Source organism: Bidens hawaiensis, unplaced genomic scaffold, assembly GCF_021521415.1.
Source record: "Bidens hawaiensis isolate Kalapana, Puna unplaced genomic scaffold, B.hawaiensis_p1.1 tig00025014_1, whole genome shotgun sequence".
Classification (NCBI taxonomy): domain Eukaryota; kingdom Viridiplantae; phylum Streptophyta; class Magnoliopsida; order Asterales; family Asteraceae; genus Bidens; species Bidens hawaiensis.
Genome location: NW_027493977.1, coordinates 161,077 through 222,024, shown reverse-complemented (window position 1 = coordinate 222,024; position 60,948 = coordinate 161,077). Strand labels below are relative to the sequence as shown.

Sequence of the window (60,948 nt, the reverse complement as noted above, 5' to 3'; positions counted from 1 at the left end):
ATTTTGTCTAATGCTAACGAATCTAGGCCAATACTTTAGCTCATCCTCTTTGTAAATGCGTGAATGTAGTTAAAATGCCATGTCACTGCCACATAGGCAATGACGGCCTTTAACTAGCCAACCTTTTAACAAGCACGCCCTGGGTTAACTGGTTTGAGTTTAACTACATATTAAAAAAGAAAAAAAGATGTGATTGGTTGTTAGTGGCGGTGGGGGTGTTGTGGTTTGGCGGGGCGTTAATGGCTTAGGTGGCTTTGGCACCTCCCATAACGAGCAGTAGATGTGATGTTCGATTATCTATCTGTTGCAATTTGGAACGCGTGACTGTGTGAGCATGTAGATAAAAGATGCTAAAATTGTTAGGTTTATAGGTATCAATCAGCCATTTAATGGAAACAAGCTTTATTAGAATTCGTAAAAGATCTTATTATTACATGAAAAGCAGGCCTAACTCATAGAAGTCTAGACCTACCAGATTACACTCAGGTAAAACCATTTCACTCTTCACACGCAATAATCATATTGAACCGTAACAGAAACACATCAACAGTCACATGCTGCTGTTTATTCACTTAGTAATATTAGCCAACATCAGAGGCTGCAAGATTGGTGTTGATATTGCTCGTTCAGTAGGGTTCGAGAAGGCCGGTTTGGTCATGGCAGCAGAGGAAGGCAATGTATTTCTCCATCAGACGATGGCACTCGGGACAACGCATGCCTTCAGGGATTCTACCTGCAGCATGGGGAAACTCAAATCGGCAGCAGTTGTTGGCTGCAACATGAAGCTTGTCATGGTAATCTTTGAACGACAAGTCAAAACCCCTTGTAGGGATGTGTTCCTTCCATAGGTCATAGTCGGTTGGGGTTTGCAACATGGTGGTTCCATGCCCGTTGGTGAGAATCTGTGATCCTTTGCAAAGCAAAGCCCATGATCCATCTTTGTCATAACTGAGGAGCTTCTTGATCTGCAGCATTATGTTGTCTTGATCATCAGCCCGTTTGAGTTGGATCTTGGAAAACAACATGCTCTCTATTCGGGTCCAGAAGAACCAGATCAGAGTGGTGTCTTGCCAGCAGTAACTAAGCTTTTCCACATTAATGGTAGCAATCGCCCTTCGGACATTTTCTCTTTTCTTGCTTTTGCCAACATAAGCCATCTCTAGTGGGATACGTGCAGCGCTTGCCATGGCCTGTGCATTGCTCGTGAATTTGCGAATCCACTCAATGTCATCGCCACCATACAAGAAGATGTATTTGTCATCTCTTACCTAAAACATAAATCATTCATATCTTTTATAAAACATACCTTAATAAGAGTGCATAAAGAATAAAGTGAATGGTAAACGGTGAACCGACCCAGTTGAGTATGGTTGGGTCCATGCCACTGACTAGCAACTCTAGCCTCCATGTTTCCTCCTTCCACAAAGCTTCCTCTCTGGCAGTGGTGAAAGGGAAGGCAGTGCTTCCCCAAATCCACATCATGTGCATTGCATTAGGACTCAACTCTCTTCCCTGTGGGTCCAACACAACAAGTATCGGCTTGCTTCTAAAGTGCCACCTGTCACCAATCGACTTCTTCACCGCCCTGTCAATATTTGAAGGGTGGTACACTGAAAACCATGGCATGCTATTCTTCATTTCCTCAAATTGTAGGTCCATTGCATCACTGTACACAATAGAAGGGTCCACAATGGGGACCCAAACCACCTCATACAAAGAATCCAATCTGGACCCTTGAACACGTGACTCGCTGTAAATCTGCTCAAGAATCGACAGCTCGTCACGTGACATGTCTAGCCCTGATATCAGCAGCAAAACATTCCTTTTCCTCAGAACTTCTAAGCCCACCTGTTGAGGTCAGTTCAACAGGAATTCATTTAAATTTTTTTTAAAGAAGTATTAGCTATTAAATACAATATATGTAAAAGACAAAATATGAATTATTGCTCAGACTCTTTTCTTAGTAGCCCCATCGAAAAGTGGCAGTGGTTCATCCCTGTAATTGAGCAAGATCTTGAGGATTTTCATGTTGTCAATATGGATCGTTTCGAATAACTGATTGAATGAGTTTCTGAAATCCATTTCCTTCCTGTCTCCTGCATCAACCAGTCAAGAACAAAGTTATCAACATTGCTTTTTATACCAAGCGGGCCGGATGACTGGTCAAAACGGGTTCAGGTCAAACTGGGTCATGATTACAAGGTGTAATACAAAGCATTGAACAAATACCTATAACACGGTGGCATTCCTCCAGCTGTTTCTTGAGAAACTCAAGTAAGTGGTTGATCTTCATGATTAAGGTGGATAGTTCCCATGACTGCATCTCGGAGGATGATATCCCATACCTGAAGTCATTAAATCACGTTAAATGGTTAATCACCATCTTTTTTTAGTTAATACATCATTAAAGTTTGACTTACTCATGACCCATGCTGGTGAGGCTAGTGATCTGTGCAGCACAAGCAATGATCCCTCTAACATTCCAGTAAACAGCAGTAGGAACTGTTTGCAATGCTCTAGCCATGGCTGGTACATCAGTACTGACATAAGCAGATGGAATCTCCTTAAATTGCATAATGCACCGAGTCAACTCGAGGACCGCGTGAATGAGTTTGTTGAGTGCATCAAATCTAGGTTTCAAGGGAGCCGAATGCTCCATAATCGTTGGCACTTGTCTAAGAATAGCCATTGATTTTGCAAGTTGATTTGATGAATAAATCTGAGCTAGAAGCCAGAATTCGCCATAGTTTAGAGCAAAAGCTGCTAGGATCAATGCCAACTTCGCATCCCAGTGGAAGTTTCCCACCTCGTGAAATAGTGAAAGTGCAGTTGTGTGTCCATCCCCACCACTTAAGCACTTGAATGCCATCTATTAAATATTATTTAAAAACAAATGCTTTTATTCACATGTTGGTCTATAAAGAAGACGAGTGTATAGTTTTTGAGATCAAACCTCACAAGCCAGCTTGTCAATTGTGTGTGACAATGCATTAAGGATCACAACTGCATTGGTTTGGCGTGCATTGGCTTCGAGTGTATTGGTTTGGAGGGATTTGCCCTCCAGTTTTCCCACATCCGAGTGTGTTATCTACATAGAGTTCCAGTGCCACAGATCAATACAAGTGTTTAATTATATAATTAATGATAATAATAATAATAATAGTACCAATGAAGTTGAATCAGAATCAATGGCGGCATTAATGGTGGCATGACGAAGGATGTCCTCCACAATGTGAATAAGGGGTTTGACATCAACATCAGTGCCATCAGGAAGATGAGTATCAAGCACTTGCTTCATGATAACATTATCATCCGATGCACTAAATATCGAGTTTCTGTCACCTTTATGCTGCGGCTGCATCATTGGATTATGCAAGGGGCTCGTCATCTCGTGTTGCCTCGGGATATGCATCGGGTTAACCATTGGATTTAGCATCTGGTTGCTCTTGGGACCCATTGACATACCCAGTAGCTGCTGTGCCACTGAGTTAGTCATAGGACCCATAAGTGGCTGCTGCTGCTGCTGTTGGTGTTGCTGGAGTGGCTGTTGCTGCAGTTGGTTAATTGGTGAGTTGACCACCCCTGTAAACGGGTTGCTGGTTGCTAAGGGATTGGTGGCGGTTAAGAGCCGCTTGTCAGGGTTAGATGATGGTAGGTTTTTGCCGGTGTAGTTGGAGAGTGATTGATCCATTTTGGTTTGGGAATAGGTGGTTTTGGTGTGGTCTTCCTGAATCACCTGGTAGCCTTTAAATACATAAAAATAGAATAAAGTGGTAAACCAGATTGAATCATCTTCCTTGCTTCAATTGGAGACAAGAAAGCCTAATGTTAATTTGAAGCTTCATCTCTTTTGTGGTCTATACTCTATATCTCATCAACCCCCCCCCCCCCCCCCCTCTCTCAAATGTCTTTACACTGTTTATCATTTAGAGTCTTAAGAATCTAGAAACAGAATCAATGAAAATATGAAATGGGCTGTCATGCAGCCGCTTTGGCAGTTGTACGCCATGCATATGCATGTGTACTCTTTTTAAATATGTGTATTATTCACGGATAACAAGGTATCCTCCAAAAAAATCTTTATTTTCCATTTGCAAATTTATATATATTTTTGCATGGTATAACTTTATTTTGATTCCTACAGGGATGCAGGATACTGTAGCAAGCAACATGAAACATGCTGGTGTATAATATTCTTTGCTATTTCTTTTTGTCTTGGAATGCATATATTTGAGGGAAAAGATAAAGATGGGTTCTTTTGGTGGATTAATGTTTGGTATTACTTAATTAAGGGTTTTACTTTGAATGGCCTGACCCAAAAGGGTCTTTGAAAGTGAAAACACATCTTATTTGCTTTCTTGTTTGTTAATCAATCTTGGTGAAGTTTGCTGCTAGTAAACAGTCCTTGGTCTCACTAGCTATAATGCTATACCCAGTCTCCTTTTCAAACCAAATAACTATAATTCAGTTATATTGTATGAAATTCTAAAGTCTAAACCTTAAACCCAAAACATGACATGGCGGGTGGGGTGGTGTTGGGTTTTTTTTATGATTTCTTATTTCATTTTTTTAAAATTTCAAATATTTTATTTGTTATTTTATAAGTTTCTAAACGCTTATAAAATAAATGCATTACAGATATCTATTTATTAAACTTGTTAAGTCATATTTTATTATTTGTAAAAGTTGAAAATTTATAAACTTTTTGTACATATTTATATATTTCAAATTTACAAGTTTCCCTAATACTATAATGTTGAAATATATTAATTATTTTTCTTATATTTGTTTTTACGATATTAAAACTAAATAGTTTATTTGAATAAATAAAGCGGCTACAGAAAATAAATGTAAAAGTTGGTAATAATTTTCAAAATGTAAGAATGTTTGTGAGAAATTACTGGATATCCTCTTAAAACATAATTTCATGATCACTGGCCCAGTCTCAGTCTTGGCATGGCTTTCCAAAACCTCCCTTTTAAGTAATTTATTTGCAGTGTATTTATTTGAATTTAACATTTTATAATTCTTTTCATTTGCAATTTAATATAGAACATAGAATCTGAATATGAGTAAAATATCTTTCTGATATTTGAACCAGTGGGGAAAGCTAGGATCTTACTGAAGAACATTAACTCTAATCAACTTGAAGAACCTACAATGACTCAAACGTGAAAAAAAAAAAAATTCCAGCTTCCTGCAATTCTGAAGCCAGTAGTCCTCGTTCAAAATCAAAAGAAGCCACGCTTTGGACGTTCCTCCGCAACGTTAACCTTGATTGCCCTCCCATCCAAACTCTGCATCATACACACAATTCATTAATTCAATAAAGACCATCATTTGCATACGGTTGTTCACAATTTCGACTCGTTTACTTATTATGAACTGCACAATTTGGGTTGTCCTTTATCTCAAATGGGCCAAATCAGAATAATTAGCTAAAAGTGGAACGCGTGAAATGAGTCAAACTGGTGAAACAAGTTAAGAGTCGTTCGAAATCTATTTTAATGCAAACATCCCAGACCATTTTACTCATGATTAGAATTATTATTGTAATATTGATTTTGTTATCATAACTAAGGTATACATGATCTATTAAGAAAATGAACAAAAACTTTTAGTGAGTATTTCTGACTTGAGCCATACTAAAAATGGCATGTTTCGACCCCGATCAGAACCACCCATATGGCTGTAGTACTAGTTTGCATACCTGTCCATCTAAAGCAGCAATGGCATCGTTCATTTCTGTCTCATTTTCCATTGTTACAAAACCAAACCCGCGTGAACGACCAGTTTCACGATCATAGATAACTCGTGCATCAACCACTTTCCCATGTTCACTAAACGCCTGCTCAAGTCTACCACTATCCAGTTGCCATGCCAAATTACCCACATATACTTTAAAAGAAGTCGCTACTACTCGTCTTTTTGGTTGTGAACCTCTTGGTGCAGCTTTATTTACAGTTAGAAGCCTACCACTCAAATCCTGTTTTCAAAACATTATCCATATCATTACAAGCCCATTTAACATTATCTTTACTCCAACAGGTAAACATAGCTATAAAATTAAAAAGGATTTCAATCTGAACTTAAATCTTGGTCAGAACCATAAGAAATAATCTAAATTTGATATTCGACTCACATATTCGCTAATACATATCTCCAATATGAACTTAAAAGGAGTGTTTGCTAAACTTTTGAAGCATCCTCCATCGGAAAAGGTTGACAAATCACATTTTTATTTTTGTTCATTCAGATGCACAAAACAATATTAACTTTTGTGTTAAAAACGTTCACAAACACTTCAATATAGATATAAAAGTGTGAATTTCTGAATTAACCGACTTATACGAGTAAAATATCAAATTTACTCAAAATCACATCTTTTTCCTTGTTCCAAAATAAAGTTCTAAACAAACATTTCAGGAGCATAAATGAACATAACTGAACAAAGGTAAACAAACATATATGAACAAACGTAAACAAACACAAACAAACATAAACGAGCAAAAATGAACACGCTTAAGTCAACACAAACGACTATAAACAAGCGTTCACGAACATAAATGAACGAAGGAAACACGGGTTCATGTTCATTCGTTTATTACACGAATGAAGAAACACTAAGTGAACCCTGGACAGATTATAGATAATCTGGACAGATTATAGATAATCTGGGGGTTAAGTAATGTTTCCCACGGATGAGGTCTAACTGAGAAGGCTGTTCTTCAGGAGACCTGCAAAACAAACACCGTAAGCTCGTCACTGAGAAGGGGGGGGTTCCTCCTTGTGACCACCCTCCGGCGTGAGAATCAGACTAGGTTGCTCTGAATATAAGTGTATATTAAGAGATTGCTAGATAACTGGGTAGCAGATGATCTTACCATTCCAAGATGTTGGAGTATTTATAGCCGAAGGTAGGTTAGAAGGTATAGCCGGCTGAATAGTATTCCTGTTCTACCAACAGTGGACTATGCACAGGCCATACTGGTTGGTGGATAGGTTACGGCCAACAGTAACTATGTCGGCTGCACTATTCCTCCAACTGTAGATTATGCACGTCCTACCTACTGTGGATTATACGCAGGCCATGCTGGTTGGTGAATAGGTTACGGCCCACAGTAACACTATTTCACCAACTGTAGGCAGCGCATGCCCTGCAGTAAGGGTTGGTGAGTAGGCAGCGGCTAATAGTGACAAACAGTACTAGAGGGTGCTCCTCCTCGTACTGTTGTCGGTGAGCTGTCACCCTGTGATTGGCTCATGGGCTGTTCTGGTCAGATTGTCTGTCCTATCCATACCTTGGTAGGTATAGTACAGATCTTTCAGAATCATACGGACTGGCTCATTTTGGCGGGATTGTTCCCGTCTTGCTCATTCCTTCATGTGACTACTGAAGTATCTATTGTCTTGTGCGTGTAGCCCTGCTGTCTGCGGGTAGCCTTCCCTGATGGCTTGTATCCGCAACTGCGGGAACAGGCGGGGTACTTCACCATTGGGAGGCTTTCCCTGCGTGTACAGCTTGCGTACTGCGCGTAAGGTTATCTGAGCATGGTGGGTCCTGCGGAAGCAGATGGCCTTTGCGCAGACGTCCCTGTTCAAGGTGAGTCTTGCGGGACCAACTGGGCTCTGCTGGGACCTACCTCTTCAAGTCCCCCCAGTCCAATGTTCTTCTCATGAATGTTTAATAAAGTGAGGTGAACTTTTGGACTTTGAGCAAGGGGTTTTGAAAAGGCTTTTTAGTTTTAAGGTTCTCCGTGGGGATTCTTCCCGCGGGTTTCCTAGTGTCACTTGCAAAAATTCCCGATTTTTTTGCTTGATCTTTGGGTATGATGCGGGTAGGTATGTAAGCTTCTCGCAAGGCAGGAGCGTTGAGGCTTACTTGTATATAGTCTCCATGAGGTTCTGGTGGTTTTCAACATAGTGATCAATTATGCTAAGACCACCAATTCCATTACGGAGTTTCAAACAATATAATTCTCGACGTTCCCGTTATGCGGGGATGTTGTTCCTCTATCCGCAAGCATTGCCTAGAAGATCCTTCTTGGTTTCAATTCTCTGCGGGTGCTAGGTATGTGAAGGGTTTTGCCTTAACACTGTACCCGCACCTGTCTTATAGTTACTTGGTTGCCAAGGTATTCTTGGCTTCAATTCCCTGCGGGTGCTAGGTATGTGAAGGGTTTTGCCTTAACACTGTACCCGCACCTGTCTTATAGTTACTTGGTTGCCAAGGTATTCTTGGCTTCAATTCCCTGCGGGTGCTAGGTATGTGAAGGGTTTTGCCTTAACACTGTACCCGCACCCGGCTTATGGTTACTTGTTTGCCAAGGTAAGGGGTGTTTTCCCGCTTACTTTTGAATCTTTTTTGAATTTTGAATTTCAAAATTCGAAGAGTTGGTAGAAAGATAGGAACAGTCCAAACGTCTGAAACGTCGTGCGACGGTTTCTTCTGACTGTGTCAGGTCGTGCAGGAAGTTATGGTGACGTGACATTATATGGTCATTCCAGTCTCTTTTTCAGGCGCGTGGGCGCGATTTTTCGGGCGCGTGGCCGCGAAATTGCTGGCACACGTCCTGTCAACAGCTGTTGCCAGCCTGCTTTATGCCACGTGTCATAGTTTCATTGCACCTTCGATTTCTCTCTCCTCCGCATTAAATTCATTGCATTAATTGCGATTAGTATATAAAGGGGGAGAGGGCTGTTTGCAATCCACACTTTCACCCTTCTCTTCTTCTTCTTTAGCAATTTCCGGCAAATACTCCCCTTTTCAGGCTAGCATTTTCCCGAAATCGCTTTCTTTTTTCTGCACAATGTCTTCTCGTGATCTTGAGTCTTCGGCCGATGACAAGAGTACTGCTGGTGAGTGCCAGTGTGCTCTGCCCGGCGATCAGTACCGGTATGTTGTTAGGAAGTTCATGCTCGATGCTCTCGAGCCTGAGTTTCCTGAACCCCATCAGACCGTGTACGATGCCCCCAGTGGCAAGATCGGGGTATATGCTGCATTCTTTGTTTATGGGAACCTTAGGTTCCCATTGACAAAGTTTGTTTACCGTGTCCTCGAAAGGCACGGTGTTCATCTGACCGAGCTGCACCCAATGGCGATCGCGAAGATTCGCCACTTCGAGTGGGTGTGCCGGATATTGGGTGTTGAGCCCTACGTGGACCGCCTGATGACCTTCTATACTTGGAGGTGCATCCAGGGCTGGTACACCCTGACAACCCGAATCAAGGGTTTGAAGATTTGCGCGACAGAGCGCAGTCTCCGATCGTGGAAGCGGGAGTTCTTCTACATTTCTGCTCGCGCCGTCCCCATTGCCATGAAGTTTAAAAATGGCCAAGCCATTCCGAGCCACCACGCTACAAACTACCAGGAGGCGGAATGGTTTGCAAAGATATCCCTGGTCCAATCTCCGGTTTTCCGGTTTCCGGAGTCCGGGATGGTGATGTTGGGGATGAGCCGAGTGTGGAAGGAGGCTGACGCGCAAAAGGTTCCAATCGTCCTCGAATACGGTTCGAACTCTATCCCTTACGGTATGCTCCGTTTCTCTTTGCTTATACGAGTTTATCTTCTAACTGTTTATTTTCTTTCAGAGGGGAACAACTTGGAGTCGCTCCTGTACCCGCGGGAAGCTGACGGTCCCGCGCGGATGGGTACTCGTGCTCTAGACGAGAACGAGTTGCCCATCCTGGAACAAATGGCGGATCGGTTTGTGGAGGTCTATCCGCCGGGCCAAGAGATCCTGAGCCACCGGCGGCCAGGTAAGGCGATATTCTATCCTCAACCCCTCACTGCTGTACCTGCTGCTGGAATTCCTTATGTCCTTTCTTCTTCTGAGGAATCCGCAGATGGTCCTCCGCTAGTGCGGAAGAGGAAGGCTGCCGGCGGGAAAGGGAAGGAGAAGGTGGCCTCCACAGCTGATCCGGTGCTTCTATCTGACACCGAGTCAGATAATGAAGAGGTGGCGGGGAACCCCGGTGGTGAGAAGACCACTGTTCCAGAGGCTACGACTGTTACCTCCGGAGAACCGACGACGACGGTGACCGGCATCAAGAGACCGGCCCCATCGGGCTTGTCCCCGCCCCTCCGTACGTTCAGGCTCAAGAAAACCCGTAAGTACAAACATTCTTGTAGATTTATCACTTTATAAATGTTAAACACTTATCTTCTTGTGCAGGCGTGGATGTTGACGCATTCCAGGGTGGAGCGCAGGGGAGTACTTCTCCGCCAATGACGGTAGGCTCGGTCAGCCTACCTGAGGCGTCGACCCAGGCACCACCGCCTGCTTCCGCTGGTCCAGTTGCTCAATCCTTTGAGCCAACTGTTCCAGCCGAGATGACGTCACCGCCGGCGATGAGTGCAATTTTTACAGCATCGTTCACCGAGCCGGCGGTTACTGTTGCTGCTGACTCTTCGGCGGCGTCCGCGGCGGACACCATGCCTCCGCCATCGACTGCGGCGGAAACTATGCCGCCTCCGCCATCGGCCTCGACGGCTGGACCTTCAGGTACGCGCGGGGCTTCTCGCCGATATTTGTTACCTTCCCATCTGCCTGACCTTTTGGATGGATTTCCCTTAGGTTCAGGTGATGGGTTCGGTGGCTATCGGCCTGTGATCGACCCTACAGGTGCGTAGGGCTCTTTTGTCCTTTTATGTAATTTTTATCATCTTTTCCTAACTGCTTTGTTTCTTTTGCAGTGTCGGATTCCAATGAAGTGTATGTTCCAAGATGGAACATACGCTGAGGAACAACCCTTCGCACACCTGTGGAGTGCGTGGACTGGGCTCGCCACGCTGCTCCCCATGGTGCGTTGGGGGAAGCCATGGTTAGCTACCAGGAGGGTAGGCTAACCAACGAGCTTCGGGTTCTCCTGGCCCGGATGCAGCCACGCGTCGAGCTGCTTTGTCGTGAAAACGACAAGTTGAAAGCAGCTCGCGTTAAGGAAGTATCTCAGGCGCATGCTCTCCGGGAGGAGAACCAAAAACTGACCGCAGTATCTGCGGAGAAGGAGAAGGCCTTCAAGGCCCTCGAGGTTGAGGTTCAAGCGCGACTCGAGGCCCGCTCCAAGGCTGCCCAAGCTGTTAACGAACAGCTTCGGCTAGCTAAGGAGACTGCGAGGAACGCGACCGAGAGGGCCACCAAGGCTGAAGCTGTTGCTGAGCCTCTTCGCCTGGAGAATGAAGAACTTAAAGCTAAGTTAGAGGCTCTTCAACAGGCTCATGATGCCTTGGCTATGGAGGATGCGAAGAAGCTTCAAGAAATCCTGGACCAGAGGGGTGTGCTTGCGCACACCGAGCGGAAGCTTAAGGGCGTTGAAGAGGCCGCTGCAAGGGATGTGCTTCTCGCCAACCTTAATAAGAACGAAGCTGAACGCGCCTGCACCCAAGCTCTGGTTGCCAAGGAATGGCTTCTTCGAGAAGCGTTGCCTCAGGTATTTTAGCTTTATGTCGTCACGCTTTCCTTTGTAGAATAGAAGTTCTTATACTTGTACATTTTTTGTAGGTTGTGCATCGGGTCTTTTCAGAGACATCTTACGACGATGCTATGAGCGCAGCCCTCAACGCTTCTCATGAGGATGGGGAACGGACCGGCTTCCTGCTTGGTCTAGGGTTTGCTGAGAAAGGCGTCCCGCCTTCCAACTTCCCTTTGTATAACGCGGATACCGAAACTATTTATGACCAAGCAGTGAACCAGTATGCTGCCTTCCCGCATCCGGTGGTGGAGAAGGTAAATGAAATTGCTGCTGCTGATGATGGGCTTGCTGTCCTTAGAGTTTTCCTTGAACCGTCACCCTCTGCTGACGGTGCGGGTCCAAGTGGGAGTGGTCCTGAAGCATGATCCAAAAGATCCCTTTCCGCCACTAGCGTAGATATTTGCTCTTGTACTTTTGTATGCGGGTATATACCCAGCAATGTTTGTAAAGTTGATGAAATAAAGAATGTCCTTTTCTTTGTTTATTTTACGCATGTTTACACTTATCAATTTCTTTAGTACTTAGATAAGTTTAACTTTTTGACATGGTAAATTATAAGTTTATTTTTGCTTCCTCTTTCATGATTGTGCGGGTGGGACCGTCACTTGCACTTAGTAGGATGGCTAAACTTACATTTATCCTGCGTGGAAGTTTTCCTTATCTTTTCCTTGAAATTTTCTAAGTGTTCAGAATAAGTTAACCTTTGAACGTGGTAGATGATAGGTTGAAGTTTTGCTTCCTTGTTTGTGATTGTGCGGGTAAGACCGTCACTTGCACTTACAAGGATGGCTAATCTTTACTTACATCTGACCTGCGTGTAGGTTTTCCTTATCTTTCCCTTGAAATTTTCTAAGTGTTCAGAATAAGTTAACCTTTGAACGTGGTAGATGATAGGTTGAAGTTTTGCTTCCTTGTTTGTGATTGTGCGGGTAAGACCGTCACTTGCACTTACAAGGATGGCTAAACTTTACTTATATCTGACCTGCGTGTAGGTTTTCCTTAGAACTTTTTAACATTTTTAGCGTTGTGTTTATGCGGGTTTTGCCGCCTTCCACACGCAATTACTTACTTCTTCACGCATTGGTGCGGTGAATACCGGCACATGGGAAGTTCATAAGTTAAAGGTTAGGCTATCAATACATTGTGTAAGGAGAATCATTTCCATTAGAAGTGGCTCTAGGCCTTTTCTTTACAAGTTTGGAATTGATCTACATATAACATTTGCGTAATTGAGCTCCATTCCATGTTCTTGGGATAGGAGTGCCATCGAGCCTTTCGAGCCGGTATGCGCCTTTTCCCAGGACTTCTTTGATAATGTATGGCCCTTCCCAGACTGGGGCCAGCTTTCCTGGGCGCTCTTGGTTTGAAGCCTCGTTGTTACGCAGTATGTAGTCTCCTTCATTGAAGTTGCAGAGTTTTACCCGCGTGTTGTAGTACTTTTGCATTTGTCGTTTGTAATTTTCTTCACGCACTGCGGCTAAATCTCTGCGTTCCTCGGTTAGCATAAGGTCTAACCGTCTTTCCGCATCATTGTCTTCTGGCTGGATCAAGACCCTTGGTGAGGGTAAACCAATTTCGACTGGGATCATGGCTTCAGTGCCATAAGTGAGACTGAACGGGGTTTCCCCCGTACTGGCCTTTTTCAGCGTTCTGTTTGCCCAAAGGACGTGCGGGAGCTCGTCCACCCAGCCGGATCTGTGTTTCAGGAGTCTTTTCTTTATGCCATCGACGATGCTCTTGTTTGCTCTTTCCACCTCACCATTACCTTGCGGGTGTGCCACTGAGGTAAAGGTGTGGGTGATTTGAAGTTCTTTCAGCCACTGCTGTAGCTTCTTGTCAGCAAAGTTGGTGCCGTTATCGCTCACCAGATTCTGTGGAAGTCCAAAACGACAGATAATAAATTCCCAAATAAATTTTTTAATATGTTTTGCGGTTGTTTGGGCTAAAGGTTTTGCTTCTATCCACTTGGTGAAGTAATCGATGGCTACCACTAGGAACTGGACATTTCCTGCTGCTGTGGGAAATGGGCCTGTCACATCGATGGCCCACTTCTGAAATGGCCACGAAGAAGTGACTGGAACAAGTTCGTTCTTCGGGCGATGCGTGTTGGGTGCGTAAAGCTGGCAAGACCTGCATTTTCTAGTGTATGCCAGTGCATCCATATGCATCCCCGGCCAAAAGTATCCCGCATTGTTCAGCTTAGCCACAACAGCGCGGGGACCTGCGTGAACTCCACAGATGCCCTCGTGTACTTCCCTTAAGAGGTAGTCAGCATCTTGGTTGTCCACGCATCTTAAAAGTGGGCCAAGAAAGTTACGTCTGTAAAGCTTGTCATTGATGAGTTGATAATTTAGTGCTTTACAGCGTAGTTTTCTTGCCTGTGTTTTTGATTCTGGTAGTGTTCCTGCTGCAAGGTAATTTATTATTGGTGTCATCCACGTTTCTGTACCGGTTTGGATGACACAAATTTCCTTGTGCGGGACTGATGGTGCTTCGAGGAGTTCAATGCGGATGTCCTTTCCCAAGTGGGTGAAGGCCAGTGATGCAAGCTTGCTTAACGCATCCGCAGATTTGTTTTCGCTGCGCTTAACGTGTATGACTTTACAATCATTAAAATCACGCATAAGGGTTTTTGCCTGGGCGAGGTACAGGGCCATTATGTCGTTCACAGCCGTGTACGTCCCATTTATTTGGTTGGCCACCAGCATGGAATCCACGTGGGCTTCCAAGTTTTTCACTCCCATTTTACGCGCAATTCTCAATCCGGCCAAGAATGCTTCGTATTCGGCTTCGTTATTCGTGCTTGGGAAATCCAACCGAATAGCGTAAGTATATTCTTGGCCCGCTGGGTTGGTTAGTTTTAACCCTGCGCCTGAACCCTCGTTGTTGGCTGCTCCATCAGTATAGAGTCGCCAGATATCGTTGATGTCCTGTGCTGGGGAGGGTTGAGCCTCCTCCTGGCACTCTTTCTCCCGCGTAGCGGGGACTTCTGCAATAAAATCGGCCAGGACCTGGCCTTTTATGGCTGGTCTTGGCTTGTACTTAATTGCATACTCTCCCAATTCAATTGCCCATTTGGCTAGACGTCCCGATAATTCGGGTTTGCCTAGAACGTTTGAGAGTTTGAAGTTGGTGAGAATGGTGATTGGGTGGCCCTGGAAATATCGTCTTAACCTGCGTGCGGCGTGTATAAGTGCCAAGACTAATTTTTCGAGGGTAGAGTACCGGGTTTCTACGTCTGTTAGTACACGGCTAACATAATAGATTGGCATCTGGATGCCTTTTCGTTCTGTTAGCAGTACTGCCCCGGTTGCTCTATCTGTTGCGGAAAGGTATAGGATTAACTCCTCTCCCGCTTGTGGTGCTGTAAGTGTTGGGAGTTCGATCAGGCGTGACCGAATCTCCTGAAAAGCTGCTTCCGCTTCTGGTGTCCAGCGGAAGTGCGTTTTCTTTAAGCAGTTTCTTAATGTTGACACGAAAGGAAACGACTTATCTGCATGGTTTGCCAAAAAGCGATTAAGTGCGACTAGTCGTCCATTCAGTGTCTGAGCCTGTTTGATGGTGGTAGGTGATTCCATTTTAACAATGGCTTCGACCTTTTCAGTGTTCGCTCTGAAGCCATCTTTAGTAACAATGACTCCCAAGAACTTCCCTTCTTCCATCCCAAATGAACACTTGCTCGGGTTGAGCTTCATGTTTATCTTTCTGAGCGTGTTGAAGGTTTCTTCAATGTCTTTCAACATCGCTTCTGGCTCGGGGCTTTTGATGACCAAATCATCCATATAGACTTCCAAGTTTCTCCCGATTTGGGCATGAAACTCTTTGTCCATCAGGCGTTGGTACGTGGACCCTGCATTCTTAAGTCCGAAGGGCATCATTTTATAACAAAATGTACCATCGGGCGTCCGAAACGCGGTTTTGTCCTGGTCATCTACGGCCATGTGGATTTGATGGTACCCCTTATACGCATCCAAGAAGCATTTAAGGCGAAATGGTGCCAACGAATCCATCTTAAGATCAATTTCTGGTAACGGATAACAATCTTTGGGGCATGCTTTGTTCAAATCTTTGAAATCTATGCACATGCGCCATTGTTTGTCATTCTTCGGTACCATTACGGGATTTGCAACCCATGTTTGATATCTACTAACGCGTATGATGCCTGCGTCAAGGAGTTCCTTGACTTGGGTTCTACACGCGTTAGTTTGTTCAGGCCCCATTACTCTGCGCTTTTGTACGACTGGCGTAACAGCCTGATCGCACTTGAGCTTATGCTCCGCCTTACTTCGGGGTACACCAGTCATATCAGCTGGTGTCCACGCAAAGATGTCAGCGTTTTTCTGCAGTAGGCGTTTGAGTAAGGTGCGGGTGGGATCAACGATTGTTGGTCCAATGGTAACGGCCTGGTCGGGGTATTTGCCATTGAAGGCCCATTTTTCCGGTTCGGTGATGGTTGGTTTAGCCATCTTTGGTTTGGGTTTAGATGAGACAGATGCGATGCATACCTGGGGAATGCCAGTGATCATCGCCACACCCTCAGCTGTTGGCCATCCCATCATGCCGTGGACTGAAGATACCACGGCGTTGAATCTTGCCATCCCGTCTCTCCCGAAGAGGATGTCGTATGTGTGGTGTGGCTTCCTCATCACGACGAAGTCCACATCCTCTGTGCGGGAGTGTTTTCCATCTGTAAGAGTGACGGGGAAAGATAGGATACCCAGGGGGGTTTCTGTACTGCCGTCAAACCCTTCCATTGAAGCGTAGACCGTTTCCAGGCGTTCTTTGTCTTCATCATCCAGCTTGTCAAAGAACTGCCTGTACATCACTGTTGACGAAGCGCCGTTGTCAACAAGAGTGCGGGAAGTGATGTAATGCCCCAGCTGGCTTTTGATGACGATGGGGCCTTCTTTGCTGGGGCCTCCTGGCACTCGCGGGAAGCGCACCTCAGCTTCCTTCCACGCGCATGGTTCTGTCGCTCGTCTTTTTCTTCCTGCGACTTTGCCATGAACCATGTTGATGCTGATGTCGACGGGCTTTCGTCCGTTACCTCTGTACCGGTTGTCACTCCTTCCTCCCTTCCTGATTGATGCCACGAGATGTGCCAGTCTTCCATCCTTGACAAATGCTTCAACGATGTCTTTCAAGGATGTGCACTCTTCAGTACCATGACCCTTTGTCCCGTGGAAATCACAGGACTTGCTTTGATCCGCATTAGGTTTCTGCCGGATCAATGGGGCTTTTGGCCATGGCAATTTTTCTGTGGCAAATATCTCCGTGACGCTCTTGGTGAGTGGCGTCCACCGGTTTTTTCGGTTTGAAGGGTGTGTGTTGTCCCTTCCGCCAACAAGAGGGCGAGAGCTGGATGAGGTGTCAAAGTTTACCCTTGACTGCCAAATACCTAGCCGCCTCTTTTTGTTATGCCGGGCGGTCCTAACGTTGTTCTCCCTTGTCCTCTGCGTGTAGAGGTGTGTACTCTGGGGAAGATCCCTTCCCAGTTGCTTTTCCGTCTCGGCAAAGCGCTTTGCCGCTGTCATGATGGCATCCCAAGTTGATGGCATGCCATCCTTACCCGTCAATGTGCGGATAAGTTCTGGGTATTCGGCGCCTTGGATGAAGGCGGCGCGAACCAGATCCTCACTTATGTTGCCGAGACTTAGCTTTTTGGAGTTGAAGCGGGTGATGAAGTCTAGTAAAGATTCATCCTCCTCTCTCACGCAGTTGAGGATCGTCCACTGCTCTTCAGTGTACTTCCTCTGTTGGCTAAAGTGCTGGCTGAACTTGTTCTGAAAGTCCGCCCAGTCATATATGTGGTGGATCGGTAAACGATCGAACCATGCCCTGGCCGCTCCGACCAGAGTCATCTGGAACATGTAGCACCACGTGGGTTCCGTCCAGTTGCTGACGGTAGCCCCCGCAATGAACCTGTTCAAATGGTCGTCTGGGTCGGATAGACCATCATAAGTGCCAATGTTGGACATCTGTTTGGCACTTCTCGGGGCGATTGCTTCCGCAATGTCACTTGCAAATTTCGACTTTCCTGCATTCGTAGCAGTTGGTCTAAAGGTTTTGGAGAAGTCACGCGGGTTTCTCTCCGCGATTGGTTGAAAAGCTTCCCCAAAATTCCTTTTTGGTTGGGCGTCCGTTTCCTTACGCTTCCCTTTCGCCTTATGGCGAGGGTTCGCGTCGGTATCAGACTCCAACTCGTCTGAGTACTCGCAGTCACTGCTCATATTGAGGTGTTGGCGAGTACTGCCGAATTCGTCAGCCTGTTGAGCTGAACGCAAGCGTTCATCCAATTCGGCTTGGAATTCTCTTTGCCGTGCTTCGGCCCACGCCTTCACTTGATCTAGTGTTTGGCGAGGGGCCCTTGTTCGTTTTTCCAACTGGGTGTCGGTGAACCCCAGTGGAATATTTACTGCACTTGCTCCGGCCTTGGTGGTCGGAGTAGTGTTCGTAAGGATTGTATAACCGCCGGTGTTCCCCCCAGTTGCTGGGGTTGTTACCAGGGTTTCTTGGTCGGTTACTGGCCTTTGGACCGGAGTAACGTTAACCATTTCTTCAGAAATTGTGAAAAAACTAAAATAGTTCTAGCTTTTATGCACGGATGGCGCCAATGAAGAAACACTAAGTGAACCCTGGACAGATTATAGATAATCTGGACAGATTATAGATAATCTGGGGGTTAAGTAATGTTTCCCACGGATGAGGTCTAACTGAGAAGGCTGTTCTTCAGGAGACCTGCAAAACAAACACCGTAAGCTCGTCACTGAGAAGGGGGGGGGTTCCTCCTTGTGACCACCCTCCGGCGTGAGAATCAGACTAGGTTGCTCTGAATATAAGTGTATATTAAGAGATTGCTAGATAACTGGGTAGCAGATGATCTTACCATTCCAAGATGTTGGAGTATTTATAGCCGAAGGTAGGTTAGAAGGTATAGCCGGCTGAATAGTATTCCTGTTCTACCAACAGTGGACTATGCACAGGCCATACTGGTTGGTGGATAGGTTACGGCCAACAGTAACTATGTCGGCTGCACTATTCCTCCAACTGTAGATTATGCACGTCCTACCTACTGTGGATTATACGCAGGCCATGCTGGTTGGTGAATAGGTTACGGCCCACAGTAACACTATTTCACCAACTGTAGGCAGCGCATGCCCTGCAGTAAGGGTTGGTGAGTAGGCAGCGGCTAATAGTGACAAACAGTACTAGAGGGTGCTCCTCCTCGTACTGTTGTCGGTGAGCTGTCACCCTGTGATTGGCTCATGGGCTGTTCTGGTCAGATTGTCTGTCCTATCCATACCTTGGTAGGTATAGTACAGATCTTTCAGAATCATACGGACTGGCTCATTTTGGCGGGATTGTTCCCGTCTTGCTCATTCCTTCATGTGACTACTGAAGTATCTATTGTCTTGTGCGTGTAGCCCTGCTGTCTGCGGGTAGCCTTCCCTGATGGCTTGTATCCGCAACTGCGGGAACAGGCGGGGTACTTCACCATTGGGAGGCTTTCCCTGCGTGTACAGCTTGCGTACTGCGCGTAAGGTTATCTGAGCATGGTGGGTCCTGCGGAAGCAGATGGCCTTTGCACAGACGTCCCTGTTCAAGGTGAGTCTTGCGGGACCAACTGGGCTCTGCTGGGACCTACCTCTTCAACGAAGGAAAGTAAACAAACTTCCCCCCAAACATGAGCGCGAACATGTCACTGAACGTTTGGTTCATATAGAGGCCTAATTGTAAGCACAGACAAGAAACTATTTAAGAGTGAGAAAAAGGATAATAAACATTACATAGCCATTGAATGCCTCCACAGCTTTCTCAGCTTCTTCAACTGTGCTCAATGTCACAAACCCAAACCCTCTACTCTGTTCTGTATCCCTATTATATATTACCTACAAACCACTTCAAAGTTCAAACCTTTATACAAATCAAGACAATCTTGAACCCCTTAAAAACAATCAAGAAAAGACTACCTCAGCAATCTCAACAACTCCAGCAGAATTGAATAGCTGGGCCAAGTTCTCACTGTCAAAATCATAAGGCAAGTTGCCCACAAAAAGCTTTGCATCTTCAGGTGGCTCAGAATATGATTCTACTTCTTCTTCTTGTTCATCTGCTTCACTTTCTTCTGTGACTTGTTGTGACCAGTCTGAGGTGTTGGAAGGTGAAAGCTTGTGTTTTTGAGAGACCCATGATGAGAAGTGAGAGAAAGTTGAGGTTTTTAAGGGTTTAGAAGATAAGGTGAGAGATGGGTTTGACTTAAATGTGGAGGAAATGGTAATGCATTTAGGGGTTAGTAATTGGAATGGTAGAAGTGCAGTAGCAGAAGTCATAACAAGAAGAGTGAGAGGAGATGCAGAAAGATAAGAAGAAGATATTAACAACTGCAAGAAGCAAAGGCCAAAGATTATTTTAGATTTTCTTTAAGGGCTGTTTTGGTTGTGTTCATTGTGCACCTTGCATAATGAGATCTGCCACAATTGGTCCCTAAAGTTGAGTTTGCTTTGGATTTAAACTATTGAGGGTTTTATTAGGGAGCACATGCGAACCTGAATTCAAATCTGCGAGCAAGACCTAAAATATTCTAAACAAGTATTTGGGTATGGGGGAGACATGGGTTAGTTTTAAAAAGCACCTGGATGCACAGTCTCGTGGCGTTTTATAGTTTGTGTGGAGAAGAGAGGACAGATACGCGTTTTGCTGAAAACGCCAAATGCCAGAGGAGGAGAGAGGGTGTTTTTTGGATTTTTTGGTTGTGTGAGGAGCAAAGCCTAGTAAGGATGGGGAAGGTTGATGTTACAACGTATTCGAAGATTTTACTATTAATGCCTTATAGATAAATAATAAAATCGCAATATTTCTTGAATCGCTATATGTTTTCAATTTACCTTCATTTCATCCTTTTTTTTCTTCTTTTAAGTTATATAATTATTATAACCATTAATACGTCCCATACTGTTGTGATGTTGCACATATTATTGTGATACTACTTGTATTTTGTAATACCCAGAAGCCAGAAGTTATAGACTCGAATATGAGTTTAACTACGGATAATGGTCACAACTTTTCCAAATACTAACTACGTATATATGTTATCAACTAACTCACAATATGTCAAAGTTTACTCCTTTATGTAACATTAGTGACACTACAACAACTTAGTTTGGCTCCTTATAAACCCATTTAGTTTGACACTAGATAACAACATTCGACATTTCTCAATATCTTTCAATTACTTTTGTTATCTAAACATGTCAATTCTCAATATCTTTCAATTACTTTTGTTATCTAAACATGTCAATAGAAGATGTGGGAATTTGAAGATGAAAACAAGATGAAATGAAGGTTAATTTGAAGAAGAAAACGAGATAACATCATTCGACATTTCTCAATATCTCTCAATTACCCTTATAACACACTATGATTTGATGTCTAATAATTGTGTGTGGTTATTTTAATATTAATAAAATTGCGTTAACTTATTTTAATATTTATATTTTATATAGTTTAATGAGAAGATTTATATTTCATAATTCATAGTGAAGCTAGAACCCCGACTTCTAGAGGAGGCGGCATCAGTTGACACACTAACATATCATTGGCCTAACTTTTATTTTATTTTTTTAGCAACAAGTTTTTATCCGCTAAAATCCTCATAGCTTTGTACTTGCCAGGATTTGAACCCAACATCTCGTTTCTGAAGAGGTACACCATACCACTAGGTCATGGGCTTAAATGCCCTCTAATTAAAAGTGTTTTTACACCAATTTGTTTTTTATAAAATAGTAATAAATAATTACGGTAATAATAGTAGTAGTTATGGATTATTATGTTTGGTTAAAATAATAAATGCAATTTATGTTTGACTATGCAATTTAAAATCACCATTAATTAATACTAACTAAATTTTTTACGAGAAAAATATAGAACTGATAACCAGTTACTATTTCAATATTTTAAGATTGGGGTGAAGAAAGTCACAAATGGTGGGGAAAAAAAAAGCAAGCAACCTTAATTTTAGAATTTTAATTAAAATGTAGTTATACTAATTCTTTAAAACTCAATTGTTAGGGGTTAAACTTACATCGCAGGTTTTTGAGACGTGGTAGTATCCTTAATATCGGCAGAATACGTAATCAAGAATACTATCAACAGTTAACTGATATTTCTCTTTTGTTCTTGACTTGTCAACACTGGTAACAACTATGGGCTTAATCTACACTTATTACTCGCTAGCTGATTGAGATGATTCACATGTAGAACAGTTACAATGGCTAGGAGTATTGACCAAGAATAGAACCGGATATTAGCTATTTTCGTTTTGTTATATAATGAGGCATAGATTGATAGTAAAGAACACTTCATGTACTCGAAACACACATTCTGTAACCTTAGCTACAATCATCGACTGCTCTCGAGTTGCACTTCGTTTTCAATTAATAATACTGCTCTCGAATTGCACTTCGTTTTCAATTAATAATACTTCTAATGCAGGTTGACTTTTAATCGCCTCCCGATTTTTTATGCCGGAGATCCTGAATTGATCAAGGGCTTTCCTTGTAACTACTCGTGTAATTTTACTTTGATTATCCACTATGTTACAACTTACAAGCACACTACCTCACATAACGAATTTGATCACGAAATTATTCTTAGTAATTTTTGTTCAAAACATCAATTATTTCTTAAAAATCTCAATACATTCAATAAATAAAAATTACCTATCAAATCCAAAATTTTAGCATCTCTTGTATAGTATAGGATTACTATATCGGTTGTCACATTGTCGATTATAAGTTATAGACTTATAACCATGCGTGTAAACTATTTACACTGGTACACCTAACCGATTGCAACATCTAAACCACCTATAACAATTCGCTTAAACCAATTATAGCAATAGGTTAGAGTTATCTAAATATGAAATACGAACGAACTGTAACGATTATAATGATACGTCCAAACCATTAAAACGATGCATCTAAAATGACCTTAAACTTATAGACGAGCCTTCCAATATTAAAAATATTCTACTTGATGTTCACCAAAGGTAAAACAAAATTCAAAAGTATTTAAAGTTTATTTCTTTGAAATCAGAGGAACTTGCAAGAACAAGAAGTAACAGCCAGCAAACACTTTTGGATCAATCGACAAACCCTAGCAGAAACTATCTTCAATCCTCTTGACGGACTCTCGACTAACAACTGTATGTGAAGATGACTTCAAAGGCGTTGGAGTGACCTGCAAGAACAAGTAATTACCAGCAAACAGATCACCGAAATGCGACTGGCTGTCCTTAAACCTCTTCAAAACCTTCGCCAACGACGCTAGAACCACCCGAGCTTTGCGCCTCATCAAGCTTGGAATCTTCATCTTCAATCTCTTCTTGATCTTCAACCTCGACGGCCATCGGATTCTTGCCTTATTGTCGCCTTCGTTTCTCAGCCTCTGGTATGAAAATCCGGTGGCAGCCATGTGGTGGAGTCGGTAGTGAATGAGAGAAGGAATAAGTAGTAATACGTGGTAGCTTCATCTGATCGAAGGGCTGGTGGTAGGGTTGAGGTGGTTTATGAAGCTGTCAGCTGTTGGTTAGCATGCATTCAATGCACAGCAATGGTGGGCAGTATAGTAATTGTAATTCATACAGACCACAAAATCAAATAATAATAATAACAGTTATTATTATTATTATTATTTGAATTATTATTATATCTGAAGCTTCACCCATTTTAAGCTTAAATTTTCTTAACCCATTCGATTGTTCGATTATCCATCATCAATAGAATAAAAGATGGCAGTTTGGATCGTTTGGTTATCATCGATGACGGTCAAAACCCAAATTAATGAAAGACAAAGTTTGAGTTGCATGAATAAAAATAAGGTAATTTCAATCAAATCTTAAATCTTCATAACCAACTAGTTAATGTTTTCTTTATTTAATCTGTGTAATACGTATTAAACCGGCCTATATATTGTGAACAGTTTCTCTTCATCCCAGTATATTAGTCAAGTCGTGCAGTAAATATCATGAGCGAGGCCTCAAATATCCATGAAATAACATATAATTATCCCACACCCAAACCCAAACAAGTTATTTACTTATTTTGCTTTCAAGAAAGAGCACAAACATATAAATATTAATTAATTTACAACTTATTACAAATTTAAGAACATCACCACGAACCAAACCTTCAACTCGTATCAAATCAAACTATCCAAATCAAATAAACAAACCAACCTTAGTAAAGCTTAATTCTGGTCTCAATTGTACTCCTACAAATCGGGCACAACTTGAGTGTTTGTCCACAATCACGACATGTCTGGAAAAAACCAAACGGGTCAAAACAGGTCAAATTAGAACCAGGAACAGGCCATCTTTTCGAGGTTTTTGAGTAAAAGAAAATACCATCCGTATTAAATTTATTATATATATATATATATATTTATATATATTATTTTCCTGATGTTGAATGAATGAAGCATACCTGATGTCCACAGCCGAAGGCCATATCCTTTTGGTTGGTTAGACAAACGGGGCATAGCTGTAATGTCACAGAAGATATTATTAACTAACGTTATTCATTTCTCAAAAAAAATATATATAAAACAAATCAAGTATAAAAATAATAAACTAAAAAATGTATACCTGATTTTCATATGCTGAAGCTGGCATAGGTGGTGCAGTGCGCTCTACATTAGTTGGTGGATAATAAGGAACAGCGGTGACAGGGGCGTTTTGGTCATATGGCTGTGGGATTGAAAAAGATGGTTTTGAGCTGCTAAAAGAGGGTACAACATGAACCGGAGGAGGAAGTGCGACCCTTTTGGGAGAAATTCCTTTGCGACTACTGTTTGATTCAAAAACAAAAGGTCAACGTCGGGTCAAACCTATTAAACCAAAAGAGCACAGGTGATATATTGAAATGAGCGCAAGTAAATTACCCGAGTAATTTCAGTTCAATCGTTGCTTTATACTGAGTAGGAATTTCCATTAATGCTGCAAGAGCAAATTCTGTCTCTTTTCGGATCGGTGGCACATTTTTCATCATGATCTCCGTGAAATTCACAAACTAGCATAAAAAAAACATGAGAACATATGTGGAATTTGCCTCCTATATGAATAATACTGAAATTCGCAATTATTGCATACCTGGAAATTGTCAAAGCTGCGGGCAGGGATATTGTCATCAAATTCCCTCATTGTGTCCCACGGCCCATCACCAACTCCAACTAATACAATTGACAATGGAAGCTTGCTGTCCAAAAGAATATTCCACGTCAGCATGAAACCATAAAGAACAAATTTATAAACTGATTAAAGTTGCAGAAACTCACCTTGCTTGAACTATGGCATCTACAGTTTTCTGTTCTTGTGGGCTCAATTGACCACGCGCAGTATCCACACTTCTAGTTACCTATATAGTTCACAAAATATTGAATTTCATACAATTTAAAAGAAGCAAATTTCAACTTCGAACAAGAGAGATACAATATATTACCTGACCGTCAGCAATGATAACCAACACATGATATTGTCCACCACTTTCTTCAACAATTGTCATAGCCTTTTCAATTACAGGGGCGAAGGATGTTGGGCCTGTGGTCACAATACATAAGTATTCACCCAAAAAGTAATATAGAAAATGTAAGAAAATATATAAACACCTGCAAGCTTTAGATGTGGTAATATCTCCCTGTACCTACTCAAGACTTCCTCAAATCCATTACAACACCTCTCTTCTGGATAAAAACTGAATACATCTTGATCATGTGTGGATGCTGCCATTTACCAAAAAAAAAAAATTTTATTTTTCCGACACCATATATTTTTATAAAAGAATAAAACATTGGCTTATGAAACTATACCATCTCCAAATCCATAACAGGGGATCAAATTATCTTCATCAAAAGTTGCTAAGGTTTTCCCAATAATGGATATCGCCATTTCATAAGGATTCTGACCGTCTCCAAGATGATGTAAACTTTTTCTGTGAAATGATTTTGAACCTATTCACCAAAAGCAAGGGTAGCATAGCATTAACCACTTTGGTAAAGTAATTAAAAAATAAAGAATTACAGATTTACCTGTCCACTCATTGCTCTTGGTAAAGTCAATCCCAAGAATAAGGTTAGACGACTCGAGCCCGGCCCGTGCAAGAGCCTCACTCACCTGCATAGAAAAATAATATCTCATGTAAAATATTATACAACTAAACAGAACTTATATGAATGCATATATTGTGCAATTCTGCAAACAGCACAAGATTCCATCACATAGAACTTGTGCCTGTTAAAATACAACACAATACTACCAAAGTTTGGAATTAACTACATTAAAAAAAAATTATCACGATACTACGATACGAGTCAAGTATACAAGAACATGTCCAAACATTCACAAACAAAATTCACTTTTAAACACAAGTTCCACTGATAAGAATAATAAAACTGCCATACAGAAACTGATCCATATATTATTTAAAAAATCATTATCAAAATGCTCAGAAATCATTAAACTACAAGAAACTGTAAGTACCTGTTCCAACGACCTGTAACTATCCGCAATCGTCGAATACCTCCTGTCAAACTTACTCTGCGGTCTAGCTGGTGGACCGCCATAAGCTGGAGCCGGAGCTGGAGTTGCAGCCACTGGTGCCGGTGCCGATGCAGCAGGTGCAGGATAGTGTCCTGGTGGATACGCAGGATACGCCTCCTGCACCGGATAATTTTGCTCATACTGAGACGGATAATTCTGCTCGTATTGAGACGGTGGAGGATACGAATAAGAAGGCTGGGGATTATTTCCGTACTGGTTTCCAGAGTAAGACGAAGTGGTCGGTCGATAGGATGCAGAATTATAACTCGGATCCTCCTCCCTTGAAGTATTGGCACCCATCCGAATCGAACTAGTTTAATCCAAATTGATCTTCTCTGTAAAGTAAACTTGTATCAAATTAAACTCAAATAACTGAAAACAAAATAATCAAATCAAACCATAATATAGTAGCAAAAAGTACAATATGAGAATGAGAAATAACATGGAAATTAAGTGATCGATAGGCGGTTACGCGAGAAGCTTCACGGACGTTAGATTGATTGACGGTTACGTTACTTAATCATCATGTATATCATATAGCAACTAAAATATTTGAATTATAAAAAAAAAAAAAGTAAATCAGCAAACTCATAAAAGTTCGTCAACATACGGCGGCGGCACGACTAGTAAATTACTTAGCATCATGAAATAGCAAAAGTGAAATTAAACTTTGATTCGAAATCAGTGATTGACAAATTAAGCATAATATTCAGATCACGAGAGTCGATGTGTAATTGTAATGAATCTAGAGGATGATTCAAAGAGACGACCGAACCTGATTGGATCTTGTAAAGTAATATAATATGAAACTGACAGATTGCTGAATCTTAAATCCAGAAGACTAATTATTATTATTATTATTATTATTATTATTATTATTATTATTATTTTCCGTTAGCAAAGGATTTGTTATTATTGATTGGGATTTTGGTGATTCGGGCTCGGTGCGAAAGTAATGTGTTAGGTGGAGTTTGAGTGTGGGTAACCGGAGATGACGTGGCAGCACTGAGGAGGATTTGCTTCTGTCTTTTTACAATGGGTAGCTTTTGAATTGTAACATGTGAAGGTGTATGAATATTTTATTGACATGATTTTTCATGTATCATTAAAATACTATTTAATTTATTTTTACCTTTTGTTTTATTTTGTCAAGTATGCAATTTTTCTAAATGTTACTTTTTAGAAAGTGTAAAATAGAGGTTATAAATTAAAACGTATTCTTCCGGTCTTTAACTCCATGCTTAGTTGCGCAGCCCAACTGATTTGGCTTCTCCACTTAAACAAAAGGGTTAGTGAACCAAAACACAAACATAATCAGAATCCATACCGCTTATACAAAAAGACAAGCAAAACACAAACATAACAGAATCGCAAAGATTGGAATTGTATCACAAGGGCATGTCAAAGCATAAACCTAATCAGAATCCATACCATACATGTATGCCACTGTCACGTAAGATGTAGAGTCCTGAAGCACCCGATATTAGGCCCTCGAGACCACAAATGAATGTAGCATCTGTTAGGGAAGCGAGGTATCTAAGAAATGACCTCTGCAAACTACAATGTTACGAAAGAATGTGAGCCTCGTCTTTACTTAAATAATAATTAATTAAAACCAGTAATTTGTGTTTAAATATAATTAGTTCTATTAATGTAAGTATACTAAAAACAACTTACCGAAACAAACTAACTTTTTGTAACAAAATTTATTTAATAACTTTTTAAAAAATTGAATTTATTAAACTTTATATAACTAAATTTATAAATAACTTTTATCATCTTTGCTGCTTTTGTTGTTTTTATTAGAAGATAAAATAGAAAATATCAACACTTTGCTATATAAAATATCCATGTTTCAGTCATTTTGTCAACGTCAATGGTCAACATGATTGACTTGGTAATTTCTTCTTTTCTACCTACTTTATTTGTTAATCTTGTTGAGGACACAACATGAAAATAAGACGATCAAACATTTATAAAGAGATTCGATGTCCATGTCAATCCAACCATGATTGACCTGCCTAATAGCCATAAACCAATAGAATCACTGCCTTTACCAAAATTCTTGAATTTCTTTTTCAGATGACTAAAACCTTGAAAAACCTGATGCAGAATCTTAATGTGAATTGGATCATCAGCAATAAGTTTCTAGATGAACAAACAATTAATACAAAACTTTTGCATATCCCTCATGGAACATGTGTGACCAGTTGATTACAAACAATCAAATTCATCAACGAAAAAAGTAATGATAAGTTCAAAGTAAAACACAAGCAAACTCGAGATCATAGGGGATAGATATATCATGTGGATTGGGTCTTTTTCTTCTTCTTTGATGCCAATTCACTCGGTTCGATTTCTATCGACATTCTCTTTGTCCTACAAGAAATATCACAATCTTATATCAGAAAAAATTATAAAAAATCAGAAGGTAGAAAAAAACAAACATATACCTATTAGAAAGCTCCCGTGTCTCGTTACTCTCTTCCTCGTCAGCACCAGCAGCATCTGGATATAAGCACATTGACCACAGTTAAGTATGTTCAGATCGCTTGCAACCAAAATTATAAATATTTGAACTGTATATATATACCTGTTTCATCTGCATCATCTTTTTCAGGATCTGTATCTGAATCTAAATCAGAACCCCATCGATCTTTCCCGTTATCAAAGTCCCAACGATCTCCTACCGGAGGCATCCAGAACTCTTCTTCCTCTGCATCACTATCCTGTTCTTCTGGATTCCTTACTTCGGATATCACCTTACTAACATCAATCTCCTTTTCTTTTTTCTTCTTGTCTTTCTTTTTCTTCTTACCTTCTTCTTTGCTCTTCGAAGACTTCTCTGGTTTCTGCTCGCCGCCTTCTTCCACCAAAACGTTTGATGATTCTTTTCCAGCTTCAGCTTCCTCTTTCTCTGTTATCAGGCATATGCACAATCTAATGAGAATTGCAGGAATGAGAGAAAACATGGTGGAGGAATATTTATAATCCTCATGAATAGGTTCAAACAATAACACTATGATAGTTTTTAAACTCTTTAGTTTGAAATTTAGCAAACGCTAAAGATGATTTAGTCATGTAACTAATGGTCTATGGATTATGATAGCCAAACAGATGAGTTATCACTAGGCGGTAATTCCTGACAAGACCCGAAACACAACCTGAGAAAAAAACAGGTTTTGGGTTGGCTGACAGTCAGACAAGACCCATTTTCTTAAACAGGCTATGCAGTTAATGTGGAAAAATAGCGATAGTGGTCAAGGACCGATATTTAAAATATCGGTTATCACGATGGGATAGCGGTAACTTTAATATCATGCGAAAAAAATAAAATATAAAACACTAAAACTTATCTAATATTAAATTATTAATAGCAAAATCAAAAGTCAAAACCCAAATGTATCAATACTTTTATTTAAAACATGATCTAATTGTAAGCCACGAAATCTTCCTCTGAGTTCATAATTTCACATCAACCAAGCCATCCAATGTTCTTCAAGATCGTCCACTTCAACTCTATGAAGCCATTGCTCACTCGTTCATTCATCAAATGCGATAGGTTTTAGGGTTAAATTTACTGGATATGGGCTCTGTGCCAAACAATTTAACAGGTATGGACTTGGGGTAGTAAAACTGGTCATATCTGGGCCAAAAATTTTTCAACCGATAAACTCGGTGATAAGACCGATATAGCGGTAGTCAAATATCGGTAAACATCGCCGATTTCATCAAAACCAATATTTCGACCGATATTTTATTGGATGTCCGATAACCGCCACCGAAATTGATAGCATAGCAAACAGGTCAACTGAACAAGACCTGTTCAAAAAATCAGTCAAACTAAACAAGACTCATTTAAAAAATGAGTCAACCCGAACACGACCTGTTAACCAGTATTAGAGTTTTTTAAAAAAATTATATTTTGACTTGAGAGGTGTAATGTGTAAAAACTAAAAACTAAAAACTAAAAGAAATAATTTAATTTTTAAGTTTTCATATAACTATTAACTTTTAAATGTGAAATTAATTTCCCTTTTGAATCTTTTTATCTACTCTTCACTTTCAAAAATTTTATTTATTAGTTATAACCGCTCATTCTCCATTGGCTTATTCTAATCTCGAGCTAAATATATATACACAAGTTTGCTAACTGAAATTAACCAACAAGTAACAACCGTACCCAACAAATCTCACAAATCGCAAAAGCCATTGACAGGGTCTGGGGAAGGTGTGATGTAGGCAAACCTTACCTCTACCCATGAGAGGCCGCTTCCAAAGAGACCCCGAACCCAAAGCAAACAACATAGAAACACAAATGTACCAATAACTTGACATACAGTGATAAAGTGACATAGTAGAATACAAGCACATATGACATCATACGATCCAGATAGACATACAAGCAAAAGACTGATCACATGCAAAGTAAAATCCAAAATGTAGGATTCTTAGCCTGAAGCTAAAGTTAACACACAAAAGTGGCATAGCAATCGAAGTAATTAGTTCTCTAAATTGTTAACAAGTCACTAAGTATTACATAAAACAGGTCTACACGAACACAACACAAATTTAAGAAAGATTCGACACAACACGAAAAAGTATTTAGCGACACGATTTACACCGCTTAGAACCTAATTATCACACAACAAACAAGTAATCAGTAAGAAGGATTTGCATAATAACATTTCATAACAAATGAAAGCATAAACAAACCTAGCAAGCTGAGGAAACGTCTCCCATTGATATGCTTCCATATATGCTCCTCAGTTTTGTTCACAGTATGTCCGGTCAGCTTGCAAATTAACTTAGAACTGAAATTACAAAAAAAAATGATATTGAATTTGTAAACCCTAAAATAAAACTTAATTTTACTGTTACCGGGGAAGTAACCGTACCGGCAAAGAGGGTCTTGGTTGAACATATTGAGTGGAGGCTTATTACGAGCCAAGGCGGCATCTATGAGTCCGAGGCGACAGTGCTTGGTTTGTGCGTATGATTCCCTTGCATCGCCGGGCAACTCGTGTCCGGTTTGGACGCATTTGTAGCGGCCGTTTTCGAGCTTCTTGAACTTGGGTTTGCCTAACAAGAATTTACCTTCAATTGGTTGTTGGTTTTCGGTTTGTGGCGGCTGCGTGGTTTCGTTGTTCTTCTTTTTCCCCATGAATCTGTCCACGAAGCTCTCTTTGAGTTTGAGATAATGGTTGATTGCGGAGGAGACGAGACTGTTGTTTTCTAGGTCAAGCACGCCCAAATATCACTACACAAATGTATGCGTTTTGAATTACTAGTTTACAATGACAAAAACAAATAAAAAAGGCATAATACTCACACCACTTTTCGTCATACAGACCCTGATCTGTGTTCGCTTGTATCATGTTTATACAAGCTATCGAAGACTTATACGATTTGTATAGAGCTATATGGATCGTATAGGCTGCAAAAGTTTGTCTCCTTCATACACTTATCAATCGTGTGTAGCATATACGACCCGTATGAGACCATGAGGGTGGTGCATGAAGATCACATCCCTAAAAAATTCTATGACTGGTTAAAAAAACCTTATTGGTTATGACAATGAAGATAAGAGTTAGGCTTCTTTTAGGGGGTCGTCGTTTCGAATCCAAGCTAAAACAGAGGTTTTATGACTACTTTTATCTTGCCTGCGTTACACCGGAGGATCTCGAATCTTGTGGCAGCGCAACTGGATAGTAGTCTGGCAATTTGTGTCTTAGCATGTTAGAAACGATGCGCTTAACACAAGTATCAAGAATGAATACGATTTGTTTAACTACTTTATATGTCGTGACCATTAGACAGTTTTTAGTTTCATGTACCAATAAGGGAAATGATGGAGTCTTGTCTACTAATTTAAATTACTTAAGATAAATAAAAAAGTCACATACCACGCTTTTTTATTAACAGGTCTTATCGTGTCTTAAACAGGTACCCAATTGCTAGCTAGTGTCAAGTGGCATCATGGGATAAGGTTCCCTGAAGACGCGAGAAAGACGCAGAAACCAGAGGTTACGCCCTTCGGGAGAAAGTCTCTAGGGGTTCCAAACCGGGTTAGCACGCAAGCAAATTTGAAACCACACGATCATATCATATACACTGTCGTCCTTCTAAACAAAGAAAAAAATCTCTTAAATCCAAATTTTACAAATTGATCGTTCTCTATTCATTAAATTTAAACAAACTCTAAATAACGCAACTACTTTATTTATTTATTGTTCGTATTGTTTACGTTACCAAAACTTGTAAAAGTATACTAAGCAAACTTCTATATAACAAAACTAGATTTTATCCACCGTATTATGGGGGTTATTTTATATTATTCGCTTTTAATATTTATATATGTATATTTTGATTTTAATTTTATTTATTGTAAGAAAGTTAATAATTAATATACTTAAGGTTTGATGATAAAATGGTTTCATAAATAAATGATATCTTATAATCCGGTTTAAAAGCTATCTGGGTTTGGTGATACCATTACCCGTTTATTTTCTTTACTATAAAATTGTTTCTTAATTATAAATATTTTATGAGATTAATTTTTAATATAATGAGATGTTATAACTCATTTAAGAGCTATTTGGGTTTGGTGAGACCTTTACCCGTGAATTCGGGTCAAATGTGTGAAAAACCTTCATTTACAAATAAAGCAATCTGATGGCTTGAGGGAATGGTTGTTTTACATTTTTCGTTTTTTAATATTTATGTTTTGGATTTTAATTTTCTTTATTGTAAGAAAGTTAATAATATATTTAGGGTTTGATGATTAAAGGGTTTCATAAATAAATGATGTGTTATAAGCCGTTTAAAAGCTATATGGATTTGGTGACCCATGACCACCTTATGTTTTTTACTATAAAATTGTTTATTAATTATAAATAATATCTTTTTCTTTTTAAATTGGATATTAATATCCCTATTTTATAGGATTTTCATATCAAATAATTTATAAGATTAATTTTTTATTTAATGAGATGTTATAACCCGTTTAAGAGCTATCTGGTTTGGGTAAGATCCATACCCATGAATTTGGGTTAAATCAATGAGAGACCTCTATTTAAAAATCAAGCAATCTGGTGGCTTCCATAAAAGGGGGAAGCGACCAAATCGCGACACGTAGGATTTAGGGGTTTCGTTTATATATATTATAGATATACTTTAATTATTGTTTATGTGATCAAAACTTGTAACGCAAACTTTTAAATAATTTATATATACATACTAGGTTTTATCCCCCGTATTATGAGGGTTGTTTTACAGTTTTCGTTTCTAATGTTTGTATATTTTATTGATTTTAATTTTATTTATTGTAATAAAGTTAATAATATATTTAGGGTTTGATGATTAAAGGGTTTACAAATAAATGAGATGTTATAGCACGTTTAAAAGCTATCTGGGTTTTGTGAGACCCATGAACCGCTTATTATTTTTTTTTTACAATAAATTGTTTCTTAGCTATAAAAAAATAATATATTTTTTTTTAAATCGGATATTAATTTTTAGTATATCCTTACTTTATAGGATTTTTATATCAAATATTTGGTAAGATTATTTTTTAATTTTATGAGATGTTATGTGACATTCGTCAAATTTCGATTCGTATTTGTATTTGTAAACTCGACCCGATGGGTCGTTTCGATGTATTATTGATTATTAATAAAGTATTCCCGACATTTATGTTCAAACGTTCGTTCATTTATTACTCGAGGCTTATCGATAACCCGCTTAAAACACGTAAATAATCCAAAACCGAAAAGTATATAATTTAAATTATAAAGTTTAAGGTTAGAAATGAAAATTTAAATATTAATTTTCAACTTAAAAGATCATGAAACTTTAGGGTTTAAAGTGTAAAATGTTCAAAATATAATATAATAAATAAAACAATCTCAACCCACCCCCACTGTCTTCCCCGTTTTTCCGGCAAACCTCCGGTGGCCGGAATCCGGCGCCAGAGGTAGCCATACACCCCTAAACGCGTTTTCAAAACAAATTAAATTATATAAAAACAATCGGACGTCAATATTATACGATAAGTAACAAGTCAATTATACCATAATCGTTAAATGAATCCCGTAATGAAGGCCGGAAAATCCGAGTAAATCACATTAATGCATTGACGCTTATACGCTTCGATTAGTTGTATAAATAGAACCCAAACCTTCGTCACAACTCGCTCACACTTCTCAACCCCCCCCCCCCTAATACACAGATTTGTCTGTAATTGGGAGATTTCTATACTTTATTTTCCGGTAACTGGGTTTCGACCAAAACAACATCATTTAAGGTAAATTTTATACACATTCTGTTAGTTTTGATCCAACAAACAAAACCCTAAAGTAATTTCAACAATCAATGAACAGAAACTGAGAATTGAATTTTTAGGGTTTATGTTCTTGAAATGGAGAAGATGAACCCACAATTCTGTTTATAAATAATGATTTTCATATGAAACTGATAATGTATGATAGCTCAACTGGTTAGTCTGTGGTGTTTGTAACCAAGAGACCCGGAACCCGGGTCTCGCGTCGTCTCATCATTTTTTTTAACATGTTTATATTATTATTATTATCAATTAAAACCATTAAAACATGTTAATATATATATATATATATGTATTCAAAACTGTTTTCCAAACGAATATGAAGCTTAGAGCAACTGGCTGCACAGTGACCTTATAACATCGAGACCCGGGTTCGAAACCCGGGTCAGACACCCACTTTTATATATTCTTTTTAATTCAGCTTATTAATGATTATTAAATCATTTTAATCATTTAAAAATCAAAATAAATTTATAAAAACCTTTTTAAATTAAATAAAAATTATGTAAATTAACTATAAAATATACCTCACAATTTCACACTTAAAAACCGAGTTTTTCGTTTTCGTAAACCGTAACTAAAAATCGTTTAATAAACGTAAGGTAAACTTTAAATTCCTTGAAATCGTTTAGTCAACGTAATAATTATAATTATAACTTATAACCAATAGTTCAAGCTTTTTGAACATATAAACTTTGTTTTCTCGCCGATTAAAATACTTAAATCATATTATTAACCAAATTTCCCTTAAAACTTAAATGTTAATATTATAATTGAAGAATACAAAATAACATGAAATATTCAATAAAGGTTATCGATTGAGTCTTATTTTTATCTATTTTAGTTATTGATCACACGCTTCGGCTTTTGTGACGTGTTCGGTTGTTGCATTCTTCAACGTTTTCAAGCTTCTTTTATTACCTTATTCATAAGGTGAGTTTTTCACCACCCTTTTTAATGTTTTAATGTTTTAGGGTAGTATATGTATCCTTATAAAAATTCAAGTATTATTTCTTCTATTACAAAACTACAATTCGTATATGGACTTGTGTGTTACTTGTATTACTTGCACGAATATTACTTGCACGATTGGGAAGCCTCATTAAGTATGATCATACGCCCCCCTTTGCACTCCGGTCCATTTGTATCGAGTGAAAAAAGCCTCATTATCCAAGTACGTTGGTTGTTACCAATTGGAAAGGACCTTACTTGCGCGATTATCCAAGTACGTTGGTTGTACCAACTGGAAAGGACTTACTTGCTCGTTTATCACATGTTTATGAATTGTATGGTTTTTATGTACGTATTTAAACTGTGGAAACTCACCAGCTATATTTATAGCTGACCATATTTTATACATATGTTACAGGTACCGTGATTAGAGGTTGAAGTATTGAAGACACTTATATTACTTAGGGTATTTCAATAAAAGAACTATTGTTATGGTTATGTTTTAGTTGAACTTGTATTGTTACTTTCGAACTTGTGTTACTTGGCTTATTAAATGTATTAATGTTATTATGGTCACTTAGTAGTGCCACGTGTGTTTGAGCAATCTGTACGTCACACTCGGGCGTTTCCGCTTAAGCCGGGGTGTTACATGTTATAACCCGTTTAAGGGTTATCTGGGCTTGGTGAGACCCATACCCGTGAATTCGAGTCAAATACATGAGAAACCTCCATTAACAAATAAAACAATCTAGTGGTTTGAGAGGATAAAGGGAGTAAACAAATAGCTTTTAAAGGTTTCGTTATATATATATATTTAAGATATGATGATGAAAGGGTTTCAAAAATAAATGAGATGTTATAACCCAGTTTAAAAGCTATCTAAGTTTGTTGAGACCAATGACCCACTTATTTTTTTTACTATAAAATTATTTCTTAATTATAAATAATATCTTTCTTTTTTTTAAAGCGTATATTACCTTTTAGTATATCCCTATTTTATAGGATTTTCATATCAAATATTTGGCGGGATTAATTTTTAATTTAATGAGATGTTATAACCCATTTAAGGGCTATATGGGTTTGGTGAGAGACCCATACCCATGAATTCGGGTCAAATGCATGAGAAGCATCCGTTTACAAATAAAGTATTATGGTGGTTTGAGAGAATATAGGGAGCAACCAGAGAGTTTTTTTAAAGGTTTCGTTTATATATATATATTAAGATTATAGATGATATCCCTCATTCAGTCATGAGATATACTATTAATAGGGTTTTAGCCCCTGGTGTTACAGAGTTTTATTTAGGTTTTTATTTTTAATCGTTTTGTTATTTTTATATTTTGTAATGATTTGTTTTATTTTTTAACGTAGTTTTGTTTTAATATAATACGTATATAGTAATTTGTTACGTTAATTATATTTATTTAATGTTAGAGCTCTTTCAAATGAGATGTGTAGGTTTCTTATATTTTTAACAAACCAACATAAACGAACACGAATATGTTGATTTTTTTAAAACGAACAAACATGAACACAAATAGTTATATCTTTTGAAAAAAGGGCAGTTAATGTAGGTTACGATGGTGGTTGATGCATGAAGGGAAGGTTGACAATGGTGGGTGGTAAGTATAAGTAAACCAGTGATTGTGAGGATAGACCGGCGACAGAGAATATGTAGATTAGAGAAATTATATTAAGGTTTGATGTTGAAATAGTTTCACAAATAAATGAGGTCTTATAACCCGTTTAAGAGTCATCCGGGCCCATGACCCGTGAAAATTATCATTTGATGATTAAGAAGTTTCACAAATAATTGAGATGTTATAACCCGTTTAAGAATTATCCGGGTTTGGTGAGACCAATGGCCCGCGAAAATTATTGTTTGATGATGAAAAGTTTTATAAATAAATAAGATGTTATAACCCGTTTAAGGTTACCCGGGTTTGGTAAGACCCGTACCTGCGAATTTGGGTCAAATGCATAAGAAACCACCATTCAAAAATGAAGCAATCTGGTGGCCAGAAAGGGGGTAAGGAGCAACCGCATTATGTGGGCAATTAAACACTTTATTTTTTGTTTATGTGACCAAAACGTGATAAAATATACTAAGCCAATTTTTAATAACATATATGCCTTGTTTATTGTTTATATGACCAAAACTTATAAAATATACTAAGCAAACTTCTAAAACATGTATACTTCATTTGTTTTTTATGTGACCAAAACTTGTAAAATATACTAGGCTAACGTGATAATATGCATGTGAAAACATAAAACAAGCAAATCATGTAGGCGCCGGTTGATGTTAGACTGTCGCTATCTAGTCAAAAACAATTAAATTAGTGTCCAAATCACCTTAAGCTAGTCAAGGTAAGTAGGGTGTCGAACCACGAAGAGTATGTGGTCAGTGTAAAGTGAAACTGATTCCTAACATTATGAAGTAACTATTCAAATTGCTGATCATACTAGCAAACAAATTGAGTTTTATAATAGACAAACAAGTAATCAAGTATTCAATCAATTAAATAAAGCACACACCCGGGAATCCAAGTAAGCAACCTAACAGCAAACTCATGCACTTAACAGACAAACTATCTTGTGTCAACTACAGACTGACTAACCGGTCAAACCTTAGGCATCCACGCTCGCTAACACATGACACTAGTTATCAAACGGTCCCTGCCAGTGTGACTCAACTAATGGCAAACGTATGCTTTCTCACAATTAACAGATCAAAACAATCCTATAAGCAATTATCATAGCAACTGGCACACTAATCGTTCTGATCGAAATAAACCTAAACCGACGTTGTGCACAATAATACTAGACATCAATACTCATAGATTAACATCAAGATAATTACAATCAATCGTTCTAGTACATGAGAAAATAACTGAAAGATTACAAACTATACATCCCGGGTATGACTCGAAGGGTCTAGCTGCGTCTCGGCATCTCTCGGTCTTCGATTACGATGTTATGGATCATATCTATGGCCTTGAGATGATTGGAAGTGATGATAGGTTGCTCTCCTTCTCTAAAAGTGCTCTGGAAACTGAATCCCGACGTCTAAGGTCGTCAAAACAAGATATAACATCAAACCCTAACTTTCCCGTCGGTGGGGACCATTGCGTAGCGCGATGGTCACCCTCCCTGGACCATCGCGCCGCGGTGCAAGAAAACTTCATATTTAGATTCCTCTCATCGAGAAACCCAAAATTCATATATTATGGGTTCCGTAACTCATTTTCTAGCCCAGGGTATGCTCGTTTTACTTCCTAGTCGCTTTTTGTGAACCCATCTTGTTCAGCTTTAACATCGGCTTTAGGTTTCTCATCCAAACTCTTCCCGAATCCTTCTAACACTTCCCAAGACTTCAACTTATGCTCCGGTCTTCCCGAGATATCATTCCATGCTCGTACAAGTCTCCAATTTAACATCTTTAACGATCAATGACTTGAAATACAAAAGCACGTATGAAGTACCAAAATTCTAACAATATACTAAATAAAACTACATAATTAATACACTAATATATATACAAAGTACCCGAACATCACCGGTCTCTTTTCATTTTTGTTATCACCTATGTTTTCTTCTTCATTTTGATCCATGTGAAACGCTTGGGGTACTTTTTTTTTACTCGGCATGTTTGGTGTGACAACAAAATTGAACAGTGAATGATGAAAAAGTACATAGAACCCACTTTAACACGCTTAGGAATTGTATTGATGGAAAGTATGATTTGTGCCAACAATAAAATGTTCCTGACAAATCTCCTCAAACTTGAACTTTTATTGTCTTTAGAGCATTCCCAATGGATTCTCCAAATTACGGATTCTCTATTTTTTAGAGATGGTTAAAAGTGGTTGTGAGAGGATGAGAGATAAAATGTTACTGTTTATGGTTAAATTTGGAGTTAAAAGTGAGAAACACACTGTTAATCTCTATAATTTTTTAATATTTTTTAAAGTAATTGTGAGTGAATGAGAGAGAAAATGTAATAATAAAAGCATAAAAAGTATTATTTAATTAAAAATAAGAGAAAAAAGATGATGTTTTTATAGATAGAGATGGAAAATGAATTAAGAATGCTCTTAAGGAAGTAAAAAAAAACGGTAAGTAAACCAAGTAAGGAAAAGACGGAACGTCCTAAGTAGACAACTAAGAGCACACAAACATGTTCCATACAATATTATCCTATATCCATGCCTATGATAACACTCCACACATGCCGTAACCAACGTGCATACCAAGGAAAACATACTCACTAAAACACATCTTAAATTCACGTCGAGTAAAGATGAAACTAAATCATGTAAGCTCTTAGCAAACTGTAGCAAACATGGCACAATACAAAAGACGGACTCACAGTTATTACAAAGTTAGTTTGCATTAGACTTGAGTTAGTTTAGTTAGTTAGAGACCTAACTAACTCTGTTGAGTTTAGTTGGTGTATATGAGTGTCTATAAATAGGTTGTAATGTAGCTTGTTTGTAATTAACAAAAACCATATGAACACAGTACACTTTCTTTCTAATCTCATTTTTCTGCTCAATTAATTCTTTCATGGTATCAGAGCAGGATACCATTACTGCTCCGATCAATTTCCGTTAACTAGCTTTCTTCTCCGATCATTTTCCGGTGACTAGCTTTCTTCTCTGGCAAATTATTCTTTAGCTTTCTTCTCTGGCAAATTATTCTTTCTTTCTGCAAATAAACATCAGATCAATTCAATACCACAACTATCATAAATCATGTCTTCAACAAGTTCAACTACTTCTTCTAATATTCCTACTTTACCAAATATTACAAATTTCAATCTAATCAAGTTATATGATGAGAATTTCTTGAACTGGAAGTACCAGATGCTAACTGTTCTGAAAACCCTTGGATTATTACAATGTCTTAACAAAGATGTACCTGTTCCAAGTCATGGATCTGATGCACGAACCGCTTGGGACAAAAATGATGGCTTCGTATCAACCTTTCTCACCGTTCATTTTTCTCCTTCCTTGATGTATCTTGCAAGAGGTACGAATTTTGCCTCTGAGTCCCAAATATGTTGTTCACATACTATATCCCGTTCTGGATATCGTTACTACATCACCTTTATTGATGATTTTAGTCGATTCACTTGGATTTATCCATTAACTACCCGCTCACAGGCGGTAGATTGCTTTCGTCACCTGAAACCTCTTGTTGAAAATCTATTTTCTCACAAAATCAAATATTTACATTGTGATGGTGCCCCTGAGCTTATTCGAGGCCACATGGCCAAATATCTCGCAGATTCCGGTATTGCTTATCGTATCTCTTGTCCTTCCACACCCCAACAAAATGGGGTGGCCGAGCGGAAAAACCGCCATCTCTCTGAAACAGCACGCGCATTACTCTTCCATGCTCGTTTACCACAACAGTTTTGGTATGATGCATTCGCTAGTGCAGCCTATCTCATAAATCGTTTACCATCACCAGTCTTGCATTACTCGTCACCATATGAGATCCTTTTCCGATCTCGTCCTGATTACTCTATCATGCGCACATTCGGGTGTTTGTGTTATCCGTTTCTTGGTGATATTCGTGCGGATAAACTCTCACCCAAATCTGCACCTTGCATTTTTCTTGGTTATGCTCCTAATCATCGAGGATACTTATGCTATGACTCCTCCACGTGTCGTATGTTTACTTCTCGACATGTTACCTTCCACGAGACTATTTTTACTATTCCTACCTCCACTCCCGCTCCTACTCCCAAGTCTTCTTCTCCAATTTCTTTTTCTTTTCCTATTACTCCATTTCTCTCTTCTTCTTCCCATCCTATTGTTTCCTCTCCGTCTCCTTCCACTTATCCCTTTCCTTCTCCTCCTCCTCCGCCATCACCACCACCATCTCACCCTATGGTCACACGTTCTCGTGATCATACTCGACAGCCTCGACAGTTCCCTAATCATGTCCTTTTTCATGTTTCTACTACTCTTTCCACCGAGCCTTCCACTTTTCGTCAGGCTCAGCGGTGGCCCATGTGGTGGGATGCGATGCGTTCTGAGATTACTGCTTTACACTCAAACAGAACCTGGATATTGGTTCCTACTCCTGCTCATGCCAATATTGTTGGTTGTAAGTGGGTTTACAGGATTAAGCATAATCCTGATGGCTCTGTTAATCGCTATAAAGCCCGGCTTGTTGCCAAGGGATTTCATCAGATTGAGGGTGTTGATTACACCGAGACGTTTAGTCCTGTCGTTAAACCCACTACTATACGACTTGTGCTATCTCATGCCTTCTCTCGAGGATGGGATATTCGTCAGGTTGATGTCAACAATGCCTTTCTCCATGGTGATTTATCTGAGACAGTTTACATGACTCAGCCTCCAGGTTTCATTGACCCTGGTCGACCTCATCATGTTTGTTTACTGCAGAAGGCACTTTATGGTCTAAAGCAAGCGCCGCCTGCTTGGTTTTCCAAGCTCTCTTTTGCTCTTGTTTCCTCAGGATTCTCGTAGTGTATTTCAGATACCTCACTGTTTGTATACAGTCGTGACACGATTATTTGCTATGTTCTCGTGTATGTTGATGATATGATTATTACTGAGGGTTCATCTAGTTATGTTCAAGGTTTGATTGATCGCTTACATTCTCAGTTTGCGCTCAAGGATTTGGGGAGATTATCCTATTTTCTAGGAGTTCAGGCTACATTCTCAGATGATATGTTACATTTATCACAGCAGCGCTACTTACATGATCTTCTGCATCGTACTGGACTTACAGAGTGTAGACCTTTATCGACTTCAGTTTCTTCGGGTCAGAAATTGTCTCGTTACACTGGTATTCCTTTAGATGACCCCACTTTATACAGAAGTACTGTTGGAGCATTACAATATTTGGTCTTGACTCGCCCTGAGATTGCATATGCTGTCAGCAAGGTTTCTCAGTTTCTACATAAACCTACTGATCGTCATTGGGTTGCAGTCAAGCGTATCTTACGGTATCTTAAGGGTACCATCTCTTATGGTTTGAGCTTTAGACGAGCATCTCGTTTTGATATACATGCGTATTCTGATGCTGATTGGGCCGGTTGCCCCGATGATCGTAGATCTACCACTGGATATTGCATTTTTCTTGGCTCTAATCTCATCAGTTGGAGTTCCAAGAAACAGCAAACTGTTGCTCGTTCTAGCACGGAGGCCGAGTATCGTTCATTAGCTCATACTGCTGCTGAACTTCGTTGGATTACTTCTGTCCTACATGAGCTTCATGTTTCATTGCCTAGTCCACCTACTCTTTGGTGTGACAATCTTGGAGCCACATACTTAGCCGTCAATCCTGTGTTTCATCAGCGTACGAAACACATCGAGATTGACTTACATTTTATTCGTGATATGGTTCTTACTCAGACTCTCAGCATTCGTTTTGTGCATACTACTTCTCAGTTGGCGGATATTTTGACCAAAGGGTTGTCTTCTACACATTTTGACACTCTGAGGTCCAAGCTTCACGTTGCTCCACCCGTTTAGCTTGAGGGGGAATATTACATAGTTAGTTTGCATTAGACTTGAGTTGGTTTAGTTAGTTAGAGACCTAACTAATTCTGTTGAGTTTAGTTGGTGTATATGAGTGTCTATAAATAGGTTGTAATGTAGCTTGTTTGTAATTAACAAAAACCATATGAATATAGTACACTTTCTTTCTAATCTCACTTTTCTGCTCAATTAATTCTTTCAACAGTTGTTCTCAATCACTCGTGTTAGAAAGAGTGATCCTTCTTATATGAAAATAAACCATCATTGAACCCTCCTAAAAAAACAAACCATATATTTCAGGGCAAACACCACATGGACTGATGGACAGCTGATTTATTACGTTTTATTAAGCTATGAAATTTCACCTTCATTACCAAATTCGCCGGAACATACACACAGACAACCTTAGCAGATAACAGTAAATATAAAAAAAGAAATTACATAAAACAAAAGTACTTGTAATGACTTTTTGTCGTATAACATGTTTTGTCGTACGTATAACATGTTGTATACGACACAAATGAGTAACATTAATGACGAGTCAGTCACCTTCCGTATGGCTGTCCCTGCCATATGTTTTCTGGTCTTCTACTCAATCTACTATATTTAGAAAGGACCGCTAACACATTGCTCAATCCTTCAATTCAATTATTGTTACATCACAATTCACAACCGCCTTTATCTTCCGGCCATATATAAAATAAAATAACCCCAACAACAGAAGCTAATTCTGCCACACAATTCACCAGCAATGGAGTTATTATTTGTAAAACTAATTACTGTGCTTTGGATATTAGCTATGTTGATTTGGCAATGGTGGAAGGAGGAAATGCGGGTACCTTACCACCACGGTGTAGTTGGGCGGGTATCTACAACTTCGGTGACTCTAATTCCGACACCGGCGGGATCTCTGCAGCATTTGTTCCGGTTTCAAAGCCGTACGGTATGACTTTCTTCAAGAAACCAGTTGGAAGACTCAGTGATGGACGCCTTCTTCTTGACTTTCTTGGTACGTTCGTATCTCCATTTATCCACTTCTGTAATATTTACGTTTTTTATTATAAAATAAATACACCTGAAACGGGTAGAGTATTCAGATATCCGGATGTGAGACTGGGTGCTAGGATTAAACTTTTCGTGTTTATGTGACGGGTATAGTATTAGTATTAGACGCGCTAATTGCCCGAAACCATTATACTACTTGTTTACTAGAAACTTAAAACATTTTGTTCTTAGTAATAGAATAATCTATATAATTCAGTAACTTGTAATAGATCAATCTACTAATTCATTAATTTCTAATAAGTTCTAATGTTTCGCTAAATTTTAAGATTTGTTAAAGAGAAAACTAAATGGTAGACTGAAAGTGGTTTGGTGTTATTTTTACATATTTGTGTTTATTTAATTAAATGAACCAACATCAACACATGTTTCGTTTGTTCATTTATGTTAGTGGAAACATGATTAAATACATTTTATCCTTAACATGAAAACAGTGAGAAACAATTTGTTGTTATTATTAGGTTTATTTTTATAAGTGTTTGCTGTTATTTTTTGTTCGTATTTGCTAATTTTTTATTATGAGACGTTATAAGTATTTACTTATTTATATTTTGTTGTTATTATTAGATTTTTTCTTTTACTGATATAAGTATTTGTTGGTATTTGCTGTTATTATTTTGTTCTTGATTTTGATTCTTTTGTTGTAATTTTTAGGTTTTTTTCTTTGTTATTATAAATAATTGTTTATGTAGATTGGTATTGTAGTTGGTATTGTTTCTTACGTTCTCGTTTTTTTATAAATTGGTATTATTTTCTACGTTCTCATGTTAAGACTAAAATGCACATCTTTATGTTCATTTATTAATAGAAAGTAAATAAATATTATTTGTATTTTACAAATTATATCACCCTGATACATTATATCTAATTAAATTTTATTTGTTCCTTCTTTTTTCATTTAAGTTTGGTTATTTACGTTTTTCATATATATTCATTTATGTTTGTTCAAATAAGTTCATTTAGTTTTTAAATGAATGAACACAAACAAATACGGGCATGTTCATTTTTTAAACAAACGAACATGAGCACAAATATCAGTTCGATTAACTGTACGTGTCCGCGTTCATGTTCGTTTAAAAATTTCATGAATGAACCCGAGCATGCGCTTGTTCGTGTTCGTTCGGTTCGTTTACAGGCCTAGGCATATTCGATACTTACGACACTTGACGGTTAATTATCCGACACATACTCGACGAGTGTTGGCCTGTTGAGCTGATACAGACACGGTTTTACAATGAGGCATTGAGGCATATAACTGATATTATCAATATCAGTGCCATTGCCATAAGTACTTCAAATACTCGTGTGATTCGTTGATTTTCCTGAAGTTGAGTACATCGGGCTACCTTACATGAGCGCATACCTGGACACGATCAACACTGACTACCGCCATGGTGCCAACTTTGCAACTGGAGGATCAACAATTCGCAGGCAGAACGAAACCATATTCCAGAATGGCGTCAGCCCGTTCTCTCTCGATATCCAGACCATTCAGTTCACTCAGTTCAAAGCCCGAATCATTGACCTATGGAGTTCTGGTCATCCTGCTGCTGATATAAGCCAGCTCCAGAGGCCCGGTGACTTCTCAAAGGCCTTGTTTACTATGGACATAGGCCAAAATGATCTTTCTGCTGGCTTTCGAACACTTAGCGAACAACAGTTACGTGCAGAAATACCCAACATTATCAATGAATTCACCACTTCCATTAAGGTAAAGTTACATGATTATACTATTATTAATGAATACACTTTGCACAAATATTCGCCTTTTAACTTAAATGCATACGTAATCTGAATCAGTCTATTAATAATAAGTTAGTGGAAATTGCGACGTGTTAACTAGTGTGATGATGCTGGCAGAAATTGTATGAACAAGGGGCGAGGTCGTGTTGGATACATAACGCAGGACCAGTCGGTTGCTTACCCGTGTCAACATTTTATCTAAAGAATCCGAAACCTGGTTATCTTGATCAATATGGGTGCATAAGGTACCAGAATGATATAGCCATGGAGTTTAACAAGCAGCTCAAGGATCGAGTGACCAAGCTTCGTTCTGAACTAGCCGATGCTGCCATAACATATGTTGATATCTACACAGCCAAATACAAGCTCATCAGCAACACCAAAGAATATGGTAATTTACTAGTGGTTTCAGAAAAGAATTAATGTATAATATTTATTTAATTATTAGGAGAAACTCACATAATATTATATTTAATCAGTAACAACATTAATATAAGATATACCCTTTAAAATATTCTTAAAATTTCATATGTATGTTGTTTTTTTATTATTGTTCAACGAGTAATCTTGTTTCTCCTGCAGGATTCAACGATGTGCTTAAAGTATGTTGCGGATACCATGAGAATGATGTCCATATCTTTTGCGGGCAAACAGGAATTGTGAACGGGACTAAAGTTTTCGGTGATGCTTGTGCAAATCCAGCAACATATGTGAGCTGGGACGGTGTTCACATGACCGAGACTGCGAATAGATGGGTGGCTAATCATGTACTAAATGGATCATTATCTGACCCACCGATCCCAGCAACCCATGCTTGTTATAAGCACTTGTAATCCTAAGAATCTGCCAATGTACCCTTTTTACAAGCCATGATAATTATTCTTGCTTGGGTCAAGTTCTCCTCTTTCGGACCATAACCGGGAGTCCAACTCATGTTTTCTTACAACGAATTTTGAAGGGTCAGTGGTAAGGATCTTTGTTGGAAAAATGAAAATAATAAATCGGTTTGAGATCCAAACATTTTGGTTTTTTGCGGTTTAATGGTATTGTCTTGTTTGAAACTTGGTACCGGTCTTTTGACATATATTTTAATCACGAATCATCTTTATCATTAAAAAAAGTTACTAGGACCGCTTATTTCGACAAAAATTAAAGAAGTAGGCTCAAACAGTAAAACCCGAACCATTACACCGTCAAACTAGCCAATCCAACTCCAACCAAACGAACACAAGACACAAAAAGTTTTCAAAACCGATCGAACCGCTAGTCAAGCAACCATTTACAAGCTAAACAGTTAATTAACTAACTAAACAACATATTTACATCTCCGCCCTTGAACTTGTATCTTATGACAATTTAATTAGGGTAAGTTGTAGCCTTTGATGGTTGGAATAATAATAATAATAATAATTGTTGGAAGTAATTTCAGACTCTAAGTTACAAGTCGGTGAACTTGAGGGACCAATGTTGACATCGAGACTTGAATAATAATAATAATAATAATAATAATAATAATAATAATAATAAGCAAACGATGGAAAGGTATATAATATTTTCAATCAAATTCTGTATCCGATGATTTCACATTTCAAGGTTTCAATTCATGCAATTTGAGTGGGAGCCACAATTTTGTGGATTGAGGTTGAATTCCAAGGTTTATAAATTATTATTACGATGCCATATTTATTATGTCTAGTGATATTGCAGTTTGTTTGATTGTTTCATTGGTGGAAAATCTGGATCACACAATACATGTAAATTTTTTTTTTAATAATTTTTACATCTAAATAAAAGGCAAACGGACAACAAGCTGTATTCTTTGAAGTAAAAGTGCTTAACTTTTAATGTTTGTTGTTTACTTTTTTTCTGACTTCAGGGTTGGATCCACAGTGATGAGAATACCAAATGAGAACTCAAGATTATTATTAACAACAATTACTGGTCTTGTCCTTGGTTTCATTTTAGGAGCATCATTCCCAGTTATATTAAACAAGGCATGCATGCTCTATTGTTTTCATTCATTCTATGATTCATTTCAAACTGGTTATGAATGAATGAATGAATGAATAATTACAGGAAATTAATAACTTTCTGTATATCAACTATGCAGAAAACAAACCTATGCTCTACCCTGCTTCCCTCCATTAATCTTGATCACATGAAGGAGATGTACCGGGGCCTCTCAACCCAAAGAATCTTAAATCTCTGGTCTTCGTTTCACCACAATAATGCCATGTCAACGCTATATGATACAAAGGTGAAAGTTTTGTTAGTAAATATCAATATAACTAGATGTACACTGTTTATTTTTAAATATTTATAATGCAGGTCTGGGCTACAAACAACCCGAGAGGTGCGGAAAGGCTACCCCCTGGTGTAGTTGTACCCGAGTCTGATTTCTATCTCCATAGGTTGTGGGGTAATCCTAGTGAGGTATTTCTACCATATCTATATTATGCAGCTCATATTTTATATAGTTAATGAAGTTACTTTTTGATGTTTTTCGTATTATCTTCTTTATCAACAACATCCCGCGTTACCTTCATATTATATTTTTGCATTACACTATATATATATATATATATATATATATATCCCCTAACTAATGAGCTCTAAATGCTGTTGATATGATTTGTGATAAATATTAATTTATTAAACCGGTAGTGTGAAACTCGCAGGACTTGACTTCAAAACAGAAGTACCTTGTAACGTTTACTGTGGGTTATGATCAGAAGGAAAATATTAATAAAGCAGTGAAGAAGGTTCGGTACTCGTCCTCTGTCCTTCTCATATGTAGCAATTTCAACTCGTTTACTTATAAGCGGGTCAATATGGGTTGTGTTTTTTATTCTCATAAAGGTCAAACATTAGTACTTTTTGTTAAAAGGAGAATGGAGCGAGCGGGTTGAAACTTGGAAATAGCATGATGATTATACTTAATATTCGCTTTTGTGAGTTGTGACCATATTTAACTCGATAACCGATATGTGAATATATCTGATTTCAGTTCTCAGAAAACTTCACTCTTTTGCTCTTCCATTATGACGGTCGAGCAAGTGAATGGAGTGAATTTGAATGGTCAAAGCGGGCTATACACATCAGTGCTCACAAACAAAGTAAATGGGGTAAATTTTACATAATTGTGATGAATCTATAAACCTCAAATGCTAGATTAATGAGGAATTTAAATCGGTTATAGGTGGTATGCTAAACGTTTTCTACATCTAGACATCGTGGCACCGTATGATTACATATTCATCTGGGACGAGGATCTTGGATTAGATGACTTTGATGCAGAAAAGTAAATCAATAGCTCTAATATCTTCATTTTAATTAGAATAATATTGAAATTGAATAATCTTTGTAGGTAAATAGAACTGATTAAGAAGCATGGGCTAGAAATATCTCAGCCAGGTTTGTCAGAAAACAGTGGTCATCTATCATGGCAAATGACCAGGAGACGAAACGATACTGCAGTTCACAAGTAAAACCTTATATTTTTATTTTTATTATTTAACCAGATACGGCTTAATTTTTTTGTCTCAAAACATTATTTCATGATTTACCTTGCAGGTTAGCAAAGGAAAAAGACGGTTGGTGTTTTGACCCACATTTACCACCGTGTGCAGCGTATGTATGCTATCATCTAATTTCAAGAAATAGCATGTTATTATATTATTGGTTGCTAATAAACTAAATTGTTCTTATAAAGACGTTATGATACACAGATTTGTTGAGATAATGGCCCCTGTATTTTCACGGAACGCATGGCGTTGTGTCTGGAATATGATACAGGTTTTGACAACCGTTCTTAATTATAATTCATTTTTATTTTTAGATAAGGTTATTAGAAGCATGAATATTATTTTACCATCTGCAGAATGACTTAGTTCATGGCTGGGGTCTTGATTTTGCACTTAGGAGATGCGTAGAGGTGAGTGTTTGCATTCTATAAATATGTATAATTGCACTTTAATAATATTTGGAGATTAGTGTCCATGTTTAATTAAGTTGATTTCTTGAATCTTGATACAGCCTGTTCATGAAAAGATAGGAGTTGTCGATGCTCAGCCAATAGTTCATCAAACACTTCCTTCACTTGGGAACCAGGCGCGTCTTGTACATTATAATTAGTGTCAAATGTGTACATTTATAGTTGACTTTCTGTATTTTCTCAGGGCATAGCAGAAGAAGGAGAGGGACCACGAGAAGCGGTAAATTCTAAGAGAAAGTCATGCATTTGCATTTGGAGTACTCATGAAGTTTATTTATATTCTTTAACTGATATAAAGAACGTGTAATGCTGCTAAAGTTTTGAGCCTTTGGTATCAGGTAAAGAAACGGTGTACAAGAGAATGGATAACGTTTCTAATACGGATGCGATATGCAGAACGAGCATATTTAAAGAAAAGGGCAGTGGCATCAAATCAAACCAATACTACACACCACTGATATATGTCACATTCAGAACAGCTAAAAAATAATTATCTATACCGCCATTTGACAGTTTCTATAGGTCCATCTTTTCAATTTTCCGCTCACGACCCACATGCACACGTGGCAGTAGTCTGGCTAATCGATAATTAAGGTTGCTTATACCGGGTTTATCAAATTTCAAAGTTTGAACTTTCTGATATGCTTTACTATATGCATGTCACTTATTTATTTATGTTATAGCCCGATTTGTACGTAGCCTGCTGGGCATTGGGGTTTAGCTTAAAGGTGGTTGTAGTGAATATCCATCCAAACAACTAAACAAGCTTCATTTGTGATATGAATCTTCAAATGGACAACCAAATTTCAGAAGTCCATTGGAATTGGGATGATTCTAATGGATGAGCAAGTTTCTTTCTCATTGTTGAATTACTTCCCATCATTGTTCTAAAACATTTTTAATCTTTTTAGGAGTTACAATTCCGGAATAGGATTTAAGGTTTTTTTTTAGTTACTGGTCACTTGGTTTCTAATTTTTCCCGGCGATGTTTATACAGCTTTCTTTCATTGTTGGGAAATATAAAAGAAAGTTTGGTGCTTTTAAGTATTTGTATCATATAAATCAAACTCCTCTTTCAAAACAAATTTTTAAAAACTTTTTAATGTCACATATGAAGCAAAACAATTGCTTAATTTATAAATTTTGTAATTTCATCTTTTTAACTCTTGGTAAGGCCCCAAATTTTTTCTCGCTTTAGGACCCCAAAATGGTTGGACTGCCTCAGAAAGGGTAGTAGTGCGTTTTAAAGTTCAAACTAAATTAAAAAAGAAAACTAATATATTTATTTACTTTTTATTATCATTGATCAGATATATACTGTAAAATAAGTGACATTCGTCTACTTATCAAAAAGAAGATTTATCTATACCTAAAATATTTAATCGAGTTATTTAACTTTTAAATATTGAAATGATAGCATGTTTTTAAATTGTAACCTAACTTTTTAAAATTTTAATTAGTTTGAAATTTTATTTTCTAAATTTTTCTATCAAATTTTAAGACCGTATGTTGTATTACTTTAGCATTTTATTTTGATTTCAAAACTTTATTTTTTAATTACTTTTCTCATATACATATTTATGCTGTTGATTTGTATCATTGGCATAACTGTGACATGGATATAAATTTACACTGTCATTATGAATATCAAAAGTGTACCTTGGTTAGGCTAGAGCCTAAGGTATTTGAAGACATAGGCATGTTCTTCTATGTTTTCTTTATGAGAAAATTCCCAAAAATAGCCTTTTTTTTAGAGAGATGATTCCCAAAATAGTCTTTTTTTCTTCAAAATTATTTAAGATTTGAACTGTTAAGACGCATTGGGAAAAGATAAAAATAATAAGGGAGCAGTCCAAATTTTGAAAAAAAGTCAGGTAGGAGCGAAATTTGGGAAAATGATGAAGGTAAAGTCCAAACTATTTTGAAATCTTGGAGTAGAAGTTCATATTTTTTCTAAACTTTTTTTCTCAAAAAACCGTCTTAAGAGGCTGTTTTTTTATGTTTCCTACCTTTTCCGTCCATATTTTTAAATTTTAGAAAAAATAGATTTTCAAATCTCGTCTTGAGAGACAGATTCTACCACCACCACCACCCACCGTTCGCCTTCTAGCACCACCACTACCGCCACCATCCACCACCACCACCCACCGTTCACCACCACCACCTTCCACCCACCACCCACCGTCTACCACCCACCCGACGTTAGATCACGAGATCCCCATCTTCATCTTCATCTTCATCTTCATCTTCATCTTCTTCTTTTTCTTTTTCCCCTTTTCTCACTATGTAAATCCATCCCCTCAAATTCACACACATTACTTCAATTCCAACATCATAGACACAAACCCACTTCTTCAATTCAACCTATTGACTTCTTCAATTCAACCAATTGCTTCAATTTTCAGAAATGGAGCATGCCCACAAGGTGTTCGACGAAATGCCTGTGAGAAATGAAGCTTCTTTTCTTGACCAGAACAAGCCTGATTTCAAAGAACTCGATCTAGGTCTCGGCAAAACATCCAACAAATCTCATTCCGACTAGCTTAACACTACTACTCTTGACAGCCTGGTTGATCTGAACTCCGACGGCGGCGGTGACGGTGGGGTTGAGATCTTCTCCGGCCATGGCGTGGGTGGAGATGGTGTGACACCCCGAAACCTGGGGCTCAACAAATTGTTGGATTTACACAAAAACAAAGCCTCTTTATTGAGAGTCACAGCGGAAGTCACAAGTCTTTAGAAACAAATTTACAACAAACTTGAACGAGGCTATGTTTATCATAGTTCCTTGTGCCAAATAGCCACCAGATGCCTTCTACGACACTTACTACTTATAACCTGAAATACATGCTCAAAAATATTTGTGTCAACATAAAGTTGGTGAGTTCATGAGAGTAGAAAACAATAAGTTTAAGTGTATCATCTTGTAAAGTACAAACAAAACATGCCAATAAATCAATTCTTATTCCCGCAAGAATATTTGCTAACATATATACTTTTAGTTCACAACATCCATGAACACATCACACCTCCTTCTACACCACATTTTACGCAAGAATGCATTTCTTTTTAAATATAGTAACGGTACCAATGACTATACGTATATATGCCCTGAGTTAAGAAACTTAATGATTAGCATGCGTTTACTTTAAATAAGATACACTTCAAAAATATTCAAACTTAGTAAACATTTATAGCGCGTATCCATCCCAAAAATAAATAATTTAAAATGAGGGTTTGTCATGAAAACTCACCTGCTTGATGTACGTATATAATCCAATGCTTCTACTTATTATCTTCTAAGATATATTTCTATAAAGTAAATATTTCCGTCATGATGAACCTGAATATACACGGGTAATAATTTGAATACACTAGCGAGTTTTAAAATACTATATGGTATACTAACGAGTTACCCGATTGATATACTATCCTTTAATTTATAAAACTCGTTTCGTTTATACTTACATACATACATATATATATGCTAAGTATAAAATGAAAACCCACTTGAGTTGTGAAAACTCTAAAAACTCATTCTCAACCACATGTTTTTAATTAATGTTTAAATCTTGTGGTCCACAATTAAAGTGAATAAAAAATGTAAATATAAATATAACTTTTTCTCTCTTATGAAAACATATATAAAAATTAGTAAAAAAATGTTAAAAAATAGCAAAACATTTTTTTTGATGTTTCGATGTTTTGTATTATATGTTACAACATATATTACATATAACAAAAAAAAAACGATATTACATAGGGTTTTCGCGGGTTTTCACAACTTAAGTAGGTTTTCACTTTAACCTTACCCTATATATATATATATATATATATATATATATATATATATATATAGGATCAGGATCATGTGAGAACTTTTTGAAAATTGAGAACTATGAGAACCATTTTGAACCACAAAAAAACCCAAAAATAAAAAAAATCATAAAACAAAAAAAAACACAAAAATAAAAAAAAAACTAAAGTTCTTATTTATCATCCCGGTTTCTTAAAAAAAAAATCTCGGTTTAGCTAAATTATACATATACATATAATATGTACATATATGTACGCACATGTTTTTTCCCTATACACATATGTATAATTTAAGGTAAATGATAATGTACATATGTGTACATTACGTAACTAGAGATTAAATGAAAGTATACATATGTGTATAGGTATAATACGAATTAAAAAGAAAAAAAATCGGTTTTTTTATTATACATATATTTATAATATGTACACACATGTTTTTTCCTATACACATATGTATAATTTAAGGTAAATGATAATGTACATATGTGTACATTACGTAACTAGAGATTAAATAAAAGTATACATATATGTATAGGTATAATACGAATTAAAAAGAAAAAAAAAATTCGGTTTTTTTTTATGAAACCGGAATGAAATATAAGAATTTTGGTTTTTTTTACTTTTTTAAAATTTTCGTTTTTTTTTGTTTTATAATTTTTTTAGAGGTTTTTTTAGTGGTACAAAATGATTCTCAAAGTTCTCAATTTGTCAATGGTTCTCTTAGGATCCTTACCCTCTATATATAATAATGATTTAAACTCATAATTGATTGATACGAACAAGAGTTGGGTATCTGTAATTTTTATAAATGAAAATACTTATGTATACACACATAAGTTTTATCATCAACATAAAATGAGTTTTTATAAAAGAAATAAATTATATATATATATATATATATATATATATATATATAAATTTATTTCTTTTATAAAAACTCATTTTATGTTGATGATAAAACTTATGTGTGTATACATAAGTATTTTCATTTATAAAAATTACAGATACCCAACTCTTGTTCGTATCAATCAATTATGAGTTTAAATCATTATTATAAAATCCATTTACTCTACATAATTCATTTAGCGTATGTATATAATAATATTGTTCATCTCGTTTTGATTCTGTGTTTTAGCTTTACTATTAAACTCATTTTAAATATACTAGAGTTAAACCCAATAGATTGATATACCCCAAAACATATTATATAGTAAAAGGTTTATACCTACTCCTTATTAATCAGCATGGCTATAACCACCCCGCCGATCACCATCGCGAGACATCGTCATCTTCACCTCAACCGTCATGTCTCCAACATAGCATCATCGTCGCGCCATCATACATAACCGTCACTAAAGTAGCGTCAATACCATCACAAAAGATCACCGTCTCGGCTCGCCTTTGACGGCCCTTGGTGATAGTTCCGACACTTACCCTCGTAGCTCCACCGAGACCGCCACCTACCACTACCGTAGCCTATCTTTCTCTTTCACTTATTTGGCCTTATCTTTATTTCTTTTGTTTTCTTATTTCTTCCCACATTAAATGTTGGATTGAAGCCTCCAAAGAAGTATGTATATATAAAGAAAACAATGGGAAGTAATATCCCAGAAAGGTTGTATCTAGGAAGGTTTAATCTCTACGTGGCTTGCACATGCATGTTCTCATATGATGATTCATCATTGAAGTACATTAAACGTGGCAGGAGAGGATGGTGTAATGAGAAGGGTGAACATGATAACAAATGCATATGCATACAGAATTATTTGATCAATTGAGATTCATGCATTTCAGGCTTTTTGAATACTCTTATGTATTTGGTATATTATTTGTGGGATACTGGTACGTAGAATATTAATACTTGAACAACACATGGTTAAATGGGTCTTATCAGACGGTTTTGCTTTGCACGTAATTTGGCTCATTCTTTCAAGCTAGTTAGGGGAGACGGGGTGGTCCGTTATGGACCTCCCATCACTCGTGATGGCTTGTGGAACACCGCCGCCGGTCCTCCCATCACGTGTGATGGGGGGCCGGCCGTGATGGCCATCACGCAAATCAATTCAACCGTTGGAAGCTTGTTACCGTTGCAATATAAAAACAAAAAAAGAACCTTAATTAACCTATATAAATATAATCAAATCCATCTTCAAATCCAACTCAAATCTAACTCAAATCCTCTACTACAAACAACATTCTAACATCACACAAAGGGAGGGCTCAAAGAAACGTGGCTCGGGTTCAAAGAAAACCCAATCCCGACCAAAGGTTCGACAAAATCTTGGCGAGCCGGCGAGATTCCGAATACAAGATGAACCCGACACAACCCAACCATTCCAACAACAACCTTTTCAACCACAACCGTTCCAAAACCAACCATTTCAATCTCAAACATTTAATTCACCGTTTTCATCAACACCGTATCAAAACCAACCGTTTATTCCACCTTTTTCTAGCCAAATATTTTAAAATAATCCTTTTGAAACGTTTCAATCTCAACCGTCACAAACGTCCGTCGATCCTTTAGAGGATAACAATGTTATACATCAATTTGCACGTGCTTTTCGTGATGAAGACGACGATCTGGATGAAGACGACGATGAAGATGAACCCGCGGAGGAGGATGCCATCGTCCGTAGACCTTGGTCGTCCGCGGAGGAGGTCGCCTTGACCAAGGCTTATTTACACGCCTCCGAAACAAAAAAACACGGAAACCAACAAAAACGAGATATGTTATGGAGACGTGTGATTGCACAATTTGAAAAACTTCCCGGTGCAACCGATCGAAACATGGATAAAATGACTTCCAAGTGGGGAGATTTGAATAGAAAAATGTCAAAATTTAATGCTTGCTACATCCAATTGGTAATTATTTTTTAAATTTATTAGTTAAATTTTTTTTTATAATTTATTACTTTATTTTTACAATTTTGATATATATATATATTTTTCGAAATGTTTTGTAGAGCCGAGATCCACAAAACGGAGCGAGCGATGCGACTATCATAAAGAACGCCTTGAGCAATTATACTAAGATTTTTTGATATAAATCTTTTCCCCACTTGGATGCGTGGGAGATTGCGAGACACCACCCGAAGTGGGAACTGGTTCCCGTGGTCGACATGGACTGACCGACGGCTCCAAGGAAAAAAAGGATCTTCTTCAAAAAGATCAAAAACTTCCGATTCCGGGAACTACACAACGTCTGCCGACGGCTTGTCAAGCACATTGCCGAACATGAACTTGAACGATCAACCCGGAGACGATCCCGACGAAGACACACCCACACAGCCGCATCGCAAGAAAAGTGGGGAATCGTCAAGATTAGGAAAGGAAACGGTGGCCGAGGACTTCAACGAATACAAGTCGGCTAAGTTGGCGGAAATGGTCGAGACGAAGGAGCGAAAGCAACTAGCTCTTGCTTCAAAATTAAAACGTGACGAGGCGTATATCAACCATTTAAATGAAAACCAAAAAAAACGCCGATTTAACATTCATCGTACAACCGCACGAACATCTTAACGAACCCTTTAGATCGATCCTACTTCGACGCAAACGCGACCTATGCGAGAAGTGGGGTTGGGAAGCGCCGTAGGTTTTTTTTTGTCAGTTTTTTTAATTTAGTTATCTTTGTAATATTTATTTAATCTTGTTTTATTTTTTATTTAATTTAACCTTGTTTTAGTATTTGTTGTAAAAAAAAATCCATCACGCCACCACCCCACCAAAATTCCATCACTAGTGATGGAAAGGGTGGGGTGAGGTGGCACACTGTGATTGATGGGAGCAAGTGATGGCTTGTGAACCACCCCCACCCCCCTTAGTATTATATTATATTTTGTTATAGCATCCCCAATAGTGAGGTTTTTGGTTGGTGTTTTTGTTTGAGGTTCTTGCGAAAGAATCTTGACTCTCCCTCTCTCCTCCACCTCATCACCTTTTTTTTTACATCACCTTCTTTTCTTATAAATTAAAACACCTAAAAATCTTCTATTGGAGATGGTCTTATTGTTAGTATCATTATTTGTTCATGCTTTATGATTCCATAGATTTATAATAATAAATATTTTAGATATTTGTTAACGTACTCCAAATATTAAATATATTCAACTGGCCATTTGTATTTTTATTAGTGTTTGGCTACTTATAAGAATATTCATGTTCCTATTCTTTATAGCAGATAACTTTATATTATAAATTAAAATAAGTATACTTTTTATTTAAGTGTAGAGTTATAAGCAAGTAGCGCATAACTTTGCATTCAGATATCAGAAATAAAAGAGAAATTTTGTATTTCTCTTTCTATTTTTTTTTGTTAGAATCTTACAGATGGTCAAAGATTCGGATGGTGGTGGCGAACGATGGGTGGTGGTGGATGGTGGCGGTAGTGGTGGTGGTAGAGGCGAACGGTGGGTGGTGGTGGTGGTAAAATCTCGTCTCTCAAGACGATATTTGAAAATCTCTTTTTCCTAAAATTTGAAAATATGGACGGAAAATGTATCAAACATAAAAAAACAGTCTCTCAAGACGGTTTTTGAGAAAAAAAAGTTTAGTAAAAATATGAACTTTTAATCCAAGATTTCAAAATAATTTGGACTTTACCTTTATTATTTTCCCAAATCCCATCTCCTACCTGACTTTCCTTCAAAATTTGAACTGCTCCCTCATTATTTTTATCTTTTTCCAATGCGTTTTGACAGTTCAAATCTTAAATAATTTTAAAGAAAAAGGCTATTTTGGAAATCATCTATCTGGAAATGACTATTTTAAGAAGACAGAATTACAAATTTTGTCCTTTAAAATAAGACGAATTACGGTTCGTGTCCTTTTCTAAGTTTCCTTGCAGGCGGTGTACTTTAAACTTTTTTTTCCTACAAGTTTTGTCCTTTACGCTAACTGGGTTAGAAAAAGTCAGTTAAATACCCTCACGTGAGACGCATGTGAGGGCATTTTTGTCATTTCGTATGTACCTGCAACTAAGCCCTCTGTATCACTCTTCCCCCTCCCTCTCAATCGAATCAATTCCCGGCGATTAAAAACCTTAAACCCTCGTGTCCGACGCGACTCAATTAGGGCTTCAATCAATTGCACATCATTCTCAGAACTTAAACACGTAAGATGGATGATCCTCCTCATCCTCGATTCTACATTCGTGAAGCTGATGAGCAATCAAATGCTGATGCGTTTTATGGTAAGTTAAAACTTTAGGGTTTATAATTGGGTTTATTTAACTAACAGCTGTTTAATCTTGTTTGTATAGTAAATAATCCACATTTGTTCACGATCAAGATGCACCATGGTGGCAGTTTCACTAAATTTTCTGGACGGGTTTATAACAGAGCCGTTGTCCATTTTGTTGACATGCTAGATATTGACAAGTTTTCAGTTCACGAGCTTGATCGAATCTTGCTTGAATTATCCTATCCTACAGATAAGGTTAGATTCTACCATTATGTAGTACCGGGTTCAGAATTGGATTGGGGGCTTAGAGCTTTGGGAAGTGATGATGATGTTAGGGGATTTGCTAAGTATATTGGAGCTTTTAATCAGTTAATGAATGTGTATGTTGAGCATGAGTTCACCTCTGTACACACATACTTCTGCTCAACCTCAAAGTTTACCATTGAAGAGATAACAAATGAGGAGTTTCTTGCAAGCGAGGTCGTACTAGATAAAGCAAACTCAGTTAAGAAAATGTTGTTGTTGGAATGGCAAGATAGCACAAATGAGGTAGTTGTGGAACAAGACAAACAGGATGCAAATGTGAATGTTCAAGAAGAGAATAATGTTGGTGTTGTTGAACAACAAGACCAGATTGATATATGTCATGAGGATCCAGAATTTGACCCTATGTTTGGAGAGGATGCTTTTGGTGTGCAACCTACAAATGAGGTGGAGATTGATTACAATGGTGATGTAGATGGAGGTGGGGATGGAGGTGGATATGGTGTGCAGCCTACAAATGAGGTGGATATGGATTACAATGGAGGTGGGGATGGAGGTGGGGATGAAGATAGTGAAGATTCTTCAATTTCAGATGAAGAAAGTGGAGATGAGTCTTCAAGTTCAGATGAAAGTGGAACTGATGATAGTAGGGATTCTAACTATGAAATGAGAGATGAGAGTTCTGATGATGATGAACATCTAGAGGGTTGTCCAGTTAAGAAACCAAAGAATGTGAAGAAATCTAAGAACAAAAAGAAATCTAAAAATGTTAAGAAAACTAGGGATGGTGATGAAGATTCAGAAAGTGATTCAGATAGTGACTTCAACTATGAAGATGGTGAAATACATGATGCAGATGTAGATATGAGGGATTTCAGACTGCATACTGATTTTGAAGTTGAACAGCAGGATGCAAATTGTAGTTTAGAGGTTTTGGACATAGAAATGGATGATGTGATGTTGGATAATGATAGAATGTATAATGAGAAACAAAGAAATGAGGGGGACATGGATTATCTTTTCCATGTGGGACAAGTTTTTGGTACAAAAGCAGAGGTGAAGGATATGATCAAGGCACATGCAGTTGAAACAAGAAGACAAATTAGGATAAGAAAAGATGATTTGGTAAGGGTAAGGGCTGTGTGTGAAGGAGATATGGAAGTGCAGGGGGTTGGATCTAGCAGTGCTAATAAAGATGAGGGACCAGTCCAGAAAAGTATTGGGGGTAGGGGAAAAAGGAAAGACCCACTTGCTATTAGATGCCCTTGGGTACCGTTGTTGTCATACCAAAAGAGAACAGCTTCATGGAAAATTACAAGGTTGATAAATGAACATAAATGCCTTCAATCTAGGGAAATTTATGCTTGCACAGCCGGGTTCCTCTCAAACCATTTGGTTACTGATCTTTAAGATGACCCAAAGCTGAAAGTTAAATCCATCAAAGAAAGGTTTCAAAGGAGGTTTGAAGTTGGTGTGTCTGAGATGAAAGCTTATAGGGCAAAGATGTTGGCCAGGGAACATATAATTGGAAATTTCAGAGGCCAATATGGGTTATTGAGGGATTATATTGAAGAGTTGAAGAGGACTAATCCAGATACAACAGTGAAGCTTGAATTAGAAGAATGCTCAGATCCAATATCTGAGACAAGACAATTCAAGAGGAAATACATCTGTTTAGGGTCTTTGAAAAAGGGGTTCAAAGCAATAGGTAGGGATCTGTTGGGACTGGATGGGGCTTTCCTTAAAAGTGCTTGGCCTGGTCAACTTTTAACAGCAGTTGCTCTAGATCCAAACAATGGATACTACCCTGTTGCATATGCTGTAGTTGAAGCTGAAACATTGAACTATTGGGAATGGTTCTTGGAATGCCTTGGTGATGACTTGGATATAAACAACAGATTCAAGTTTACCTTTATGAGTGACAGGCAAAAGGGTCTTATACAGGCTGTAGATAAGTTGTTTCCTTCTGCAGAGCATAGGTTTTGTGTGAGGCACATTGAAGATA

The 60,948-nt window shown here is 38.1% G+C and overlaps 4 protein-coding genes and 2 pseudogenes across 5 annotated transcripts; 2 read left to right on the top strand and 4 right to left on the bottom strand.

Annotated features, from left to right (window-relative positions):
• Positions 1-419: 419 nt before the first annotated feature.
• On the bottom strand, positions 420-3,735 carry LOC143570647 (protein SIEVE ELEMENT OCCLUSION B-like). Its single transcript, XM_077056248.1, has 7 exons — positions 3,167-3,735; positions 2,954-3,088; positions 2,421-2,869; positions 2,230-2,345; positions 1,954-2,096; positions 1,357-1,848; positions 420-1,268 (listed from the first exon to the last, which is right to left on the bottom strand). The coding sequence occupies exons 1-7, from the start codon at positions 3,689-3,691 to the stop codon at positions 627-629; spliced, it is 2,502 nt and encodes an 833-aa protein (XP_076912363.1). The 5' UTR covers positions 3,692-3,735; the 3' UTR covers positions 420-626.
• Positions 3,736-5,035: 1,300 nt separating this feature from the next.
• Positions 5,036-19,826, bottom strand: LOC143570636 (28 kDa ribonucleoprotein, chloroplastic-like). Its single transcript, XM_077056238.1, has 4 exons — positions 19,443-19,826; positions 19,260-19,361; positions 5,711-5,986; positions 5,036-5,297 (listed from the first exon to the last, which is right to left on the bottom strand). Exons 1-4 carry the CDS (start codon positions 19,800-19,802, stop codon positions 5,232-5,234), a joined length of 804 nt encoding a protein of 267 aa, XP_076912353.1. The 5' UTR covers positions 19,803-19,826; the 3' UTR covers positions 5,036-5,231.
• Positions 19,827-23,569: 3,743 nt separating this feature from the next.
• LOC143570646 (E3 ubiquitin-protein ligase RGLG2-like) lies at positions 23,570-26,400 on the bottom strand. Its single transcript, XM_077056247.1, has 11 exons — positions 26,006-26,400; positions 25,555-25,639; positions 25,336-25,476; positions 25,135-25,248; positions 24,969-25,066; positions 24,805-24,884; positions 24,620-24,725; positions 24,412-24,539; positions 24,116-24,317; positions 23,955-24,011; positions 23,570-23,789 (listed from the first exon to the last, which is right to left on the bottom strand). The coding sequence occupies exons 1-11, from the start codon at positions 26,363-26,365 to the stop codon at positions 23,709-23,711; spliced, it is 1,452 nt and encodes a 483-aa protein (XP_076912362.1). The 5' UTR covers positions 26,366-26,400; the 3' UTR covers positions 23,570-23,708.
• Positions 26,401-28,183: 1,783 nt separating this feature from the next.
• Positions 28,184-31,256, bottom strand: LOC143570635 (uncharacterized). Its single transcript, XM_077056237.1, has 5 exons — positions 30,964-31,256; positions 30,782-30,879; positions 28,659-28,982; positions 28,519-28,573; positions 28,184-28,444 (listed from the first exon to the last, which is right to left on the bottom strand). Exons 1-5 carry the CDS (start codon positions 31,227-31,229, stop codon positions 28,369-28,371), a joined length of 819 nt encoding a protein of 272 aa, XP_076912352.1. The 5' UTR covers positions 31,230-31,256; the 3' UTR covers positions 28,184-28,368.
• Positions 31,257-43,631: 12,375 nt separating this feature from the next.
• On the top strand, positions 43,632-46,532 carry LOC143570634 (GDSL esterase/lipase At5g14450-like; annotated as a pseudogene). The gene is made up of 4 exons (XR_013141970.1): positions 43,632-43,889; positions 45,271-45,653; positions 45,803-46,076; positions 46,268-46,532. The product of XR_013141970.1 is annotated as a GDSL esterase/lipase At5g14450-like (transcript).
• A 687-nt stretch (positions 46,533-47,219) lies between these two features.
• Positions 47,220-50,151, top strand: LOC143570656 (uncharacterized; annotated as a pseudogene).
• The last annotated feature ends 10,797 nt before the right edge of the window (positions 50,152-60,948 follow it).

Bases quoted from the DNA above. Each gene is read 5' to 3' on its own strand.
- LOC143570647 (XM_077056248.1), bottom strand. From the start codon at position 3,691: ATGGATCAATCACTCTCCAACTACACCGGCAAAAACCTACCATCATCT. The intron at 3,089-3,166 runs GTACTATTATTA...AACTCTATGTAG, and splicing joins ATTCTGATTCAACTTCATTG to ATAACACACTCGGATGTGGG. The intron at 2,870-2,953 runs GTTTGATCTCAA...AATATTTAATAG, and splicing joins TTGACAAGCTGGCTTGTGAG to ATGGCATTCAAGTGCTTAAG.
- LOC143570636 (XM_077056238.1), bottom strand. From the start codon at position 19,802: ATGACTTCTGCTACTGCACTTCTACCATTCCAATTACTAACCCCTAAA. The intron at 19,362-19,442 runs GTAGTCTTTTCT...AGTGGTTTGTAG, and splicing joins GAGTTGTTGAGATTGCTGAG to GTAATATATAATAGGGATAC. The intron at 5,987-19,259 runs GTAATGTTTATT...TTTTGAAAACAG, and splicing joins TGGAGGCATTCAATGGCTAT to GATTTGAGTGGTAGGCTTCT.
- LOC143570646 (XM_077056247.1), bottom strand. From the start codon at position 26,365: ATGGGTGCCAATACTTCAAGGGAGGAGGATCCGAGTTATAATTCTGCA. The intron at 24,726-24,804 runs GTGAGTTTCTGC...TCTTTTGGACAG, and splicing joins GATGCCATAGTTCAAGCAAG to CAAGCTTCCATTGTCAATTG. The intron at 24,012-24,115 runs GTATACATTTTT...GTGACATTACAG, and splicing joins CTTCAGCATATGAAAATCAG to CTATGCCCCGTTTGTCTAAC.
- LOC143570635 (XM_077056237.1), bottom strand. From the start codon at position 31,229: ATGGGGAAAAAGAAGAACAACGAAACCACGCAGCCGCCACAAACCGAA. The intron at 28,983-30,781 runs GTTTGTTTATGC...GCCTGATAACAG, and splicing joins ACGTTTCCTCAGCTTGCTAG to AGAAAGAGGAAGCTGAAGCT. The intron at 28,574-28,658 runs GTATATATATAC...GCTTATATCCAG, and splicing joins AGATGATGCAGATGAAACAG to ATGCTGCTGGTGCTGACGAG.